General features: G+C 38.1%; 2 protein-coding genes across 2 annotated transcripts; both read right to left on the bottom strand.

Moving 5' to 3' along the window:
- Window positions 1–6,711: 6,711 nt before the first annotated feature.
- On the bottom strand, window positions 6,712–39,405 carry smad3a (SMAD family member 3a). Its single transcript, XM_059530997.1, has 9 exons — window positions 39,141–39,405; window positions 19,523–19,716; window positions 16,429–16,563; window positions 14,724–14,798; window positions 14,304–14,354; window positions 12,425–12,637; window positions 12,203–12,340; window positions 11,869–12,013; window positions 6,712–8,217 (listed from the first exon to the last, which is right to left on the bottom strand). Exons 1-9 carry the CDS (start codon window positions 39,341–39,343, stop codon window positions 8,094–8,096), a joined length of 1,278 nt encoding a protein of 425 aa, XP_059386980.1. The 5' UTR covers window positions 39,344–39,405; the 3' UTR covers window positions 6,712–8,093.
- Window positions 39,406–54,936: 15,531 nt separating this feature from the next.
- On the bottom strand, window positions 54,937–62,123 carry smad6a (SMAD family member 6a). The gene is made up of 4 exons (XM_059531056.1): window positions 60,782–62,123; window positions 59,671–59,727; window positions 59,455–59,532; window positions 54,937–55,704 (listed from the first exon to the last, which is right to left on the bottom strand). Exons 1-4 carry the CDS (start codon window positions 61,473–61,475, stop codon window positions 55,163–55,165), a joined length of 1,371 nt encoding a protein of 456 aa, XP_059387039.1. The 5' UTR covers window positions 61,476–62,123; the 3' UTR covers window positions 54,937–55,162.
- Between the last annotated feature and the right edge of the window lie 9,966 nt (window positions 62,124–72,089).

A 72,089-nucleotide genomic window follows, 5' to 3' on the forward strand; every position in this document is an offset into this window, starting at 1 on the left:
TTTTATACATATCAAATTATTTTATTTATATGATAACATGTGATTTGAAAAATTAACAGCTAGAACAAAATGCCCAACTCATTTGTCCTACTGAAGCAAATTCTATAGATAGCATTTTTGGTATCATACGCACAAAATAACAGCTGGAATGGAAATTATGCATAATGTAATATTGCATAAGGACATTTTTCTTCACATTCATTAAATAAAATGTTATTTGCAGGACAGTGGTTTATATTCATAGTTTCAGACTGAAATTTCTGGGGGGGGGGGGGGGGGGATAGAAAATTTATACACACAAAAGGCATTTAACAAGTAGCCAAGCAAATTACGAAGGCTGGGAAATAAAATAAAATAAAAGTTTACTATGACCTTAACATAAAACAAACAGAAAAGACACCCCTGGAACACCAAACTTCTGAAGAAACATCCATATATTGAAAATGTGGACTTAAATATAATATATATGAAAACGTGAGGAAAGAGTGAAAGGACAAAAGAGAGTCAGAGATAAAAGCAGTGTAAAACTGATATATTTTTGCTGCTGCAGTACTCTCTTAGCTGGAAAGCTAGAGTACATCAATGGTGCTGCATCCAAAACCCAAGCAACTGATTTACTCCATGGGGAAAACTTTTCTCTAAAATCCAGAGACATCTGTTATGAGATCTGAGTTATTAAATATTTCTTCAGCATTATTATTGCACAGCATAACCAATCAAAATCAGACTGATCAGTTACATAAACCAAATTACATGACACCAGCTGGGCTGTTCTTACTTCTTTTTGAACAATGGAACACAAAAACGTCTGTGTGGTGCTGACAAGGGGACAACATGACATGACAGCACAACTAGGAACAGCACTAGCTCCTCAGTGCTTCATTAGTATCCAGATGCTGCTCCTCTCCTCCCTGCAGCTAAACTGCTTTGACAGAGAGATACCACACAAATTTGGAATGAACAAATTGGCTTGAGACTTGGCTGTCAACATTTGGCAAGTTAATAACAGTGAAGAGATCATTGTGTCTTTCTCTCCACATCAGCAACTGTTGCTCTGATTGAAATCCATCTGTCTACATTAAGTCTGCACATGACCATGACCCAAACAAAGACTCTCAAACCTGAAACCAGCACTGAGATCAGACCCTAAAGTAGCTCTGACTACGTTTAAACTGTCAAGTGCTTTACTCACCCTCATGCCATCCCAGATGTATAAGACTTTATTCAGATGAACACAAGATTTTTAGAAAAATAATCCATCTCCTTGAATCCATTCAATATCACTTCGTACCCTCAAAGCTGATGCTTCAACAAACAGCAGAAAGTTAAATTGATGGAAATCAATACAACCCTACTTACATTTTTTACTTATATTTTACATTTTTTCAGCATCTACTTTGAGAATCACATAAACTTGTATTATATGGATTTATGGAGATTATATTTCTAAGTATCCAAAACAAAAACGATATTTTTAAACTTATTTTTAATATATATAATAAAGTATATATCTTCACTGACTTTAATATTATCATTATTTTATACCAATATTTGAACAATTGTTGTATCTTTATGTGATCGGGTTTATACTGACTATAAACTGTACACTAGGCTATATATAGAATGATAGGAATTATGCATTTAAATATGATGGCAATGATTGCTCAAAATGACAATGACACAGTTAGGAGTGGAGGGCCATTGTTTTACACATGTATAATGAGCAGACCAAGTTAACTGGGTTGTTTTTCCCCATGAAATGTGTAATGTAATGTGTTGGATAATCTAAAGCATTTGTAAATAATAAAAACCTTGTGACAGCACTGATAGTGATATCATATACTACCAATTGGTCTTGAGTCAAGAGCTTAACAAGATCAAGACTTCAGTACTGCAGTAAGTGTATACAGTGTACATGGATATGAATGCTCAGACTGAAAGGTTAGATTATTAACCTGCTGCCCTCCCTCACATGTGGTTCACACAGTCATCAACAGTACAATAACCACTAGTGGTCTGTGCACTCAATAGACTGCTCATGCAGAATGTTATTAGTAATGGGTCGCTGTCTTGATTTCTGTCCCACTCAAATGGCTACTCTTCATTGGGCAGGGATTGAGCGGCCATTAATCAGAAGCCTGGCAGCTGCTGGACTAAAACTAAAGCTGTTAGATTCGCCGTCTGTGTAACAGTCATAGTCAACAGACCTTTTTCACAATCCATGTGACGTTACATCAGACATACTTGTCAATGGACCATTGGAAGGTTTAATAAAACAATTCAACTAAAGTTGAACTTGACAATAAACTAATTTTAAACAGTTTTTAGCTTGGATAACAGTATCTATTAGTGGTGGTCGTAAAAGGTTCATAAGGTTCTTTTACAAAACTTAAGGTTAACTTACAAACATAAGCATTAGCCTAAAAACATCAAAACTATGATCAAACAATACTAATAATACTATAATACTAACATAACACACTATATACAAAATTATCCTACAAATCAAAGAGTAAATATGATAAAAGATTTCATTGTTGGGTGAACTAGCCATTTAACCTTAATCTCGTGTATGCTTTTGTGTAACTGCAGCTTGGTCTAATAAAGGTGCTATTTTGAGGTATAAGGACTGAAAAGTCTTTTCTCGTAAAACAGAATCTTTTACAAAAATATTTTGTACCCAGTCACTCAGTATCTGCTTGAAATAGTAGAACATTTAGCACCAGTCCTGTGACTCACACTCAATTTTGGTGTGCTAGGCCATTTTCTTTTAACAGTAAGTATGCCTACATCTAACACCCATTGCTCAGTCCAAGCGCTCCTGATCATTTTTGCTTCGTGCTGAGGCTCAGCTCTCTGGAGGCCGAGTCGAGGTCTTAAGTAGAACAGGTGTTCCCGTTTTTTAAGGAGAGGCAGAGAGTCTATCTTTGTCGCAGACAGAAGGCTCGAAGGGAGAAATGCTAGCCAGTAGTAGAGATATGCATCGGCCGCTGGGCAGAGTTCCAGTGTGCGGCAGTTGGAGACGCAAGGCTTGTCTTATCTTCTGTCTGGAGACAGCTGTGACGCAGCAGTGCGTAGCACCACAATCAGGTGTGAGTCACCTGAGCAGAATGCTGATAGCAACACAATCTGACAGCCTCTCCTGCGCCCATCACGAGAGGACAGACAGCGACGCCTTACAGCAAATGGTGACCTTTAAGAAGATTAATTTGTTTACCAACAAAGGTAGTGGCTGTCACGAGACTGGTGATGATCATGATGCTGTCAGCCGGATGAGAGAGAGTCATCTGTTCAGTTTATCTTCTCTGTCAGTCTTTCATCAAAAGCTGTAAGGACAACTCTCCAGTAAAGTAATGCTAAAGGACTATTCTATGATAAAGTATTATAGTTAAGTATGATTATAATAGTGTCCTAGTATCTCCTTTTTTTACTTTACTGATCTAGTTATCTGTTGTAACTTTATTAGTTTTCTTAGTACTTTTAAGTGGTCCTTTTTTAACCAATGTTTTGTTTAATTTTACTTGTCATTTTCACTACTAAAAGAAAAGAAAAGAGAAAGAAAAGGAAAAAAAGATTTTAGCTGCATTTATACATCTTTTTATTTGTTTAAAATATTAACAAATACAGCAATGGGGGTAATAGGATAAATAGAAATCAATAGGCCTTAATAAAATAGAAATTGGAAATAACCACAATAAGTTCAATAAAAAAATTATTTACCCATATTTATGTATACCAAATTAGCTATAAGAAATAGCATAACAATTTAATTATATTCCTAATTATACTGTATGTGACGCTGGACCACAAAACTAGCCATAAGGGGTCATTTTTTTTTAAAATTGAGATTTATACATAATCTGAAAACTGAATAAATAAGCTTCCAATTGATGTATGGTTTGGAGATAGGACGATATAGTTAGTAGGTAGCAAATATAGTTAGGACAGGGCGATATTTGGCCAAGACACAACTTTTGAAGATCTGGATCAATCACCTTTAATGTTGTCCAAATGAATTTACTAATCAAAAATTAAGTTTTAATATATTTATGGTAGGAAATTTGCAAAATATATTCATGGAACATGATTTTTACTTAATATACTATTGATTTTTAGCATTAAAGAAAAATCTATAATTTTGACCCATACAATGTGTTGGTGGCAATTGTTAAAATATAAACCATGCTACTAATGACTGGTTTTGTGCTCCAATAGTGTTTTTGAACCTTACTATAGTAAAGTACTTGAATTAATTTGTTGTGGTAATTCTATAGTTGCTGTGGTAATAAAACAACCATTCTAATATAAACAAATTACTTTACCCAATACTGTACGAAGTTTTCTACAACTATAAGGTATAATATACTACAATACACTACAGTTTACTGTAATATTTATTACAGTTTATCAGTTTACTATAGTTAATACTATATGCTGTAGCATTCATTAACAAAGTGTGGTAAATACTATAATATATACAGTATATTACACTTTACTGTAGTATGGTTGAAAAAACACTATAGTATATTATATCATAATAGCCTACATGACGTAAAAGAGTAAAAAAAGTCAAAAATAATTTACCCGAATGCTTTTAAACAACAATTAGGAACAAAATTCTTTACCTGAAAGTCCGTTGAGTTTTCCGCAATTTCTAGTTTTGAACTTTTGACGCATGACTAGCAGCACTCATGGCATTATGGGATAGTAAAGTGTTTTGTTGCTTGCACATTTTGAGAATGCAGTAGGTCGGTCGTCCTGTTTGTTCGCCATCTGTTTCGTGCATGTTGAAAATTTGCTCAGCTCAGGTCAAGAAGCAAGTTCTTTGTGTAATTCAATGTACAGTACATTCCTAAATCTGACGCAGCTAGTAAAACTAGGCCTGTGGGTGGAACTGGAGAAACTCTAATCCCGGGTTTACTCGACAATGAAGACCAGGTGTGAAGTGTTTTGGTTGAACGAAAAAAAAAAGAGATGATTGATGGTGATTGAACGGCGCAAACAAACTTGCCGTCTGATTGCGTCGTGACAGCGCACGCGATACTCTCATCTGCCCACAGAGGGCGCCAGCGCGACGGAAATAATCCACCAGACTACATCTAACCTGAAATCTGTAAGGGAGCTAAATCAGCTGCCACATGAACCTGAAACAAACCTTGACCCAGTGCCCCACGCATTCGAGAAGCCGTGAATGATTCATGAGCTTCGGTGTTAGTAGGTTTTGACCCTAAAACCTCAGCGTTAATTTTTTAGCAGCAGAGCAGGGTTGAGAGTTTAAGCATCTAAACTAGTCTGGTTTCTGTCTGATATGTCAATGAGGAGATGGTGTTGTAGATATTTTAGCATTTGCGTGAAAAGATTTATGTGATCCTGATTCAGGGTCAAAGTTGTTCATCATTTACTCACTTGCACCAGGTGATCCACAAAGTCACCACACACCTGGACTACTTCAATGTGAGGAGGTTGCTCTACTTATTAACCTATGTTTTACTGACAAACAAACATTTTGTGAAGACGTGTGGTTGGGAAGAATTCCAGTGCCTCCCTGCCCTTAGGGTCTTCTGAATAAAGAGAGCTTTCACATTTGACAAGGAAAAAAGTGTACAGTAGGCCACAGCCCAGGGTTGTGTTACATGTATCCTAGCAATGCACCTTTTACTGCATTGTCCTGATCCTAAAAAACTAAGCCGAACTTAACTGGAACACGGATAAAAGGAGGAAAATGTTTGTGAAAATGAACAAATCAGACAAATGAGACTTTTTAATTTACATATTTATTAAAAGTACAACAACAAACACTTTTTTTCTCTTGAGAAAACTTTAAAAATGGAGAGAAATAATAACGATTATATACTTGTACAAAGAAGAAATTTAACAATGTCAAGCACAACAATCACCACTAAGCCACAACGTCACTGAATGTGAAAGATTAACACAAGCACAATAAATGCACATTACTTAAAATGTATTCAACAATTTGTTGAGAAAATGAGATCAGATTGTTTTTTTCCTTTTAAAGAAAACACTTAATGTCTGCTTAAATGGACAATAAATCATTTCCTGAATAATTTCAGTACCTTTTATTTAGTCTTTTTCTGGATGACATCAAGAGGTTTAAATGCATTTCAAGGAATCCTATTCAACACAATAACACTCTGACTTTATCAGAGTAGAGCATCTAAATCACCCAACAGTACTTGTGAACATTTACACACACACAGATGTCACACATATTTTCTACTGTCTTCCAAGTACATAATGCACCTAAATGCTATACTTTCTTCCATGATTCCAGTTCAACACATTTGGGAGATCAGAGGATTTCAAAAAGCATGCAAACAGCTCCTCATTGCAAGCGCGTCACACTGACCTGCGGTGAACTGAAAGTACTGTACATGATCTGGCTTTCACAAAGCCCACTGTGACATTTCCCTTCTTCAGGCCCTTCTCCATATCCTATGAGCATCTGACGTATAAAAACACATGGTTAACCTTACAAAAACCTGCCAGCAGTACAAGCCTCACCTTTCAAACACGGAGGTAAGAGCATTTACTTTCCCGTCCCACTTCTGAAAAAATATTTGGTAGCAAAATAGAGTCTACAGTACAAATGGCATGAATTTCAGAAAATAAGCATGCATAATTAATATATTAAACATATTTACAAGTTCAGCTGAGAAAAGATCAAAAGGTCAACCCACAACAAATATACTATTTACAAACTCTGTAATGAAAGTTGCTGCGAAGGCACACTCACTCAGTTTTGTTTCTGGAGGATGAGAGGACATGAAGACCCGCAGGTGTGTGTGCATACAGTATGCACAGACACAACCGCTACTGTGAGATATGAAGTGCCAACTTCTTAGTGCACAAAATGATGTAATGCCCAGTTTTTAAAATCTACCACAACACACACAGAGAAACTTTTTCTCCGAAGCTGACAATAGAGAGACCTCACCAGACCTTGAACTCACTCACTAACACCGAGCGAATAACAATGAAAGCACGACACAACACATTGTTATAAGAGTGATGAATCCTATTCATTCACACAGAGCAGACGGCCGGTTCACTGCAGACAGAGATGAAATCAACACTAGACCAGATCCTACAAAACGCTCACAGAGGACTGCTGGCACAGTTATAACCCCCTCAAATAATGTCCACATACATCTTTAGCTTAATTAGAGATGAAAAACACTACAACTGGAAAACGGCCGTAGGAAAAGGATCAGGCTCGCAGCATCTGTGCAATGAGACCCTAACATTTCAACATAACATAACAGAGATATTGTGAAGCACAGATAACACTTTCACAAGTGTTACATAATCTGTTATGAAGTTTGTTACATAGTATTCTGTGTAGTGAATTTTAAAATGGTGAATTGCTGAGCAGTGTGTGTATTTTCTTTGTGAATAGATAATGTATGTTCTATAAAGAACATTTCACTGCCCCGGGCAGAACAAGATATGGAAATTCAATGTTGTGGGGAAACTCGAAATGGAAAAAGATTAACTTGGGTTTTCAATGTTTGAAGACACTGCAAAAAAAAAAAGTGGCATAGAGCTCTTGATATGTACTAGAAAACATTATAAACCAAGTTTCCATTATTATGACTAAGACAAAAAAAGAACAAAAATACAGTTTAACTGATATTTGAAAAACTTCATATTTCCACTTTACAAAAAAAAGCACTTTTTTCATGTCAAAAGAAAAAAAAATCATCAAGCCTTTCATATATCTGTAATGGTAAACATGTACCTAACACAGCAACATAAAAGACAGGAGAAAGGAGAGATCTTGCATATACATGCTATATAACAACATATAACATAAATGGCAATATTTTATATCAGTAATGGCAATAAAAATGGATAACAACAACAACGACATAAAAAAAGAATATATACATAAACTGTAATACACTCCTCCAGCATGAGACAAACACGTGTGTTACATGAGTGAGTCTGCAGAACCCAACTGGTTGGTGGGTATGAAGGTCTTCAGCCTTACACTCCTGAAAGAACTTTATTTTTTTCCAGATCTTGTGGTTTGTACTGTATTTGTTGTATATGTGTAGGGAGTACTTTTCCTATGACACACTGGAGCAGCGGATGGAGGGGGAGCCCATCTGAGTGAGCACTTTGTCCAGCCACTGAAGAGGACCGTTCAGGTGCAGTTCTATCCAGCAGGGGGTGCTAGTCACTGTCTGCCGCCTGACAGCATTACAAAGAGAGAAATAAAGAGAGTTAAGAAAGAAAAGAGATTACACAAACTCTCAAAAGAAAAAAAAGTATACAGATTTTTTATGGAACACTTTCATATGTGAATTTAACTGCATCAGATCAGTGCACTTCATATCGCAAGGTTTGTTTCTAAAACTAATAATATATGTATTTCTTTTTTTCAAGTTTGTATGGATTCTTGAATAGTCCACTGACATACTTCACTGCGAATGTCTAGCAGGAGATCACAGAGATTGTCTGGATATGTGCTATGTGTGTAAACTTTGCTCTGCTGTTCTCTGCTTTGGTTTTCACTGCCAAACACACTTTTTTTACATTCCACAATGTTTACACAATGCTCATCCCCTCGCTTGTGCTCACACACAAACATGAACCGACATAGTCTCAGAACCGCTGTTCACTGCTCTACTTCTCACTGGGACTTCCTCTAATCCTTCCGCCCACACACACACACACACACACACACATGTGCAAGTCTCTCACCACTCTCAGGCCCTCTCCTCCTACATGAGTTACAGTTACTTAACCACTAGGAGAATAATTCTGAACAAAGACAACTAAAGCTGTAATAAAAACAACCAGCAATTTATTTTAATATCGATTAAACAAATCTTTACACTGTGCAGAGAGTGAACCTTACAAATAGTTCAAGTATTGAAAAACATTTTGATGGGGAGAAAGCCCATTTTATTGCTACACATTAGATATAATTGTTATATATGTTAGTTAATTGCAACAGTAAACGAGCATGTACGTGTCAATCAATCGAAGGTCAACAGAAAACAATACCCTCTATTAAACAAAAGTTTTAAATGAACCCTACTCTACACTACCCTTCTAAAATAACGGGTCAGTAAGATTTAGTGTCCTAGACTCAGCTGAAATATTACAATTTAAAATCACTGTTTTCTAATTTAATATATTTTAAAGCATAATTTATCCTGAAAGCAAAGCTGAATTTTCAGCAGTCATTACTACACTCTTCAGTGTCACACAATCCTTAAGAAATCATTCTAATATGTTAATTTGGAGCCCAAGAAATGTATTGTTATTATCAGTGTTAAAAACCGTAATATCTTTCTGTAAACCATGAATAGAAAGTTAGAAAGAACTGCATTCTTCTTTTTTTTTAATTCATTATACTATAAATGTCTGGCACTTAAAAAAATGAAAAATCCAAACTTTTAATGGTTGTGTACATGCAGTGTATTTAATGTTTTTGTTATACATACAATTCTAAGTAATGTGATTAAAAAGGAAGTTAGGTGTGAGTTCTTGGAGAACATTCTGCCTCTTAACTCTTTTAATTACTTTAGTTATTTAAACTGTTCTGCTACTGTTCTACATCGTGTTTCTAATCAACGCTTACATTTTAGACCCTTTTCATTACAGCTCTATCCAGCAACGATGTGTCTGCCCACTGTTTTTGTTCCCTTGCAGCTTCTTGTATTGATCGCTTGACTGTCTCTCAAGTTCTCAAGATTTTTTTCAATGCAAGTTTAAAAGAGCAGCATTTATTTGAAACAGAAGTCCTTTGTAACACTATAAATGTCTTTGCTGTCACTATTTTCTTCTATACTTTTGTTCAAAAAAAGAAAAGAACATTCTTACCGACTCAAAACTTCTGAATGTTAAGAGTATATGCAATGTAATATTATTATTTTTTTTAAACCTTTGTATTTTATACCGTTTTCATTGCAGCTCTAACAATGATTTGTCTGCCCACTGTTTTCTTTCTTTGCAAATTCTTGTATTGATCGACTGACACAAGTTTCTCAGTAAACCGAATGAACCTCTGGCTGTTTATAAGGGCAGTGCTGAAATACAGTATAAGCACAGGCCGCAGTGTCGACCAGTCTACACAGTGTATTAAGAGAGAAAAAGATGGAAAGCAGGAGAGTAGGAGTCAAAACGGGAGCGAGGAAGGCTTTTTCTAAACTCAGATACTGTGAAGTGATTAGTACATTTAATGTCAAGTTTTGGACAATACAAAGGTTTTAAAAAAATGAGCAGAGGTGAAATCAAGTGTCATTATCAACCAAGTAATCTGGGGCAGCTTAGGTGACAGACAACTGAAAAAAATCTAAAGCTGAATTCAGACAAAGGCACTGTGCTGTTCTACGTCATGATGTTCACTGACGTGATGGTAAATACAGGGTCCAACCAACCAAAGTGCTCAAATGGCATTTTAAGACTGCAACAGGGATGGTTTGTCAGCACTTAAAGAGGTGGATCTGAAGGTGGGGAGACGTGGAGGGGCGTGAGAGAGAGAGTGGGTGTCTGGGGAAACCTGACACAGCTCAGATTGTGTCTCCACACGCCAAGCTGTCTGGAAACCACAGTCTCACTCTGTCTCACACCAGTCTTACTCTTTCCTACTTTCTTCTCAAGCTTTCACTGCAGATGTTCCTGGTCAAAACCCACAACTGCTTCTGATTAGTGTCTTGGTTCCTTGGGCTCAAACAATGAAGTTACTCAAAAGCGCGAGAGGGGAAGAAAAAGAGCGAGAGAGACCAGGAAACTCTGACGTTTTGAAGTGCACCATGTGTGAGTTTGTTTGGTGTGGAATGATTTGCCAGCGCAGACCTAACAGTTTATGTGACGGACACGCTAAGCTGGTGGTGGACACCAAGTTGCGTTCCTACGTCAGAGCAAGTCAGATGAGGGAAAACAGCGGCAAACCACAGCCTGTCAGACCCTGCCTTGACCCCGCAGGCCTGTCTATACTTAAACAGCCTTAAAACAACAGTACCGCCTTTTGTTCTATGGAGCGGTAAAATGGTTTGGACTTCCTTTATTAGCAACCACTATTTATATCTGCTGAAACTAGAGATTTTTGACTTTATCGTTTTAGTCAATATTAGATATTAGGGATACAAAATATTATAATTATAATTGGCCGATACCAAAAAGCTGATTATTTTCAGCTAATAATTTTCAGTTAATACATTTGAGATAATCAACTGTTATGGACGATATTATAATCCTATACTATTTTGTCTAAATAATTTAAAACAAACCTAAAATCTATCAATTAAATGAACTTCTATATTAAAATTCCCAACCGATACCAATAAATTAAAAAAATCTTTTAATACTGGCTGATGACAAATATAGTGGTTATACTGTATATTGTGCAGCCTTACTGGATCTATATCAGCCAATACTGGAAATTTAATTGCACGTTTATTTACCTATTTTTACACGTAGATTACCTTTGCCATCATCTAACACTCTTTAAAATAACAATAATAAATAAATAATAATAATTTAATTGTTTTTTAGCATCTTTAGTGAATCTCCTATTATAAATATTCGGAACATTTCTATTATGGTTTCTCTTTATGGTCCATTTGTTTTAAATCAAGATTAAAATAAATCTAAATGTAAAAAGCTGTAGTGTTTTTACATCATCGCGTTTTCATAATCCTTTTTTACAAAAAGCTGATTACGGCAATCAAACTCAAAGAATTTAACAGGAAGTGCGGGTGGCTTCTGTGGTTTTGAGTAACACCACAAGTGATTCAAAAGTCTTTGAGTGAGTCAAATGAAGGCCAAATTCCAAGAGTGGCAAGCGCGCTGATAGATATGGAAAGAGTGGAGTGATTGCAGTAATTGTACCTGTACTCGGCTCCCCAGCCCTTCACGAAGCTCATGCGAATGGTGCACATGCGGGTGAGCTGGTACACGGCCTCAAAGCCCTGATTCACAGACTGGGCTAAAAGAGCTGCAAACTCCTGGTTATTAAAGATCTTCAGATTACAGCCTGGATGGACACAAAGCAGTTTCAAACACAGTCCATAAACTCAAAGACAAACTGATTTAGCTGAATGTCACGCAACTATCAAGAAGGAGGCTCTGCTTTAATTCTTTTTAGTACAACTATTCAGTAGCTCAGTTGTTGAACTCTCTCTTAATTAGGGCTATTTGTTGAGGGTCTCTTGTTTCATCTTACCAGGTGGGATCTTGCAAACAGTGGCGGGGTGCCAGCCGTAACGTTGGTTACAGTTGGGACTCTGAACAAAAATGGCGCTGTCACTTAGACACTCTGCAAACACCTCCCCTCCAATGTAGTACAAACGCACACCCCGGCCTGCAAAAACAAATGGCTGCCACATTTGAAAAAAAATTTATCTTTAAATAATGAATGAGTGATTTTGAATGAAGGTTTGTATACCAATGTGTCTGCGTGTGAGCTCCACAGCAGCGTTGCGATTCACGTTAGACAGCAGGCCCAGGCAGAAGCGCTCAGAATTGGATGGGTCTGTGAAGCCGTCTACTGTTAAAGATGGCTGAGAGGCATGGAAAGTTTCACCGACTCTCTGGTTCAGCTCATAGTAGGAAATAGAGCACCAGAACGCTGGTTCACAGTACGTCACCGGCTGCAGATCTGAAAGAAAGAGGAAAAAAAGAACAATAAAAGGAGAGAATCTAAAAGAAACAGGCATGCACAGAAATAGGTGGAGGGAAAGAAACTGAAAAAAAGACATGAAAAAGAAAAAGAAACAAATGGGTGGGGATAACCGATGAGACTGGGAACTGACGACACTGTGATGTCAAGATTAGATGTTTCTTCCCAGAAATAAAGGCTGATTCGGGAAATACCATCATCACTTGGATGCAATTACAGTCTTATGGCACTGGCATTTCTCTCAGACACATACTCACACACCACTGTTGTGAAGAAGAGAAATCGCTGTGGGATCTGAGCACTTGTCTGCAAAAGCACGATCTGATACATAAGGAACTGCGAGCCCTTCTTTACTGAGATGTTAACTGACAGGATGTTTAATGTGGGTGGTTTTCATCCAATTTGTTTTGGGGAAATCCAAACAATTCTTTCAGCAATCCGTTTCCTCTGAGAAACATTTCTACCAACTCTACTAAATGTGTATTTTAATTACACACTGTTTTATGAACAATCAGTAAGTATTTGCACTGATTTAGGTTTCATGTAATACAGTAAATGTCCTTTAGTTGGACATAAGGAACATAATGACTACAATAAGCGAATAAAAACTACTTTGACTCAGTCAGAGAGTGAGTCATCAGACTGATTCAAACTGTTAACTCATCAGTTCAAGACGGTTTTGTCCGATTCATTAATTCACAAGTCAGTCTACACCGTCTATGCTCTAGAGTATGTCTGTTTTCGCGAGGTATGAAGTTTATTTATTGTCTGTTGTATAGTAGTTTATGAAACATTACGTGTTTTAGCATAGTGTTCAGTTGTACTAGCAACTGAATCATGAGGAAAAATGGTTAATGCAACCGGATGTCAGGAAGACTTGGAAAATATTCCACAAATAGTGGCTCCCAGGAGCATTTGGATATTCAAGCCACATTCAGAAAGAAAAGCATGAATTTTTCACAAATTGTCAAACCAACTGTTATTTATTTTAAAGAAAGACAGCACAAGCAAATTCTTCAAGCAAACATGTTACAAAAAGACAGTACTTAGATTTTAAAAGGATAAAAAAACATGTATTGCTTAAACGTGCCACAATACACCACATCTCTACCCACATCTGAAAAAAGTTAGCTTGACAGTGTGGGAGTTTTTTAGATTGCATAAATATGTGGCGTTAAACACCCTGATCTGCAGGAAGATCAACAAGAAGGTCTTTTTGTTCACTAATTCCCAGTTGTGGTTACAAACTTACTCCGTCTCCCTAAACTTGTATTTTGAGTGTGATTTATTGCAGAAAACACAAAAGTAAAAGATTGATTTTAATTTGTTGTTGTTGTAATAAACTCACTCTCTCTCTCTCTCTCTCTCTCTCTCTCTCTCTCTCTATATATATATATATATATATATATATATATATAGTGATGATAGCATATATATCTTTTTGCCTTGTAAATCATTATTATCACAGAAATCTGACATCATGACAGCCCTGATAAAGACAAAAGTAATCTGGACTTCACCTGAGGGTCAAATGTTAGTAAATCATGTTCATAGTTAACATGATGAACTGCACTTGTGATTACTCTGCTAGGACACTTCCGTGAATTCCCAAGCAAATGATACACACACAAGCAATAAGAGTTACCTAAATTGTTGTGGGCAGGAGAAACAGGGTTTGGTGACAGATTTGGAGACCCTGAAAAGAAAAAGACAGATCAATGATTTAATGGTGTATGAATGTACACAGCGCATTTCAATTAAATCACTTTTGATTAGATTTCCAATCATTCAAGTGTGCAGAGTCAATTATTCCACTTCCATTCCACTCCATCTCATTTGTCAAAATTTGTAGGTTTTCATGCTTAAATGTTCTTCTGTGTAGATCCATTTCCCTACACCACTGATTGAGTATCAGGAAGCAACTCAAAAACGATGTGGAAAAGTGATATGGAACTGAAAAGCCACCAACAAATCCTGGAACTGCTTCATAGCCGTGCAGTTATAGAAAATGCAACATTTCAACCAATCAAAGAACACAATATCACGGTGGTATAACAGGCATCACCTGTGTCCATACTGCGGTTCATCTGATGATCACTGGTCTCTCCATCCTCACTGATGTAGCCTGGAGGGGGCGTCTCTGTAATACACGCAAACACGCAGTTTAGCCTGCATACACACAATTCATACACACTCTTTACACAGTGACCCAGCTGATGGATGAAGGATTAAGAACACCAGCAAACACATCCGGCAAAATCTAGCAGGTGCAGCCGAGACAATGACTCACAAGGGTTTTATCCCCCCCCCCCCCCCCACTTAGATTAAGACACCTGATTTAGAAAGCTGTGGTCAGCTCAGTTCAGCTGCAGGATATGAAACAATACTTAGGGCTCTATTACAGTAACAGACTGCCTCTCTAAAGCAAATACCATTCTGATGGAACTAATCCCAGCCAAAGCCACTCCATACATACTCCATGGGATAATCTTCCCCTTGTGTAGCCAAAAGCAGCCTTTAAATCACTTCAGCATAATTTTTTTTTGTATCTGCCTGATGCAATGATGGTTAAATGTCTCTAGATTAGTCCTACAATTATAATTAATGACAGAACCCTAGCAGTCATTTGTTTACTGGTCACAAAAGAAGAAAACAGGCCTGTAAGTGGGATTAACATGAGTAACTAGTAAATACTGTGATTGTTAACACCCTTTTCTCTTTTGAGTTTCTTGTGTTTACAATTGAAGTTTCACATGTACTCTGTGTGTGTCTAAGGACACGAGTGTGTGCCATTATTCTGGTCTTCAGTGTCATGATTCTTCAGAAATCATTCTATGCTAACAATGTCGTTGAAAACAGTTGTGCTGCTTAATATTTCAGTGGAAACAGATTTTTTTCAGGATTCTTTGATTCACAGAAGAACAGCATTTATTTGAAATAGTCAACTTCGGTAACATTATAAATGAAACATTAAGTCCTTCCTTTCACTTTAATGCATCCTTACTGAAAAATTTCATTTCTTTCAAAAGAAAAAAAATTGTTACTGACCCTAAACTTTTGAATGTTGGTGTATATACAAGAGGTCAGAAATTCATATGACAACTTTATTTATAATGTAGACGTTGGTCAAAAGTCAATGCGTGGCTTCTGACCTGTCAATCAACCACGAGACAAAACAAGAGTTTTAATCTTTGCAGTTTAAATGCACCTTTACAAGAAAATAACCATCCAATAACAACATTTGTAAAAGCACAAAACTACAACTAAAGCACATCCAAAGTTAAGTTACTGTTATAAATAAATACAGGTACAAATATCTCAAATAAATCTGCTTGGAAAATTATATTTATACATAGATTCAAATTCTGTTTTTTTTAATGAACACGCATTTCGTTTTCTTTATTGGTGCTTCATCAGCACTGTAACACAATGATGTAGTGATTGCTTCTGCCTGAATGGAGGCCAGTGGAGAGGGCTGTTGCTGTATCTGTGTGTTTGGTGTCTTTCCTCCTCCTACATCCTTCCAGTAAAGTGATCCACCCACTGCCCACTAGACCACTAGGACTACAGCTACAGACTAAACCTACTCTATTAAACCTGGAAAACACTTCAGATTGTGCCTCTTTGTGGCAGATGATGACGATATATTCATTTAGAGGCTACGTGACGTTATTTTTTTCTGTGGTCTCTCAGGGCAAATCTGTTTTTTATAACACTGTGAACCTCAGCTCCAAGAGTCTTCTCCTTACTACTGTGTATTTGTGACCTACCTGGTATGTAGTTGCTCTGGGGTTCAATGCCGGCAGGGAAAATAGTGTTTTCTGGGATGGAGTGACTGTAGTCATCCAGAGGAGGAAACTCACTGGGGATTTCAGTGTGACGAGGCACCAGCACTGGAGGAAGAACTTCAGAAAAGGAGAGAAAGGGAAAAATAATTAGAAAGAAGAAGAGAAAAAACATGAAAACATAAATTACAACACAAACAAATTGTATATATTGATCCACAACTGGCACAACATACTGCAGATACTTGTATACTACTATTAATGCTAAAAAAGGCTGTGCGACATGGACAAAAAATATTTCTGATCAATGCGATTTTGATTTTAATCAATTTTGACAATATTTCCATACACTTTTACATTCATAACTGTTGAGTCGCGCTCTCGGCAATTCCATGCGAAACATATTATACATTTAACTAAAGGATCCTGCAAGCACTTACATTTTTTACCCAAAAAGTGGTTCAATAATGTTGAATGTTACAGGGACTGATTATTGCAAATGCAGATCCCACTGTGTTCTGATTAAATCATTTTAATTTATTTATTTTTTGTTAAGGTTTGCATACGGTGGTGTGTTCTTGATGACAGCTTTCCTAAAAAATATATCCTATTCCTAAAATAAGAAATATCCCAACATATTGCCTTGCTTACAGTATCGCAATGTATTGCAACAATGTATTGCAACCTCAACCCCTATTATTACATCCAACAACAAACCACCTCAATCACTTAATCGAAGACATTTTTGTCTTCCCCTGCACCGGAGTTGACACAATGTTCTAAGGTAAGATAGCCATGTCAATCAACTATCGTGGGAGGGGTCTGTGCAGATGTACATCATACTGACAGGAATCTTAGAACAGCCTGAATTGAGAAAGGGGACTTTAAAATAGGGATAAAAAAAAAACACTGGGTGGATTTTTATCATTATAGTGTACAGACACTTCCAGCACACATTTATGTTCAAACAAAATGTAAAGTGAATTTTGCATCCCATTTAAGAGCTCATGCACGGATGCCATATACTGACACAGCTGCATTTTCTTTCTCAATTATTTACATTAGCTTAAGACCTGAACATAGAAAGCACAAAAAGACATGAAAGGGAGCTAAATTCTGTGTTCAAGCACTATCTGAGAAGGTGTGTGTGCACAGAAAACCCTCTCAGACAGCACACAAAAACCCTGTTTCTGTGCGTTCTCCATGTTGTAACGATAAGACTTTTTCATGCTTGCACTAGAATTTCATGCTTTCATGGTTTACAAATCGTGCATTTCGATTAAATCACACAGCTCCAATTCAAAATATGCTGAGTACTACAAGGATCAGAAGATCTTTTTTGTTATTATTGTTTTTAGGTGTTTTGCCTTAATGTGTGGACAGGAATTTAAGAGATGGAGATGGAGATGGGAGTATTGAGTCAATTGCATGGTCATTACATTTTAATGTTATTTAATAATTTTTATTAAAACATTTTTAGCTTTGGTTGAAGCTGTAAATTACAGTTAATTTACAGTTCATCATATTTTATGTTTAATTGTGCAGTCACACTAAACTTAACACTACACTTTTAATTCCTCTGAATTTCATTCAATCACATTCAAATGCAGGAAATCAGAAACAAAAAGCCTGCCAAAGCTCAGATTATTAGTTAAATTGTTTTTTTTTTTTTGTTCTTTATTTCTTAAACAATTTAGATTTAAACTTTACAACAAAGCCCAAGATCCACCCACATTCATAAGATACAGAGATAAGTAGAAAAAAATAAATAAATAATAATAATAATAAAAAAAAATTAATAAAATAAAAATAAAAAAAAGAGAGAGAGAGAGGGGAATCATTGTTTAGAGGTATAACCAATACCTCTCAAGATTTCAAGAGGTCTGATAAAGTCTCAACAAGGTCCAACCAAAACTGTATTGTCCTTCTGGTGGCTCCATGCACTTTAGCTGTGGTACACTCCAAAAGAGCAATGTCCAGCAGATAGGACATCCAAGTAGACGTAGCTGGGATAGATGGCTCAAACCAAAGTTTCAGGATAACTTTTTTAGCAGCAGTGAGGGCAGCAGACAAAATCCTCATCTGATTGACAGACAGTGATAACGAGGAATCATCCAACAAAAGAAAAAGCACTGGATCCTTTTGGATCTGAGTCTTTAGAAGATCAGTCAATATGCCCGGCACCGAGGACCAAAACATCTCAATTCTAGAACAGTCCCAGAACATATGCATATATGTACCTTGACTTGCACTGCTGCATAGGTGACATAAGGGCTCAGGCTTTCTTTTCATTTTATATAATAAACAGGGGGTGGCATACACCTTATAGATTAACTTATAATGAATCATTTGATGTGCTGGGTTCTTTGAGTTAGCAAAACAATTTCTCCAGACAATGTCCCAGTCAATCAGAGTGTTATGTTCTCTCTCCCAGAAGCTCTCAATCGGAATATTGGAGTACTGTCGCACCACAAGCGATTTATAAATTATACTCACAATACCTCTAGAATCCATACTAGAATCTATCCAGTTTATCACAGGATGAGGAGATAGTTTAGTCGACCAGGGTACACCATATGCTTTCAATGCAGATCTCAATCTTAAATAAAAGAAAAAGGAGAATCCTGGGAGAGAGAATTCATCATTTAGAATCTGAAAGGACTTGAGCCCATAATCATTGAATAGATCTTTTAAAGTGCAAATACCACATTCAAACCCAGCATTTAGAAACGAACGGTTTGTTACCAGTACAAAGATTATTATTATGCCATATGGGGGTAGATTCACAGTAGAGATTTGAAACTCCCATAATCTTTTCTGCTGCTTTCCAGATTTTATTAGAATTACTTATAATTGAGATTATTAGTTAAATTTAAGATGACATATCCCATCTGTTGCACTGTGCAAAACATTTTTTGCATTCTCAAAATCTAATGTAATTCATATTTTCATTAAAACGTGTTTGTGATCATATAATAATTGGCAGACCCCCCGCAGTACTGTGATCAACCCGAGGTCTAAACGAATGATACTGTTTGATGGTGTGCTCGATGCTTTCATAAATATCAGGCTGCATTACCTGGTGTCTCGACTCGCTGGTAATGGTAGGGATTGACACAGACCTCGTCCTTTTTCATGTGAAAGGCAAACTCACAGAGTTCAATGGCTCTGAGCTCATGATGAGATTGCAGGTCAGGCCAGCGCCAAAGACGACAGTAGATCACATGAGGGAGTCCTTTTCTGTGAGATACTTGCAACCGACCATCTAGTGATCTGAGAAAAAAAGAGAAAAAGGATAAGGCATGATGTTGCTGAAAAGAACATTATTTGGTGTATTTGGTGTAATGCAATGTGTTTATGCTGTTTAAGGTTCAAAAAATACATTATTTTCCACATAATGTACATTATTGTTGCTCCTGTATGCCCCGCTTTTCTGAAACGCGTTGATTTTTACAAAGCTCACTTTTCTGAAAAGCGAGTGCGCTGATTGGCCAGCTATCCAGTGCTTTGTGATTGGCCGAATACCTCAAGCGTGTGATGAAAATGATATGCCCCTTAGCATACTGTGATGCTGTGTGTCCCGACGAGACAAAAACAATAAAACCCATTACAAACAAGGCACTTGATGCTTCCAGTGGGGACATAATTAAGGATTATAATGACTTATACTGTCTTTTTATGTGTTGTGTTGCGTATCGCGCTGCTTAAACATAAACGCATGTCTGTATTTGTGACAGGAGAAATGACAAACAACAAGCTTTTCCTCTTCACTGCTCAAAACTCGTGTTTGAATCATTAGTGGCAAATCTTTTAAATATAAAAAACGTACATACACACTGTGAGTCAGAAGTGTCAGACTGTCCTTGAAAAGTTGGAATTGCCCCACTTTATAGAAACAACCTTTGTGCACAGCCTTCCCAGGATCAGGAAACAGTCGTCCGTAAAATGCGCTGCACACATCTGAATATTTGCATTGAACTGTTCTGGAACAGTGTTGTAAATACAAACTAAACCACTGATTTCTAGTTGTGTCTTCTTTTGGAAGGCCAAACAAAGTAGTTTCGCTTTCACAACGAAACACAAAGCATTTCCACGACATGGCAGTGGTGCCAACAATATTACAGCAAGAATCAAAGTTACACCTTCTTTCTTCTTTTTATAAAGAATATCTCTTTGGGTTTGAGACTTTAGTCTTTGCAACTTTAGGGATCTCATCTATGCATTAACAGCTTGTAACACTCCAAAGAGAAAGGAAAACGTCAAATTGCATCATATGACCCCTTTAATAATGATGACTGCAGCAGAAATGATCCCAGCAGCTCATTCTCAAAAATCAAAAGCAGAAATACAGAGGAAATGTTATTATCACTTGAGTAAGAAACATTGTGTAAAATCTTATATTACCACAATATAAACACTCACTGCTCAAAGACTTGCAGAGACTATACCAAGGTATTATGTGAGACCGCAGATGAAGTAAAAGTGGCCCAATTTCCTGTTAATGTGGTGCTTTCGGTTACACATCACATGCAATGTGAATGAGGTGAAGAAAGAGGAAGAGGAAGTCCAAAAAAAACGGTATTTCACTGTGCGCGTGTGTGTTAAGGGGGGTTGTCTGTGCTCTAGTTTAACAACAGCTTCATCTGATATAGCCATATGAAAGCAGTAGACAGTAGACTCACACACACACACACACACACACACACAAATGTAGCAGGCCAAATAATGCAAATCCCAAAAGCTCTTTAAAGCATGTCTGTCAGACCCCCTCCCCTCCCCTTTTTACACCCACCGATCCCAGCCCAGACAGCGGCACGGGCCAGGCTGGCCTGCCCGAGGCCTTCTGTGGCTCTCCCAGCAGCTAAATATGCTTTTAATTTTTCATTGCAGCTCTTTCGCTTTACAGGCAGATTGCGAGAGGAAAAATAATGATGTAAAATCCAGACGCCCTTGGAGAGAGTGTTTACAAAAAAGAGAGAGAAAAACACAGACAAAAAAAAAAAAAAAAGAATATTACGCAATAATCCTGAAGAAACAAGAATGTTAAGGCACAAACATTTCACTTTATGGTTGTGACAAAAGCTCACACAGGCCTCACACAGCAGAGCCATAAACACAGAGTCACTTCCTTCAGTTCACACATCCACGCCCCACCAGTCAAAGAAACATTTAGGCTAAAGGAGACGAGAGAGAGTGGAGGAAGAGGAGAGAACACGAACACAACATCCAAAACATTCCAGTACACATCGTATTTTTACCTGCTTCGCTTTTTAACTGCAGGCAAATAAACTCAGACTTTTCTTTGAATGGCCCCATGTGGAAAAGGAAAAAGGCATAATCATCTCAGAATAATGCAGTGAAGGCTTCGAGCTAGGGAGAACAACCATACTGAACTTTTTACATCTTTTTACAGGCGAGTTGTTCACTGATCCAAACAGACACAAGCGAGCACACCATCATATACACGTATAACGCATTTTCACTCTATCATCATTCTTTACGCCTACGGTGCTTATCTCTACATTCAAGGGCTTTTGAGTGACTAAAACATTTTCATGATGACTATCGTAGCAGCCTCCGATAACGGTACATTCGTGACTGAGATCAGAATCTCAAACACGCCGACGCAATGCACACCCTGCTCCGGTGTGATGACTGAAAAATGGGGCCGTACAGTATGGTCCAAACCTCTCAGAGCACTCTATTATACATGACTGCTACATTGTGTGCTTGAAATATGCAACAGCAGCCAAAGTGCTAAGAGAGAGAAGGGCTGTGCACTAGGTCAGCAAAGCTCGTCAACACTTTGAGGAATCCAGGCCACAGATAGCATTCATTACACACTATTCGTCCCTTATAGACACTCCATAAAGCAGAGATAAGAAAAGAAATTAAATGAAAAAAAGAGGTGTGAACTTTCCTTCCCAGACCTCTCTAAAAGGGATCATATAATACATTTCACATCACTTTGTTTTTTTTTTCACAGTACTGCAGTAAAAAACAGACCATGATGCATTTTCCATGACCTTCCTCTCTGTGATGCTTAGAATCAAATGGGTCTTTTTTTTTCTTTTTTTGTTTTACTTTTGTCTGGAATACTTTAATGGCTGCATTTACTCAGTCAGTGTTTGATACTAATAACAGGTCTGACTCTCACAATGTCCTGTTCATATAACAGCTTGTATACAGTATTTAAGCCACTACTGACCCTTTTTTTAAATACCACTTTAACTGGTGTTTAGGAATAATATCTCTCTCACTTCCTCCTTATGACCACAATGTGACTAGGTGGGCCATGGTGTTGTTACCAAAATATGTGTCATTGACATGTGGCAATAACGGCCATGTGTTATGGCATTCAGTTTTCTGACATCAGACATTAACGATTTTTGGATTAAAGTTCTGAAACTATAGTCTTCGTTCATAGTACACTGAACTATTTTTATGACATACACTGCTGTAAAGATAGAGTACCAAGGGTGCATTTTTAAAAATCAAATATACATAGAAAAATATTAGGGCTGGCCGTTAAACTTTAAAAATAATTAAGACTGTATTTTATCATTTTACCATGGAAGTTTGGTGCTATGTGTGGTTTTACCTTCGGTTATCATGATCTAATTGTGTGATATATAGACGGCCAATGGTTAATTTTTTATAAAAGTCGAGTCTTGACTCAAACATTCAGAATATTTCACTTTTACCATATAGAGATGTCACAATTTTTACAGATGCTACTGTTTTTGTTAATGAACATACATTTTTCCATCTGCATCATGCCATCAGAGTCAGGGAACACAAACCTGTTTCATGAATTATATTTATTTATATAGATATTAAATATCTATATTTAGATATTAAAATATCTACCAAAAATATTTTGTTAAGGGGATAAAAATAAAAAAGGATTCACTAAAGTTTATCCATGCATAATTTGATGTAAATATATATATTTTACTATTATATTTATTTTGAATATAACACCTCAGATTTGTGAAATGTTCAGCTGAAGAAAAAACAACAACAATTAACTGTCTGGTTTCTCCAACTTTTACTCAGGAAAAGAAATCTGCCTTTAAACTTGAAAGAAATAAAGATTTGTCATTTTTCCCGCTAATTATATCGATATCGACTGATGAATGTAATTTATTTATTCCTAAAATTTGGCAAAGCAAAATTTTCAGTAGCCATTAGTCCAGTCTTCAGGGTCACATGATCCTTCAGAAATCATTCTAATATGCTGATTTGGTGCTCAAGGAACATTTATAATTGTTATCGAACTGAACTGAAAACAGTTGTGCTGTTTAATATTTTTATGGCAATACATTACAAGATTCTTTGATGAATAGAAAGTTTAAAAGAACAGCATGTATTTAAAAAAATCGGACTTTTACTGACACTTTTTATCAATTAAATGTGTCATTACTGAAAAACAAACAAACAGACCTTTCGAACAGTAGTGTATATACTAATATCTAATTTAGACAGAATGAAATATGACAGGTAACTACTATTAGGATCATTTAAGAAACGTCAAAGTTTGCGATGAGATCAGTCCTTGGGCTCTGGCATTCATTAGATGCATCCACAGTCAGTTCTTCACTTTTCCATTACATTCCAGCGCTCGGCGGAGAGAGAGCCTGTGTTTGCTGCCGCGTGGGCAGACCTCATATGAAAAGGAAGCACTGAATGACTATTGATTGAGCTACAGAGGGCGAATTAGGTCAGCAGCAAGGCACATCCAACCAACAGAAGCACAGACATACGTGCACACTCTCTCTCACACACACAAACACACACTCAGCCTACAGGGCGGGCCTGACCCCCCCCCCCCCCCCCCACTCCCCTCCCCTCCCCATCAGCATGCCGGCTGTCACTTGAGTAGAGAGAGGGGTGAGACTGGAACAGAGAGGGGGTGAGGAAGAGAAAGAGAGTAGAGGGGTGAGCTGGAGGGATGGAGGGCTCTGACACAGGCACTGGGCAGATTTAATCTGGAGGGTAAAACACAGACACTGTGGGCTGCAGTGGGCAATTTCTGGATCAGCCCATGCAGCCTTGACTTGACCATGACACTGACACTTCCTGCATTATCATACTCAACTCAATGAGTAACAGAAACCAGAATCAGGTCTACTGATCTGGATCTTTTCATTCAACTTAACATGAACTTTCACAAAGTTTTGCTTTAAACACACAATTTTAAACAGAGCACGGAAAATACAAAGGCAATCTACAGCTGATTCTACATGATGCATTTGTTTGGCACACAAGCAGGCAAGCATCCTTCCTAAGTAACTTTCGTTTCGTTTTAATTTTTCAAGCTGCGTTTGGTGTGAAAGGGCCTTTAGCATGGCTGTTTGTAAAGCTGAACTTGCATGCCTCTCTGTTTGAAATCAGTGAGTTCAAAACATGAACTCAGCGAACTGTGATACATGCAAATTTGATGCAGAAGGAGAGAAGGACAAAAGCAACTTCGACATCAGCCCAGACTGACTGTGGGACCATTTCACCCTGTGGAACATACCCCGACCCAGCCCCCACAGCCCCCCTTTAAAAACACTTTAAGACCACTGCTATTCCCCCTTCCCCCAGTCTGAACCCAGACGGCACACAGCAGTACAACAGAGTTAATACTAAACGACACTGAGCAGTGCAGTGATGACAGACACATACCTGATCAACATAAACACTGAATCAACTTACGCTTTTTATGTCTGAACATAAAGCAATTCAACTGAGGATTGACTGGTCATAATATCGGTATTGGAATAACATCTGGAAGCTGATAATATAGAAAATCTGACTGTAAAAACACTGCATTAAATGTCTGAGAGAAACCCAACTCAAATGGAAACTCTTATATAGGCTAATATTGTTTTCTAATTCAAGCCAAGTATCCCTGCTTATCCTTTATTTCGTTGTGCGTGTACTGTAGGTAAAATATCATGTTTAACTTGCATTATTTTTTGAAGGCTTTGGTTTTCCTCCCTCTGCTAAAGTCATTAAGGTCTTCCCTAAGTAAACAGAGCCCTGCAGGGGTCTCATGTGCAGTTGGTTAGATGTGGTTACGGGGGCCTGTTCTCAGCAGGGGAGCAGGACTATATCAGAAACACTACTATCATCATACAAATGCAGCACGAGTCCAAATGAACACTTTAGGTAATCACTTATCTAGCAATCACAAAATATTGCATATAGTTTTAATCCCCAATAATGTAAAAATGAGCTAACCAAATAACACAGATGAAAAAATAAACAGTTACTGCCAAGTGTATAATAAGGATAGAAAAGGGAAGCCAACAGTTTTTTCCTTTGTTGTCATTAACTCCAGAACACCGTGTGTTTTTGTCACAGTGGCATTTTAGTGAGATTGGCCTATATATGATGCTGCTGTAAGCAAGACAATCAAAACATTTCTAGACATTTATCTATTGTTTTCGCACTTAAAATCTTGCTTTACCCTTAATTGTTCATAAAACTAGGAGGAGGTGTAATGTACACCACAAAGTCAAAGGCCTTTCTAACCTACATCTGAACCTCGGGTTGTTCAGCATTCTTCCTCTTCTTCTTAAAACAAATAGAAAAAAATGAAGTGCAATATATTTAATTTGGCATGAAATTATTATTCCTCCGATCCATTTTCTAAATAAAAGTGGCTTTTGGCACTACTTTAGTTTAATTGCAACATTAATATTCAAGGGGACAATGATATTTTCTTCCAGGTTCAAAATCAAAATTGAGTAAAGGTCCCTCAATACAGTATGTTCTGAGCATCTCTCTCCAGCAGTGTATGAGCACCTGTCCATTATTATTATTATTCTTATAATAATATGCTTTTTCTCTTTTGATCCTGTAAGAATTAGCCACTGGTAAACAACAAGATATGTGTGACAACAAGATATCTTACAAGATAACTGACGAGTTAGACCAGAGCTGGTATAAAACTCTTTGATAGCTTTTGCCTCACTTATGAAGTGTCTTGACCACAGACTGCTGCTGTGTCCGTATCCGGCCTATTCTTCACATGCTCCCATCTGTTACGAGAACTGATCCTATGGTACCAAGTTGGTATAAACATTTTTAAATCCTGCCGGTACTTGTTTTTCTTCAGTAGCGTAAGTACCGAAGATAACGACCAGCGAGGCTGCAGTTCTTCTGGAATTAACCGAGGCAGGCAGAGCATACGCCTGGAAGTGTTTCAGTCGGTCCTCAAAGGGTAAAGAAGAAGAAAAAACACCTACAAGCACACAGAAGGAAATACAAGTGGTAGACAGTGATGATATATGAATGTGTCTTTGTGTGAGATTTAAACAAGAGGGCACAGCTTTGAAAGGGCATGATCACGCGCACACATAGTTACTGAATATCTGACAGCTTACATCTTGTTTATTTGTTGTGTATCCATCCGCGGATTATCCTTATTAACATTATAGCCTAATATTACTGGTTTAAATAACTGTCGTTTATGTGAATGTTTTAAAAAAATATTTTCGACCTGCTAGAATGGTAGTGAATTTAATTTAATGCTTGCATCCAGAGTATAGTGTGTGTGTCTGTGTGTGTGTGTGTATTATTTGAAGGCCAAGTGCCACTAATGTTGTGTTTTTGTAATGTTAAATACATTTTCCTGTGCTATCGATTTGGTATCCAGTATTGCATAGCAACTTTTAGTTGTACTGGTACAGACTACTAGATATTTGTTACCGTATTCATGATATCCCTACTCCCATCCCAACTTTTCAAAATTGAACTGTTGGAAACACATAACTAAAACTGGCTAGATACATCATGAGCAGTGTCATAGAAAACAGAGTGTGAAGACAGTGTAAAGACAACTGTGAAGAAAGAGCCAACAAAACAGATTATATACATAGAACTGTATTTCAGGCTCTTGGGCACAATAATTCGAAGTATACTTCACTTTTTACTAGGGATTGGCGTTTTCCGCAAATATCACATTCGAATATTTGAGCTCACAAAAAACGAATATTCGAATATTCGTTTATTTAAATTAAGTTTAATGAGACAGAAGTTATTTTTCAGCAACATTTATTGTTTCCGTCATTTTCCGTCAAGCTTACACACAATACGCTTGAACATTACACATCGTGTTTTGTAGCTGAAAAACTTTGACAATGCGTGCAAACAAACAAAAGCACAGATTAAAAGCAAAAAAAAAAAAAAGTGAACAAAGAAAAAACGTAGCCTGCAGCAATTAGGCTATTGTAGAACGTAGCCTACACTTAACTTGGAAACTTTTAAACTGTCAGCAAATCTTTTTTGCTTTTTTTTCTATTGTTTTACATGTTCTTGTTAAGAAATACGGGCATGTAAACATGATCGGGGGAAAGTCGGCTCCTTAGTCTGTTAAGAATAAGGCCGGCCACGGAGAAAACGCGCTCTGATGGCACAGACGTTGTCGGGACTCACAAATAACGGTGTGCTAAGCGAATAAGTTTTGTGAAGCGCTTCGTGTTTTCGTTTCACCACTGAATGGGATCCTCATCTGGTGGAATACATGGCTCCAGCAAGAACTGTTCCCACTCGTCTCGACTGGACTCTCTGTAATCATCGCTGAAGAACTTGCTCAGCCTTTTCCAACGAGTGGGCATTGCATCCTCTTCATCGTTGGTGACGGCGGCTGCATCCGCACCACTCGCATCAAGGAAAATGATCTGATAATGTTCAAAAAAGTTTTTTTTTTCTTACTTCTCTCATGTTTTCATTCGGAAACCTGAGATGTTTGTGCCGAGGGTCTAGGGCGGACGCGAGAAGAGGAGTTTTCACTGCATTCTCCAAGTTAGCTGTGTTTATTCGTTGCTTGAGAGATGCTGCAACAATGTTCTTGAATTCGGTCACTTTCTGTGATTCTCCACGGCATATTTGAATGTACAAGGCCGCAGTTCTTAGGGGCCGTTCACATATCGCGTCTTTTGCGTGCTCAAGTTCGTTATTTCCAATGTTATCCTTTGCTGAAAGAGAGAGCGCGTCATTGTTACTTAGCAAAGGCAGACGCCTCAGGGGCGCTTCTGCCCGAGCGGTTTGGAAAGAAGGAGAAAGCGGCGCGCCTAGTGTTTTCCACGCATTTTTAGGCGCGATATGTGAACAGCCCCTTATTCATTCATTAATTATTTTTTGCTTGCATACATCTTCAATATGCCGTGGAATCACAGAAAGTGACCAAATTAGGTTTTATTGTGAACTTTTTTTTTTTTTTGCGAAATTCGAATATCATTTTTATTTATCGAATAATTAGAGCAGAACGAATATTTGAATGTTCGACTCCGTGCACACCCCTACTTTTTACATGTATATTAGGGAAAGCCTTCACACACATACTACAGGTCCTTCTAAAAAAATTAGCATATTGTGATAAAGTTCATTATTTTCCATAATGTAATGATAAAAAATAAACTTTCATATATTTTAGATTCATTGCACACCAACTGAAATATTTCAGGTCTTTTATTGTTTTAATACTGATGATTTTGGCATACAGCTCATGAAAACCCAAAATTCCTGTCTCAAAAAATTAGCATATCATGAAAAGGTTCTCTAAACGAGCTATTAACCTAATCATCTGAATCAACTAATTAACTCTAAACACCTGCAAAAGATTCCTGAGGCTTTTAAAAACTCCCAGCCTGGTTCATTACTCAAAACCGCAATCATGGGTAAGACTGCCGACCTGACTGCTGTCCAGAAGGCCATCATTGACACAGAAAGAAATTTCTGAACGAATAGGCTGTTCCCAGAGTGCTGTATCAAGGCACCTCAGTGGGAAGTCTGTGGGAAGGAAAAAGTGTGGCAAAAAACGCTGCACAATGAGAAGAGGTGACCGGACCCTGAGGAAGATTGTGGAGAAGGACCGATTCCAGACCTTGGGGGACCTGCGGAAGCAGTGGACTGAGTCTGGAGTAGAAACATCCAGAGCCACCGTGCACAGGCGTGTGCAGGAAATGGGCTACAGGTGCCGCATTCCCCAGGTCAAGCCACTTTGGGCTACAGAGAAGCAGCACTGGACTGTTGCTCAGTGGTCCAAAGTACTTTTTTCGGATTAAAGCAAATTTTGCATGCCATTCGGAAATCAAGGTAACAGAGTCTGGAGGAAGACTGGGGAGGTGGTGGCGCAGTGGATAAGACACATGCCTTTGGTGTGAGAGACCCGGGTTCGAATCCACTGTGAGACACCAGTGTGTCCCTGAGCAAGACACTTAACCCCTAGTTGCTCCAGAGGCGTGTGACCTCTGACATATATAGCAATTGTAAATCGCTTTGGATAAAAGCGTCAGCTAAAATGAATAAATGTAAACGTAAAAGAAGGAAATGCCAAAATGCCTGAAGTCCAGTGTCAAGTACCCACAGTCAGTGATGGTTTGGGGTGCCATGTCAGCTGCTGGTGTTGGTCCACTGTGTTTTATCAAGGGCAGGGTCAATGCAGCTAGTTATCAGGAGATTTTGAAAAGCTGAAAAGCTTTATGGAGATGAAGATTTCGTTTTTCAGCACGACCTGGCACCTGCTCACAGTGCCAAAACCACTGGTAAATGGTTTACTGACCATGGTATTACTGTGCTCAATTGGCCCTGCCAACTCTCCTGACCTGAACCCCATAGAGAATCTGTGGGATATTGTGAAGAGAAAGTTGAGAGACGCAAGACCCAACACTCTGGATGAGCTTAAGGCCGCTATCGAAGCATCCTGGGCCTCCATAAGACCTCAGCAGTGCCACAGGCTGATTGCCTCCATGCCACGCCGCATTGAAGCAGTCATTTCTGCAAAAGGATTCCCGACCAAGTATTGAGTGCATAACTGAACATAATTATTTGAAGGTTGACTTTTTTTGTATTAAAAACACTTTTCTTTTATTGGTCGGATGAAATATGCTAATTTTTTTAGATAGGAATTTTGGGTTTTCATGAGCTGTATGCCAAAATCATCAGTATTAAAACAATAAAAGACCTGAAATATTTCAGTTGGTGTGCAATGAATCTAAAATGTATGAAAGTTTAATTATTATCATTACATTATGGAAAATAATGAACTTTTTCACAATATGCAAATGTTTTGAGAAGGACCTGTATATGCACAGAGATTTTTCTAACCATACACTCAGCTTGCACAAGCAACTACAATTTTTTATGCACTAATTAGATTGTCTTCAAGGTGAAAACACTGACCTGAGCCATTGTTTCAAAAAAAGAAATGGAGGAGTCAGAGCAACCAATACTAGAGATGGCAATACCAATAGACCTGCACTGACCAGTGCTAGTGTAAGGAGAAAGAGTTGCATGCAAGGAGTTGTACAATGGTTTTAATTGCGAGTTGTACTCTAGTACAACTAGTTGTAGAGCGTTTTTAAATGCACAAAACCTCTGTAAGAAATAGCGCAGGAACTGGACTCTGCATGTGTCGACTGTTTAGGATGGAGCACGCTATGAAATGGAGCTGTAGGCATGCACTAAATGTTCATGTCAAAACTGAAGTAGCTTTCAGTAGCTTTTTCATACTTTGAGCTTTAGTAGTCATATACAAGATGATATATTTACCCCTGAACAAGTGTTTAACTTTTCCCCAGAATATAATGTAATGTAATCTAATGTAAAGAGTTACTAAAATGATTAAATATTAAAACGTTAGTAAGGATGGGCAATATGGCCACAAAATGATCACAATAAAAATGTTCATATCAGTCAATTTCGATAATTATCATGATGTCTTCATTTAAATCAAGCTTTCTTTCTTTAAGTTTAAAGGCAGAAATTTGCTCCCAAGTGAAAGTTGTAGAAACCAGAACTTGTTAATTGTGGTTTTAAACTATTCTTTATGGTCAGAACATGACAAACACTAATATACACCAGGGTTCCTCAAATGGGGTTCCTGCAGAGTTTAGCTCCAACCCTGATCAAAGTCACCTACCTGTGATTTTCTAATGATCCTGAAGACATTGATTAGCATGCTCAGGTGTGTTTGATTAGGGTTAGAGCTAAACTCTGCAGGCCAGATTTGAGGATCCCCTGATATACACTTTTCCAGTCATTTTTCCTTAACACAATAAATGTCATAAAAGAAAAAAAAATTCTTAGTTCCTGCATGTACTAATGAGTGATATTGTTTCAAATCATGAAACATGTTTGTGTTGCCTGTCTTTGATGACGCAGTTTGCAGTGCAGGCTGCAATATTAATAGTAAAACATTTGTGTCTCTTAGAAATGCACATTTGACATTAGCTTGAGTTGACAGTAGTAGCTTGAGTCAGGATGCCGATGTAAACACAACAGTAGTCTTTATTTAGTATAAATACACAAACACTACTAGAGTAAATGATGGTGATTTTTTTAGATTGTAATGCCTTATGACTGCATCATTGCGCACACTGTTTCAGCTGTTTTTCAACGCTGTTTTACCTGTCTTTAAACTAGTTTAAATCACCGAGTCATTTGTGTTCTTGGCTGAATTCAAGAGCTTCTCACTGGATCTTACAGTGCTGTTTAGTGCTCACGTAACCGAGACTCATCAGTGAGTAGCCTTAATGTATCTGCTCTAGTGAGCTCACACTTGAGCTGCTCTTTGAAATTTAAGTTGAGTGGTTAAACTCTCTCTCTGTATGGTGCAGTTTACATTATTATCGCCATTTTGCTCCGCTTTTGGTACGTAAACATTATAATGAACTCGTTATCGTTTTATCGAGGGAAATAATATTGTGATAATTATCATTATCAATTTATCACCCAGTCCTAACTATTAGTTTACAATAACAATCAAATCCATGTATTGCAGTTAGGGCTGGGCGATTTTTCCAATTCTATTGATTCATTCAAAATTAATGTTTTGTCATGATTTATTTTGTAGACATCGAGGAATCACACTTTTGAATAGAAATAATACCAAACGTTAAATTAGTCATTTTGACAATATGTCAATGATACGTGATTAACCCGCTCATGTGTGACACACACATAGTGCCATTCACACAGGATGTTTTTGTGTTGACAAAGATGCGATGTGGGCAGTGGAATAGGAAAAACATGCAAGAAGATGGGAGTGAACTTCTTTAAACTTGAGAAACTATTTCATGTCTGCATCATAGTGCATTGTGCATTATTTATAGTTACTAACAGTCTACTGGTGTTATACCTTCAGTCATTATGAATTTGAATTACCTTGACTTTTGAGATTTGCATTTTCCTTGTATTATTTCTGAACATATAATATGTCAAAGACAAATTTCTACGAAATGCAAGTATAGTTCATGCATCTTTCCTGCAAAGATATTTAACAAGTGATTTGTTTAATATTTACATCATGTTGACAACATGTGAGGTGCATTTGGAATATAATTTTCTTTAACTAGAGGGTTAAAAAAAGTTCATTGAATCGAATCATGTTGTAGAAAATTTTCAAGTTGACGAGAAGAAAAAAAAAAATAAATAAATAAATAAAAACGATAATCGGTCAAATGTTCTGCGAAAAAAAAAAATCACCCAGCCCTAAATTGTGGTCCAAGCCTACACAGAGTCACCTCAGATAAAACACCTCATTCTTAAAATTAAGAGACCACAGCAATTAACTTGGGTCAGTGCACATTCATGGCTTTAAAGTAACTCTCAGACAAACTTCAAAACATCTTGTGCAAAGTCTACACTGGAGATCTTCTTAAAACAAACACAAACAAAGAGTTCACGACTGAAGGACAGTTATTTTCTCACGGTGGTCAGAAGCAGTCTGAGGGTCAGCAGTAGGGTTAGTGATGACAAACCAGCACAAAGCAGTCTTGTTGTCTGCTGTACAGAGTGTCTATTATTCCAGAAGATATAGAGCTTTTCTAAACCTTCAACCCCGGCAGGAGCCACAAACCCAGAAGCGGCCCACGCCCTCCCCGGGCAGACGGAGCATTCCTGAGAGCTGACTAACCCCGCCTCATACAACATGCATGGGAGAGACGTGTGTGTGTTGAGGCTAACACTCAAAATACCTGCTCTCAACACACAGACTTGCTTAGACACAACAACGGTGTGTGTACACATACAGTACACAATGAGTGCATTCACTTCCAGAACATAGAAACGCACAAATACATACTGTAGTATACACAAACTCACAGACGACAAACTGTGCCACTAATCTTCACCACAACCGCAGTCAGACTTGGCACACTCAGCTTTCTCCATCACTTGGGTGCTACAACTATCATAACACCCTCAGGGAATCCACAAACACCTACAGACACGCCATCAGTCATTCAGGAAACAAATATGAACACAACTTTCATGCACACAGACAGCACTACATTTTACACTAAATAGGCAACTACATTGATTAGTACAACTGATTAGTGGTGTTAAATAATACACAACAGGTCAAAAGTTTGGGGGCCATACAGATTTTTTTTAAATAATTTAATGCATTCTTGCTGAATAAAAGTATACATTTCTTTTAGCAATCATGCATAATTTAACTTTTATGTTTTTAGCAGCTAAAGTAGGGGTGGATTTCAATGGTCAGACTATAGTTGAAACGCAATTTTTTACAGTGTATATACACTGTAAAAAATAATTCTGTGGCTTAGTAAATATTACAGAAAACTTTAACTTTATTAACTTAATCTCTGAATATCGTGTACTTGATTGTTTGAGTTAAACATACCAAAATAATTGAGTAAAAAGCCAACAGTTCATTTTATCTAAAATTTACAGATATATTTAAGTTGTTTTCAATAAAATTATTTAGTATTTGACTAACCAATTATTTCTTTATAATATACTTAATATATTTGTGAAATTTCTATCAAAATATTTGAGAATGTTGAATTAAACTGATCTGTTTCAAGAAACAAAAATATTACTTAATTCAAATCAATATTATTAATATATTTAACACACTCTTAAAATTTGAGTAAGTTTACTCAATTAAAACAATGCACCCCTCCCCCACCCTCTGACGTGACGACAACTCGACGGTTGGTTGAGTCAGTGAGCGCGGGCAGTTTGAACTCTCCAGTCTCCAGACAACAGCTCTCTTCTCAGCGTCGCAGATTTGGTGCATTTCCTCTGTGAAATTCAGGTTTGTGTATGTTTTATTTTATCTATAAAATCTTTACTGTGCTTTAAATCATATTTAATGCAAAACAACATACAGAGGCGTAATTCGACACCTAAACGAGAGTCGCGCCTATCTTTTTGCATGATTGAAACACTTTGCATAAACACATGACTTCATTCCTAATGATAATAAATATAATTATTATCATTTGGATGATAAAATGTCCTCAGAACTGTCACTGTTTGTTTATTGGCAGGTTATGTCAGTCACTCGCAGTATCTATCGGCTGTGAGTGAAACGCAGGACGGCGGTATGAAGTTCAAAGTTCACCCGCAGAGGCGAGTCCGTCTCCGGCACGAGGACCAGCGCTGATCCGGTGGATATTGGGTTGATTTGATTACACTTGAATTAGGCTACCTGAATTTTTAAATATTTAATTTTTACTTATAAAATGTTTGTTAAATGAATTTAAATGTAGGCAATATTGTATACAGTGTAAAATGTGCTGTATTGCTGTACTCATTGACAATAAAGGCCAATGTCATGTATACTGGTGGTTGTGTGGAGTACTATTTTACAAAGGTTTAGAGAAAATAAAAAGTTAATATTACTCATTAATAAAAACAGTTAATATTACTCATAAATATTGTTTTTAAATGTTTAAATGTTCAATTATTTCTACTCAATTTTATTTGTTAATGTACCAGATGCAGCTACTCAGATTTACTTAATTTTTTTACTTGCATTTACTCAATTCATACAGTATATTTCATTGATTTCACAGCTTTAAAATTTACTAAATTTTTTTGAGTGTAAAAATGTTTCACCAATAAAATTGAGTAAATAATAGTTACAATTTTTTACAGTGTAGTTGAAATCATGACCTTGGCATTGCTAGCATCATGTTTTACTGTTTGAGCTGTGTGAATGCGATGTAAGCACTATTGCTACAGCCGTACACATACAGACGTATTTTGCCGTTGCGCTGTGTCTCAGGATGTTTTGTGTCTCCACAATCAGTTGCACTCTGCACATTCAGGATCAGGTGAACCCCAAACCAGACTAATAGCCCTTTAGGGCAAGTCTTTCAGTCAACCCACAAACAAATCAATAATAAAAATATGTAGTTTTACATAACCCTACAATGAATCATCACTATTAAGCCTAACTTTAGGTTGCCCCAGGGCAGTCCCTGTAATAAGAGTACAGCAACTTACTTTAGATAAAAGTGTTAAAAGACCATGACAGGTCTGAGGCCAATGGTGCTCACATAGTGTCTTTACTGTTAGTTTCAGCCATCACTTCAAAGAGTTGTGAAATTCTGTCACGCTGTCTTTCACTCTCTTTCCATCAGCTGCCATACAATAACTCTGAATCATCAGACACATTCACTTCTCTCAGATGCGCGGCGCTTTGAAGGAATTACCCCGGCTGAAACAAAACAACCCTCGGCACATCAATTACAACCCAATGACATCCAATCTCCATGTTTTATCAAAAGCGCTTTTTAATCACTGTATACTGTATAGAGTTTCAGGATGCCAGACTTAAAGCCAGACATCTCTTCAAGGCACAGACACTTTCAGTTTAAAATGCCAACAATAAACTCCATTGCCGCGGCAAGGCACATATAACTTCTTAGCTGACAGGCGACTTGTTTGAGAAAGCGGCTGAAACCACCTACACAATGGACCACAGGTTTTATTCACAGTTCAGACGCCTTTGAAGTCATTTTGGGTGGAGTGCAAAAGCAAACAAAGACTGCGGGGTTGAGATATAGTAGGCATCCCAGAACACAGATACACTGCGGAGCAGACATCCTCTCAGGAAGTCTATGTGGAGACTCTGATAGGGCTTCGACAGGTGCATGGCAGGCGAAGGACGTGTGACCATGGTATATATGTTTTTCGTATCCTGTCTTGGACAATTTCAATCTGTCTTCCATCTCCTCTTTCCGCTGCTTCTTTTGTTCTCCGTGTCCTCTTCCACATCTCTTTATCGCTCTTTCTCTGAATCTCCAGCAGGCCGGGACAGGCTTCCAGCGTGAGCTGCATGTGAGGGCAAAACAGGATTGTGAGACCTGAAGTGAGTCAAGGGTGTCTGAGGAATCTGGATCCTCGAGCAGGGTGAGGCAGAGTGTTGTGAAGGCTATACCATCTACAGATCTGGCCAAGAATAGAGTCTTGTACTGGACGCTGTGCTGATTCAGGTTACACTACTCTAACAACAAGGAAAAAACCTGAAGTATAAGCCAAAACTGTTTTGATGCACAAAACCAGTCAACTTGAGTTAACCTGGAACACACATCCCATTCCCAACAGTTGAAGTCTTCATTTGTTACGGTTTCTGTCACCAGCGAGCTCTACCAGAGAAGCACCAGTGGGTCACACCACAAAGCCACAGGCTCAAACTCCCTCTCCCTCCGGGGTGACTCAGCCTGATCCCTGGCTGCGAGCCCTGCTTTCACTGAGCTATCTGCTGTTTGGAAACAACAACCAATACAACAGCGCTGCAGGCTTGGACCGCAGCTGTCCAGCCCTGTAACACCACACAATTATGCAAACTTCCAATTTGAAAAGGAGACTCTATTTATGTTCCTTTCATATGTCTATAAATGTAAATGTTGACTATAAGGTTACATAGTTTTTTGTTGTGTCTTCTAGTTTTTAATAAAATTCCATTAGGCAACCCAATTTAGTAAATATATCACATTTAGTCAAGCATGCAACCCAAATGTGTCAAGTCAATGGCATATAGTTCATGAATAAACTTTCCTATTAAGTTTACCAGCATAGTAATTCTGTAGCATCTTGTTCCATTTCAGACAGCTACATGTGATTATAAGGCTGAAGACTGCAGATACGTGAGATTTTGTGGCTTTTACAGTATATTAAAGTCTTTATCGTCTGTAAACTATGTAGAAAATAACTATGAAGTGAAATTGTTGATCTACACTAATATGAGTTTTTCAGTGTCTGCTTTACAAATAGTCATTATCCATCAGTCTGACTGACTTGGTGGTAAATTCCCATTATGCGCTAGTTATTTTCCATCAAATCTTGAATTGTTGAATTGTTAAGATTTTCTGTAAAGAGCTCTTTTAGTCTTTCCAACCACTCTTAGTTTTTATTCTAGTGTTATAATGTGAACAAGACAACAGGAAATGCAATCTGGTGCCCTGATTTAAAAATCAACATCCCATGAATTATTTCACTTTCTCACACACGTGTGTCTCTCTCTGTCCATAAAGAAGAAGCTTTCTTCCCTTTTTGTCACTTCTAAATTCTCTATTAGCATCTTTTACAGTAGGAATTCAAACAGGGATGTGTAATACAACAGTTTATTATTTTTACTTTGCCAGACTGACAAAATCATTTGGAAATTTTCATCTGTGTTTTCAAGATTTGCTAATTAATGCCAAATGTTTGGTTTAAGTATGTACTGGAGACAATATGTAGGGATATTGATACCTACTGACCAATATAATTACAATATTCACTACTTTTTTATTTTTAATGCATGTAATTTAATCATGTGATGATGGCAGATTCTAATTTTCATTGCTCCAGTCGTCAGCATCACATGATCAAACAGAAATCATTTAATATGCTGATTTGGTGCTCAAGAAACATTTCTTATTATTATCAATGAAAACAGTTGCTTATTATTTTTTGGAAATAGTGATACATTATTTCTGAATCCTTTAAAGAACAGAAATGTACATTAAATAGCCTTTATTTAAAATATAAATTTTTGTAACATTATAAATATGTCCCTTTGGCTCAAATGCAAATGTATTATTATCGAATGCAATTTAAGAACTTACCTTTATCTGCTATTCTAACCCTACGCCAGAAAGTCTTTCTATGAGAAAACATCTTACAGAAACAAAAAGTATCATTTACAACAACACTTCAGAGACCTCTATAAACGAGTTCTGGATTTGCACGTTTGAACACATCAGTAAACAGGATGAGGAACCAGTGCCTCTGCCGTGTTTCTCTGTACTGAAGTGCTGAGACTGAAGATCTGCTGAGAGTAAAGGCTGTAGGCAACCCTCGTGTGGGCTCGAAGGGGCAAGAACTGTGAGCAGTTGGCCAGCATCGTAGTGTGACATAACAAGATTAACCAGTCACTGCAAAACTGAGAGGAAAAAAACTGCTTCAGACAACAACCTCTATCCCATATGCACACGGATGATGAGGAATAACAGAGCTGAACGTCCTGCGCCAAATATACCCCACCATCTACAACATGAGCACAGAATTCATAACAACCCGTTTAGCCCAGATACAGCAGCTCCAGCGCTGCCCAGATTAAGGTCGGGTTATATAACCTCATCACAACCCCAGGCAAGACAAATGTTGGTTTATGAAAGCACAGAAGAGTATGAAGTTATAATAAATCAACAGGAGTGTCGGAATCACATAAAGAGATACGAGTAAACCACTATGAATGGAGACGCTGTTTATGATCTAACGTTATGTAGGAAACACAAGAGCTGAAGGTGCTTTGCTGCAAAGTCTTCAACTTTACTGTGTTCTCCAAAGGTGTTTTAGCTTCACTTTAAGACTACGCGGACTCGTTCTGCTAAAATCACGACAGTAAAACTGCCCACTTCTCACCACAAGCCGAGGATGTTTTTAAATGCGCTCACCGTGGTATGGTGATACACTTGGTGTTGATATTCTGAGTTGTGATGGCTTTCTCGAGCTCGTCCAGCTGTCCCGTCTTCTTCAGCTTCTTCACCAGACTCTTGACGGCTTTTTCGCACCATTTCTCCTCCTGTCCGTTCTGCTCTCCCTTCTTCCAGCCCAGCAACCTCTTCACGATCGGCGGAGTGAACGGCAAAATTGACATGTTGAATTCAGTTCGGCGTTCCTCTATTGCGCAGTCTCTCACGCAACTCGGAGAGAAAATCGGGATACTTTTTTATCTTCAGCGTAATCCGAAGGCGATCAATTAAATTAAAATGCTCGATAGTAAAATTGAGAAAAGTGAGAAGCACTTGAGACGTGACCGAGACACGGTCTCAAGTTCAGCGCTCTGCACAGCTCTCTCTCTCTCTCTCTCTCTCTCTCTCTCTCTCTCGATCGTCAAACATAGTGCGCGCCATACATATCACTCCGCGCGGTAAAATAGTTCCCTTCATCCCGTCTGGACAAATTAGAAGCACATTCTGCAAGACAAAAACACATATAAATTAAATAAATTATGTAGTACCTCATATGTCTGCATTATAGCGTATTTTTTTATGCTGTCGCTGTTTAAAAGGTAAGGTTTACTCGAGTTTAATTTCATCCGCTTTGATGTGTGCTGCGGCTCTCTGTGACGTTTTCCGTTTGCTTTTAAGAAAGTACAGTCATTTTTCTTCATCAAAAAGATTAATTAAAATAAATAAGTAGTACATTTGAATATATGTTTAAAATCACGTACAATCAATCACATGAAACAGGGACTTTAGTCATACATCAGTATCTTGATAAAGCACTTTTTATTTTGGTCGATCCATTCTTTAGGGTGACATCACATTACTACACCAACTCAATTACATACACAAACATTCTGTACAAAATGTTATAGATTTAGGAGCAATTTCATTAATTTGAAACAGGGTCTAAGCTGAACCTCCTGAAATTTTCATAGTTCAGTTCCTCCTGTGCTATTGTAAACACTTATAAAACCCGCCCAATAACCACTAGCTATTAGACAGTGACACACAGGAAGCAAGTTATACAAAACCTTACCATCCACAGAATCAGCAAAAGCAATTACAATTTAATTCTGGAAAGAAAAAGGAGTCACATTCTCTTTTACTCTCTCTACCTTTCCCACCCACTCGTTCTCTGTGAGTAAGGGGGACCTGATACTGGGCTTCTTTTTTCAGTGAGGGAGTGGGGATGAAACACACAACCCTGAGTATGCAGTGGCCTTGTCTCAGCATGATGACAACAACATGCAATCATACATGTCCCTAATGAGCAGTACACTTAAATACATGCAAACATTACACCAGACTCACTTAAAGCACAATAAATGAGTCTCAACCAATAGCTCTTTTTCTGAATGACATGGGGAGACTGTAAAGCACTTTGTTGTATTAACAGTTATTACTAGTTAATAAGCTAATAACTGCATGATGTATAATAATATTTCCTTCACATTTTAGTTATTGTGTGGCCTTGTGATAATATTTTATCACTAACATAATTATTTATGTTTTTTTTTTTTTTTTTTTTTTTTAGGTTATAAGGTTTTTACCTAAATTATTTTTGTTTGGTCTGTTGTATATAGTTATTACTGACCATCATCTTGGGGAACACACACACACACACACACATGCTAGTGGGAGTTTAGGTCAGAAGTGTCAAGAGAAGTGTGTGCAGCCAAGGCCAGCTGTTACATACAAAATGAAAACACAAGGGCCTGCACTAGTCAGATTTGATTTATCCTTATTAGATAATGCCCAAGATTTTTGGTCCTTTACACGTGATATATTACACAAGAAGAAAGCAGTAAGTAAGAATTGTTCAGGTTTAATGTCAATTTCTAAATTTCCTAAGATGTAATTATAACACATCAAGGCAATGAATTTTCATGAATTTCTAACCATTTAAAGCTGGAGAGTTTTAAATAGCTTGTCATTAGAGTTTGTCCACACATTTACCGTAGTTAAATTTATGCATGGCAACCCCTGGTACATTATTAAAACAGTTTACTAGCTGTGCTAAAAAAAATACCCTGGACCTCAGCTCAGCATGGCACTGTTTCTGTCTTTTATCTATTTTAAAGTACATCTGATGTATATTTTTATAGCATTTCCTTTCTTTTTTTGTCCTCCTCCCGCATGGTCATAGTCAATATTTACTCAAAACAGATGGTGATCTTTCTGAATTTTTCTCAACAGAAATATTAAACAGCACAACCATTTAAAATGTGTCTTGAGCACCAAATCAGCATATTGAAATAATTTCTGAAGAATCATGTGAGACTGAAGACCAATGGCTGTGGAATATTCAGGTTTGCCCTCACGTGAATAAATGACACTTTAAAATATATTAAAACAAACAAAAGTTATTTTAAATTGTACTAATATTTCAGAATAATACTGTATTGTATAAAGGACTTATTTTTTAAAAAGTAAAAAAAAAATTTGGAATGGTTGTATAATATAGATTTTGAAAGGTCTGTATGATACATCCTCATGTTAGCAAACCTATGTGTGTGTTCATGTTCATCATGTATCTTTATGACAGCGTGTGGCAGGATGGAGGCTGCCTGTATTAAAATGTGCAGCTTGACTGCAGTGGCCAGCACAAGCTCAGCACCTGTTTATTCCCTCAGGGGCTTCGGTCCTGGACAGCTGGTTTAGGGGTGAAGTAAGGGATGGAGTCCAGGGCCTAGGGCTTGTAGTTGTAGATGTGTGGGGGTAGGGGGCAGATGGGATCTAGAAGAGCGAAGTGGGAGGATTTGGGGGTATATTATATGTCTGTGTGTGTGCGCGAGCATTCGTCTGAAGAATTGCCTCACACAAAAGGCAAGGATGTGTGAATGAGTAATGGTCCTATACAATCTGATGGCTGATGAGGGTATTGTGCATACTTGGACTCAAGAGACCCTGGGGAGCTACAAGGTGGTAAAGAGGGTTGGAGGGGGCTGAACTATGTCCCAGTAGAGGACATGTGTTAGAGTGATAAGATGAAGCTTATGTCTAATCAGCAGCGTTTAACACAATACTAGTACCAATGTGATAAAGGACAGCTGGAAGAGAGCAATGATCTCGGCTTCAACTGTACATGTGCAGAAGAACTGAAAACAGCAGTGGAGCATCTCAGAGGGACAACAGCATCAATGTCAGATTATTTGTTTTCTTTAGTTTTTGTTATTTAGGCCAATTAAGTATTATCTTAAACATATTCAAGCATTTTTCTTAGTCTATAATGGATTCTTTTGAATATTTCTTTTGTGTAACATGTTTTTCTCTGTTGCATTGACATACTGTAGTGTTCTCACAAGATAACTTTATGCGTATAAAGTGTACTGCTGAAGGAGACAGATGGAAAGAAATGCCACTAAATCATTTCAGAAAACCGTTCTGATGTGATGACTTTGTGCCAGTATGTTGTGAGTGAAAGATACTGAGAGATAAACATTTATTTCTGCCAAGAGCAAGTTCTGTGAAGCTCTGAGTAGCAGTGTTTGTGCATGGTGGGATCTCTATGTTGTTTACTTGCATACATTTTTTTGTTTATATGTTAGAGTTTTTTTTTTTTTTTTCAAAACATTTTTCACATTTTATTTAAAGGCCTAATTCTTGCTATCAATAAATCATTAAATATGACTTTTGCCTCAGTAAACTAATAATTTGCTGCTTATGATTTATTTAATAAGGTAGTTGTTAAATTTAAGTATTGGGTACACAGGATGTCGAATATGGTCACGCTGAATATGTGCTTTATAAGTAATAATAAATAGCCAATATGTTAATAGGCATGCTAATGGAACTAGTTTATAGTGAGAACTGGTCCATGTACTGTTTCCAAAATCACTATGTGTCTTTTAGCCTATGTGTTTGTGAAGATGTGATTGTGATTGCAATGCATCACCTAAATGTTTAGTGTGTACATACTTAGTTATACTTTGGGTGCAGGTTTGTTCCTGGAAGTGAGCTAAATCTGACAAAACCTGCATTTGAGATCATCTGAGACATTATTATTTTTATTTTATTTTTTAATGAAAATGCTATATATTATTGTCTTTTTCATGTTTTTGAAAAAAGACTCTTTTGTTCACCAATGCCGCATTTATTTTATCATAACAATATGCTAATTTGGCTCATAATTTATTTTTTTATTTTTTTATCAATGTTGTTTTTTGTGGAAATTGGGATACATTTTTACCGGATTATTTTATGAATATAAAGTTCAGCATTTGTTTTGAAATATAAATCTTTAGCTATCTTATGATAAATTCAAATATCATACTCCTTTCAATGATAGTGTATTAATCAAATTTTAGTTTTAATTCTAAAAAGTTTTTTGTTCGGTTTAGTATGAGTTATTCATAATTAGGGTGTTATAAAACCCATAGAATCTTTCGGTATGTCCCCATTTGCACTGCATTGCTTGAGAAAATTTGTGTGTGTGTGTGTGTGTGTTTACGAGTGTACCTGAGAAATTTGCAACTACACAGGGTGTGGTTAAGGCACGTTTTATGGCAGACATAAGTAGGGTGCTATGTTGAGAGCTGTCACACCACGACAGCATGAAAATTCCAGGCAGCAGAGTGCAAAACAACCCAAGTTTTTTGCAATTTTAAATCCATCAATCTGTTCACAGACTCACACAGATCCAAAACACAACAACAGGCATATGCAAACACACACACAAACTCAAACACACACACACCTCCATAAAACCTTTAACTTTGAAGAAAAGCCACTCCTCAGTCAGTGTCATAAACATTCACTATGCTGTTACATAGACACATATCCTAAACTCTTCATACGGTACACAAACAATGAAGGAGGTCATACCTCTGCAGTGCACTGAACTGAAAAAAGCAGGGGAAGGTCAACTTTTGCTCCGAAAATTTAAAGTGATGTTATGTTTGATTCTTTACTTCTCCAAAGCACAAAAACAGCTATAAAAGTCATAAAGACCCAAACTATAGATAATTATGTTACCTGAGTGTGAGCACAATTAAACTAAAAGCCTATCAACAGCTCTTGCATCCATTAAAATACTGCCATTCCATGTCATGTTAACAATGAGTAAATGCTGTTTTAAAGCATTCATTGTTGGACTAAAATGATAAACAAGATAACCCAAACATATGATTGGCTGAGTTATTTTGCATGCAGTAGTCACTCCGATTGTTTGTGGAAAGACACTGATAAGCTCTGAGGGCTGTGATAAATCTGGTCACCACCACTTAGTCAACACCAGCCCACACTCCAGTGTTACGTAATATGACGCTCTGGATTTGTATTATTGAAGGAGTGTGCTGCGTTGCAAAACCACCAGTGACTCACCGTGTGTATGTTTCTGTTTGATTTATCTGTGTGAATAACAGGGACTAACAGAGTGCAGACCCAGCATGGAGGGCATATATTTTGTGGCTGATACGGGCCAAAAGCATCCACACCCATGTGAGGATTACCATGATTCACATGCTGATACGTGCACAAGGCTGGAGATCTGACTCCTCTATTGTGCTGAGTGTGATGCATAATGGTCTTAGCACCCATGAGTCAGAGCGAATAGCCAACTGTGTGTTGGAAATACTGAGAGCAGAATGACACGGATCAGCAAGCACTGACTAAAATCGAACAGAGACCATAAATGGTGATGATGCCTGCCACTGTCCCGTGCCATTTTGACCTTTCATCTGGACAGAGTTGAAGACAATCTAATTAGTTTATCATATAGGGGATGCTACCACACAAATAAAAGTTTTTTTTAGCTTGACCCCCTGTTGTTTTTACAATAACTCAGCTGGTTGTACAAATTGTATACTTAATAGTACAGAGGGCATTCAGTAGGGCCAACTGTTATTTGAGGATTCTCAAGCAAACCATCGCCACCTGGTGGCGAAGACGTTCTATTGAAGTTGCAACTTTTTTGGTTCTAGCTGGAAAATCCAGCTAACCAAATGTTTTAGAACATTTGTGACCATGGACCACAAAACCAGTCATTAGGGTAAATTTTCGAGGTCTGCATCGAGGTTTTCGAGGTTTTATGCACAATCTGAAAGCTGAATAAATAAGCTTTCCATTGATGTATGGTTTGTTAGAATAGGACAATATTTGGCTGAGATACAACTATTTGGAAATCTGGAATCTGAGGGTACTATATATATATATATATATATATATATATATATATATATATATATATATATATATATATATATATATATATATATATATATATATATATATATATATATATATATATATATATATATATATATATATATATATATATTGAGAAATTTGCCTATATATTTGTCCAGGTTAAGTTCTTAGCAATGCATATTACTAATCAAAAATTAAGTTTTAATATGTTTACAGTAGGAAATGTACTCAATATGATAACTGGTCAACCGGCTTATGATCAGCTTTAACCAGTTAAAAGGCAGCTACCATTTATCAAACCATTTTTTTTCCCAACAGAAAGTGTAGTTTTATCCATCAATAAACTTATTTATTTTAGATTTTCCCCTTTCTGTCTACTTTTGTCATCTGCTAGGTCAGAGTATATTTGAGTGATGGAGCAATCCAGTGCATTAAACTCTCATCAGTTTTGAGAGCCGGGCTGTCGCAGTGAGTTTAGTGTGAGTGGATGCAGGACTCGGCTCAGGTCTGCTGCTGTTGGGTGAGGTCTGAGAAGCAGGGGCTCTGAAGGGGCTCGAAACAGCTTTACAAGCGCCCTTTAATTCATACTTAAATACTGTTGTGTGCACTGCAAATATTCTTAAGAGGAAATAACAGACTTTAAAAATATAGCTTGAGAAAAACACGGGGTCTGAACAGTCTAGTCTCTTTAGCTCTTGCCTCACACATGGAGAGGGATAAACACAGCCCATTACAGAAGAGCTTGATCACGGAATACTCTTTAATTAAGCACAAGCCTTTATTGAGAGCGGCAAAAGCCAACACGCAATTCACTGCTAAAACTTTCCATTTACTGTAATTTAGTAAATGCACAGAGAGAAATGCACCTCATAACAATTACATTTTGTGTATTTTATAAAGTGGTTTGAAGGAGATTGAATTTCCAAAAAGCTGATAAAGCATCACAAGTAGGAAAAGCAATCCAGAAGTAGGAAGCAATATTATGGATAGAAAATCCGTATTTTAACTAGAAGCAATTATATGATGTTAAAAACATCTTAAGGGTGGATTTGTTTCTTACAAACATGCAGCTTTTCACTCCACAATATGTTAATTAATAGGCTGGAGTCATGTGGATTATTGTGATGTTTTTATCAGCTGTTTTGACTCCCTTTCTGACGGCACCCATTCACTGTGGAAGATCTACCAGTGATGTAATGCTAAAATTCTAAATTGTAATCCGTTTCAATGAAGAAACAAACTCATCTGCATCTTGAATGGCTCTAGCCTGAGGGTAAGTACATTTACAGCAATCTTTCATTTTTGGGAGAGCTATTCCTTTAAGCTGGTTTGATCAGCTGGTCACAAGTTTATTGTTGATGCAAGACGGTCTACTATGTTAAATCAGCTAATGTCTAACTTACACCAGCTAGAAACCAGTTACCTTCTTCTAAAACACAGATATCACTTTAAGCAGTTTTTTTCAGCAAGGAAGGCAGACAATAAAATCCCTGACAGACTATTTGATTAGACTATTATGAATAGTTCGATGTATCTCTAACATGTCTTAGGCAAAAGACTCCAGGCATGTGGGTTGAAAAATTAATCATGGTTAGGCAGCGTTTCGAAAACCGTGGAAATATGTCCAGTGTCTGCTAGTATAATTTAGGAGATTAAACAATACAGCACAGTTATAAATCACTAACGGATCACACAGCTATTTGGGCTGAGCTCCAACTCCTCATGAATGGAAGCAGAAACGGCAAAGGAAAACATCTGAGGTTGCTTGGCTCCAGTGAGCGTTCACATCTAATGTGACTTCCAGGAAAATATTGACTAGCTGCATGGCCAGTAGCCAAAACATGATGCCAGAGGATTGTCCTGCTCCTTCCAAAAGGTTCCTACGGGCATGTAGTTAGCTCAGGCTCCACCAGGTGGCAGCAATTGATAACAGAATCAGTTTCCCCAAAATAAATATTTCTGACAATAAGAAAATAATATTTTATGCTGAATCTAAAACCTATGATATGTTTTGTAATGAATATATACAATTAAAAATAGTACAGTTAAGGACCTTATGTTATTATAATCTTGAGGTGTTAAGACTTATCTTATCATCTGGAGACACTTATTTAGGTAGTTATGATACTTTATCCCTAAGGGACTTTATGACAGGCCTGAAATACTGCTTCAATAACACCACAGGATGAGACAGAGGAAGAGGGAGCCATTTTAGGAAGGAATGCCCCCTGCTCCGGTTTCACTGAGCGAGAGAGTGTGAAAGAAAGAGAGATGATGATGATGATGATGATGATGATGATGATTTATAAAAATTATTTTTTTATGAGGACTTGTCAAAATAGCACAGAGTAACATACTTTACATATTATACCATTGTCTGTTGTAGTACGAACCTCATCAAGTTATTAAATGAACTACAGTAGTTATTACTTGTTTATTTACTTACTTAGAATCATTTATCCACTGTAATTAAAAATAATAAAAAAATACCCTGTGAATGAATGAAACTTAACTACAACATACGATATATAGTGTTTAAAGTAGTCTGCAAACTCCTGGTAGCATGTCCCGTTTGCTCGCCTATAGGTTACCTTTCATATCATCAAGTGTTGGAATTGTGTGGATATATGGATGTGTGTCTGCCCAAATAATTGAATTACTGTCTGTAATCATATCCTTGAATATCATCTGTATATATATATATATATATATATATATATATATATATATATATATATATATATATATATATATATATATATATATATATATATATATATATATATATATATTCAGAAAATGTGCTGGATTATTAGACTTGATTATTAGACTTGAGGGGAATACTATATATATAGATTAAGATCATGAATACCATAAATGAATTTGAAGGCAAACACATGCATGTGGTTTCTCATGTATTTGTGTGTATATATATATATATGTGTGTCTATACATATGTATGTGTGAGAATGTTTGCTAGCAACAAGCATGTTTAGCTTAGGCTAGTGAAAGTAAAACTGATGAGAAAATGTTTGACTGTGTACGGATGCCCAGTCTAGCGTGGAGCCAGTCCGTCTGCCGGCCAACTGCCCTCCTGGAGACTCGAGAACATCCGATCCTCCTGTGGAGAGAGAGAGAGAGAGAGCAGTGGTGAGAAAATGGAGAGAGAAAAAGAGAGTTTGTGTGTGTGTGTGTGTGTGCTCTTGTTTTTGTGACATATCAGGACACAACTCTGAATGAGTTTTTTTGAGAAAGTAAAATTCTATGTTCTATTTTATGGCCCTACACCTAACACTAACCCTCACAGGAAACTTTGTGCATTTTTACTTTCTCAAAAAAACTTGTTCTGTATGATTTATAAGCGTTTTGAAAAATGGGGACATGGGTTATGTCCTCATAAGTCACTCTATCCTTGTAATACCTGTGTCATACCCATGTCATTATACAGAGTTGTGTCCTGATATGTCACAAAAACAAGAGCACACACACACACACACACTTATATATTCACATACAGTATCAATGTATTGTGTATATATCAATCATTACATGAACAAAAAGCTATCAACGAATTCTGAAAGTTAATAGTCACCCACCGATACACACACCCACACACAGACAGATGAATGCCACTATGTGCTCATCAGGAATAAAATGAAGAATGGATTATCTTCTTTATATATCACTGTGGCCTGTCTGATAAACACTGGAGCTGAACAGCAGAATGTGTCTGGCTCCATGGGGACCATATTGATTTCTCTGCTGCAGAGCTATTGACAGGAAATGCTGGACAGTCTACAGTGGCTCAATCTTTCATAAAGCACACAGTTTATACTTGATAAAAAAAATAAAAAACAGAAATATAATAATTCAAAATTATATGATGGAGCAAAGAAAACTATTTTTCCTCAGCAAGCAAAACAGCCCAAAAAGAAAACCACCTCCATAGACAGATACTTATCCAAGGGTTTGGGGTAATTCAAAGAGCTTTTGAGATTCAATCGAGAGGGGGACATAGATGAAGAGAGAGAGGACTTTGAAAAGAAGTGAAAGGGTAGGGAAATGGTTTTGGCAGGGTTTCAGGTTCTGGGTCTAGCAGTGTTATGTCTGAAGGATGTTTAAGGAGCGGGCCGTCCCAAGCCAGGCTTCCAGTCTCACTATAATTACTACAGTGGCTGACAGACATAGAGCTTACAGAAACAAAACAGAGACAGGATTAAGAATAAACACCAATATGCCTACACGCCAAACTCTACACACACAAACGTATATATCACAGACACATTACACGTATACATGAGCTTTAAATAATCTAAGAGTTATAGGACTGCTGAATGATTTAAATAAAAAGAAAAAGGGTGAAAGAAAATAAAAGCTAAATATTATATTTAGATAATTACCTGATGACAGAATGATTTATGATGCTGTCTACTTTTGTTTCACTCACCATGCATTTTCAAGATTGTATGGGAATAAAGAATAGGAAATGGGGACATGTGGGGGAAAAAATGAAAGAGCTGATGTGTAATTTAATGTTTTATGTGACGTCAAAGGCATCTCTGCATTTTTTAGTGGTTTAATCTCTTTTAGTTCTCTTCCTCAAGGCCTCACAGCTCTATTGTGCCATTGAGATTTAATAAGGGTTGATCCTTTTGAGCCTTAATCAGGAAAGCTTTTTCCACAAATTCAACAAGCAATAACTTTACAGTGGTGATTAACAATCATGCATTCATAGATTTTAGTATATTATCTTAAATTCCTCTAAAAATTATCTTTATTTTCATTAAAAAAATTTAGTTTGTCACTCAAATTAGTGACTGCTGCATTGTAAATCTAATAACAGAAGTATATGAAAAATTAGTGTTGTAATTCATTTATCTTATTCAGCTATTCTTGAATGTACCTTTGTCACGCTGTCTGGTCTCTGTTTCCCTGGGTGTCCACTAGTGGTCTCACTTCCCCATAGGCACCTCACCGCAGGCACTAAAATTCCCACAAAGCCTTGTCCCTTCATCACAGTAATTGCACTCCTGTTAATTGCACTCAGGTGTCTTCACTTGATAGTCATTACCCTGCCTATATAATCCGGTCTGTTTCCATTTGTTTTCACGGAGTCATTTCCTTCCGTCAACCAGTTTCCTTGCATTCCGAGTTTCTAGGTTCTATTCCTGTTCCTGTTCCTATTTCCTTTTCCTGTTTATTTGTTTGTTTGTTTGGATGGATTTTTGGTTTTGACCCCTGCATGTTGGACACGGAGTTGGATTACCCAAATAAACCCACACTGCATTTGGATCTCTCGTCTCCTGCGTTTCTCTGGGTTCCGATCGTAACAGAAGGACTCCATCAATGTCAAGATCCAGCGGTGTGGGACTTCATACCTGTTCCCCAGCCAGTATGGTGGAACGAAGGGCACGATACGTCAAAATGACCACCCTCCGCCAAGAGTGGATTGAGGTGGGTGCTATGGCACAAATGTTCTGGACCCTAGCTGAGAGTATGGGATATAATGATGCGGCCCTAAAGGACACTTTCAACACCGGGCTGGATGACCCAGTTCCTCGTAATGAAATGGAGCAGTTGGACGCTTATAATTTCTTGGAGTTTGTATTCTATTTACAACATCGGACTCCATGGAATATCCCAGCCACACCTGTCTCTCCTGGTGGGATGGCCGATTCTAGACCGGGGTCTACAAACAGGAGGACCGCCAGCCCAGTGCCACTGCACAAGATGGCCGCCAGCCCAGCGCCACAGCCCAAGATGGCCGCCGGCCCAGCGCCAGTGCCCAAGATGGCCGCCGGCCCAGTTCCACTGCCCAAGATGGCCGCCGGCCCAGCGCCACTGCCCAAGATGGCCGCCAGCCCAGAGCCACTGCCCAAGATGGCCGCCGGCCAAGCGCCACTGCCCAAGATGGCCGCCGGTCCAGAGTCATGGCACAAGATGGCTGCTTGTCCAGCGCCTCTGCACAGGAGTCGAGTCAGGTTCCCGTTGACCCTCCAGAGTGGAGTCAGGTCAAGTCACCGTTGACCCTCCAGAGTCAGGTCAAGTCACCGATGACCCTCCAGAGTCAGGACAAGTCACCGTTGACCCTCCAGAGTCAGGGCTAGTCACCGTTGACACTCCAGAGTCAGGGCTAGTCACCGTTGACACTCCAGAGTCAGGGCTAGTCACCGGTGATCTTCATGGGCAAAGTCAAGTCACCGGTGTTCTTCATGGGCAAAGGCACCTCACCATTGATATTCATGGGCAAGGGCAAGTCACCATTGATCTTCATGAACAAATGCAAGTCACCAATGATCTTCATGAGCAGAGTCAAGTCACCATTGATCTTCCTGAATCCAGTCTAAACACCACGAAATTACCAGAGCCTCCCCGTGTCTCTGCTGAACTACCAGAGCCTCTCCGCATCTCTGCTGAACTACCAGAGCCTCCCCACGTCTCTGCTGAGCTACCAGAGCCTCCCCACGTCTCTGCTGAACTACCAGAGCCTCCCCACGTCTCTGCTGAACTACCAGAGCCTCCCCGCGTCTCTGCTGAACTACCAGAGCCTCTCCGCATCTCTGCTGAACTACCAGAGCCTCTCTTCGTCTCGGCTGAACTACCAGAGCCTCTCCTCGTTTCTGCGAAACTTCCAGAGCCTCGTCACGTCTCAGCCGAACTCTGTGAGCGCTCGACTGATCCTGTCGTGGCCACGGAGGCCGCCCTTAACTTGTTCATGTCCTCGGTTTCAGACTTGCCTAACCAGAATTGCTCTCCTGTGTCATCGATCCCACTGTGGTGGTCTTCTGCGCCACCCGGGTCGGCTTCTGTCTCGACTGCACGGAAGTGGTGGTCTTCTGCGCCGCCCTGGTGGGCTTCTGTCTTGACCGCACGGATGTGGTGGTCTTCTGCACTGCCCTGATGGGCTTCTGTCTTGACCGCATGGATGTGGTGGTCTTCTGCGCTGCCTTGGTGGGCGTCTGTCTCGACCGCATGGATGTGGTGGTCTTCTGCGCCGCCCTGGTGGGCTTCTGTCTCGACCGCAGGGCTCCAATTCCACCTTGCTCCTCTCTGGATTCCTGCCCTGTCGGTTCGGCCCTGGGGACTGAACGTTATATCCTTCCTGGACTTGTGTTTTGTTGTTGTTTTGTTTTTGCTCCTCTTCTCTCTGTTTCCATCTATGGACCTGGCCCTCCGTCCCTCCCACTGATCCTCCGCCGGTCCACCTCCCTCCTGGGCTCCTTGTTTTTGTTTTTTGCACTTCTTGTCTCTGTTTCCCCATTTTACCTGGCCCTCCGCCACTCCCCCTGGTCCTCCGCCACTCCACCTCCCTCCTGGTCTCTGTGTTCCTTCCCAGCATCTGGTAGCTGCTCCATGGAGGAGGGGGTAATGTCAAGCTGTCTGGTCTCTGTTTCCCTGGGTGTCCACTAGTGGTCTCACTTCCCCATAGGCACCTTACCGCAGGCACTACAATTCCCACAAAGCCTTGTCCCTTCATCACAGTAATTGCACTCCTGTTAATTGCACTCAGGTGTCTTCACTTGATAGTCATTACCCTGCCTATATAATCCGGTCTGTTTCCATTTGTTTTCATGGAGTCCTTTCTTTCCGTCATCCAGTTTCCTTGCATTCCGAGTTTCTAGGTTCTATTCCTGTTCCTGTTCCCATTCCTGTTCCTATTTCCTTTTCCTGTTTATTTGTTTGTTTGGATGGATTTTTGGTTTTGACCCCTGCATGTTGGACTCTGAGTTGGATTACCCAAATAAATCCACACTGCGTTTGGATCTCTCGTCTCCTGCGTTTCTCTGGGTTCCGATCATAACAACCTTCAACTCAAAGCACAAGATCGCCAAAATGAGATACACAAGTTAATTACATTAGCCATCTCAAAGAAAGGCAAGTGTTTGATTTTACAGTGTGTCATAGTTAAATGAGATGTACAGAACATTCTCTGGGAAAATCATCTCTGTTCACATATACAAAGGGCAAGTTTTTGAGTTAATTCTTTGCAAGTTAAAAGATTGAATCCCAAACTGGTATGATCAAGTGTGGTAGAAACTGAATTAGAGCAGCACTGGCTGATCCAAAATCACCACACTCACTCAGAAATCCAGTTCAATGTGAGGTCAGGTCAGCCCACCATGGAGTTAAAAACACCATGGCTGGAAACCTCACGCAGAAACATAGCCGAGAGCCAGAGGTCCTGCTTCGAGAATGTGACAAATGAGATCAATTAGAGATAGACTCTAAAAAACATTCATGCATATAAGAGAACAGGCAATATCATTTGAGCTGAATGTTGTTTTATGCACTACTGAGAAACCCTGAGAAATGTGGGAGAATACAATGTTGATTTAAAAAGTTTAATTTATTCAAATCCACCCTGAAAAGCAGCATCAGCTCTTGACATGCTAAATGCACATGCCTCCATTTTTCCGTTTCCCTGCACAGATACAAATGTTCAAAGGTGCTTTTTCTCTTCTGTCTCCATAGTCATAATATGGTGCTTACAGAGCTGAAGAATGTGTCTGGAGCTGGGCGGCCGGGGCAGCGTGGCGCAGGGATAATGTCTATGTTGCTTTCTGGGAGTCCTGTTTTAAAAGGGATGAGGTGGGACCAGGCAGACTGCTGAGTAAGCTAGCCACTACGCGGTCCCCCTCTAGAACAAACAACGGCACGAAAAGAAAGATTCCCTGGACCCTGATGCATTGCAACACTGAAAATAGACAGCTGTGAACCTTAATGTAATGTGTAAGCAAAGTAATGGTCACTTTGTACATAAAAATTTTTAATGAAAAGATGAGATGTTTGAAGAACACTAAATGCCCTGTTCTACAGACAAATAAAGTACTTGAGCTTTGAGCTAATTGGACATTTCCAAATGATCTCTAGAAAACAGCCTTGATTTCTTTCATTGGCAAATATTTTATATATCCCATAACATTTTTATAGTTTTATCCATGATGTCAGCCAAACATCCATCACCAAAGACAAAAGACCCAGTGATAAATTCATGACTGTATCTCAGCATTGATAATATGGGCGAAATTAAATTAGAGGTTACATTTTTGCCCCTTTTCTGATTGATGGCAGCCAGCAAAAAAATACATAAAACATACGTCAACACTAATATTAATCAGGTGTAATATTAAACAATATGAAATGTATTATTTTGACATCTATTGCCATGTTTATTTTTTACAGATCATATGTAATTTTCTTTTTTTTTCTTCTTTTTAAAATTTTTTTTTTTTTTTACAAATTTTCATATGGGGAAACAATAGACATTTCTTTAAATTTGTCTTATCTATTGCTATATAGCTATATAAATTATAAAATGATGCAGTATTGCAAAAATCAGTGAATCTTTGAATGTGGTTGCAACTTGCATTGTCTTTATTGTCAGGTGAAACATAATAGGCTCTTTGTGAATATTTGGATGCTGTTGTTCTAATTAGTATTTGTCATTCCAAATAAAATAATCAAATGTGTGTGTGTGTGTGTGTGTGTGTATGTATATATATATATATATATATATATATATATATATATATATATATATATATATATTTGTACAGTATTACAAGATATGTAAATTCCACACAGAACTCTGAAATGCATTTCTTTTGTTTTTATTTCCTCTGTCCATCCATAAAGACATTGCACCATACATAAATAATTATGTTGTAAAAATGACTCAGTATTTACAAGTATTCCATATAATACGTTTATATAAAACTTTATATTAAATTTAGATAGATTACATTTGGATTGTGGCTGTGGGTGTCTGAGCGTTTGTGGTAAGAGCAATGTATATGTCTGCATTTGTTTATGTGTATACATTATCTGTGGTTGTTCAGTAAAATCTCTAACCAGCATGGGCATGACGTAATAAATTGTCTTGAGTAGCATGGTCCCCAGCCCTTGGCAAAACTGATCCTCACACTGTTTGGGTCGTATGGCCCTTCCATGTGCACCAACTCGCTGGGGAGTTGAATTTGGCACGACTTCTCATAGTCAAAAACCTTTATGGAGTAGCCTGGCATGACTCTCCTCACAGTCAAACTCAGGTAGGGGTGATGTTCCAGAGTCGGGGAATTCACAAAAATAGGATGCTGACTGCGGTTGTAGGCCCAAACTCCATCTGGCTCTTTGCTGAGGAGGATGCCATGTCCGATCTTGCCACGTGTGCGCTGGACGGTTGTGGAACGCGGAGAGACGGGGAGCAGGCCCAAGCACAAGCCTGTACCCTGAGGTAGGTCATAGAAGATGCTAAGAGAGGTGTCATGAACTGGGTACAGACGGCCCACACGTGTACGAAGCTCCCAGTATGCCACGTTACACCAGTGGTTCTGAGCCCGGGAGGAAGGAGACATACTGGCATCTGTGGAGTGAAAAAAAACTAAAACATAAGAAACTTGATTTTCAAAAAAAAAAAAAAAAAATATTATTTAAAGTATATGAAACAGTGTCATGATTATTATTGTTGTTGTTAGTATTACTAACAATAATACTGGATAGCAATGATTTTAACAATGTTGCTATAATCTGTCATGTATTGTCCCTATTAAATCAACTAATTAATCAAATAAATTTGCTTTTTTCTGTAAATAAATAATATATATTGAAATTGAATTAATTTAATAAAACTGTAAAAGTTATTTCACTTATTTTCTTTTTTTATTTGTCCAAATTTGAGGCTGATTAGTAAAAAATATATAATTATTTTTGTGGTTGAGGTTGATATTACTATAATACTGGATAATAACGATTAAAGCAGTGTTGCTATAATTAGAGATAAGCATTTTTATAAAATTATTAAAGTCAGTATACATTTTTTTTTTTAATTTTATTGTCAAGTTACAACAGATTTTGTGTTTCCGAAAGCCACCAGTGCACCAGGGACATGCTTATTTCTTCAGTAATGTGCTGTTGTGTCAAGTAATGTTTTGACCACTCTCATATCAGCTCCCTCATACAGTACATGTGCACTCTCTAAATCTCCAATTCTATCAGGAGGATTCGAAACTGAAGAAGCAACGACCCCCACTAACAGGCCTAAAATCTGTCATCTCTGACTCTAACACCCCCCCGCTCCTGCCTCAGCATTCCTCTCTCCCCGCGCGGGGCCACAAGGGCCCCCTCTCCCCCTCCGAGGGCCAGCATTCAGCTCTCTGACCACTCAGTGAAGGCTCGCGACCCCCTGATCCCCCAGCCGCCAGCCTATCCAGTTTGATTAACTCAAACACAGACTGATGGCATTATTTTGCTTCACAGGCTCTATTGAGAGAGAAGATCTAAAGCTCTGGGCCTGTGCCCTCATTCTGCTCAGCCTCAACCCTCTCTGGCCCAAACAGACAGCAGAGGACACACTGTTAATGAAGTAAGTTTTGTTTAAGGAGGGGTACGGAAATACACGATCATTATCTTAGACTCTCTGGCCTTAGCAAGTACTTTCAAATACATAAAAAAGGATACGCAATAAAAAAGACAAAAGAAGGACATCATTTTCATAAAGATTTGCATAAAACTTCATGGATTTAGAGTAAATACAATGGAAAAATGATGCAACATTGGAAATCAATGCAAAAGACCTATCAGATGTCAGTGGAAACAAATTTTTTCATCTGATTTTCATAGAGTGGCTCATTGCTTAAGTTTCATGTTTAACTCCCTTCAATCATATGCAAAAACAGGCAAATTACATATTTGCTGGCTAGTTTAATTCTGTAAGCAATGCTATGGTGTATGATAATGTTTAGGAACGTTCAACCTCTCCTTTAGAAAGTTTTCTGTTTTGCATGCACAGTTGTTAGTGCCTGCAAAAGCATTCTTGGTGCTTGTGTGCCTAGCCTAAACCAACACCACAAAATGAGGGGGGAAGGAGAGGATGGAGTCTTGTCTGTCCTGCTGTGCCAAATATTAGATCTCCCTCCACATATTAGACCCTTCCACTGAGCCAGTGAATAGTGGGGGAGCTTAGAGGGGTGATAATGGAAATGCCACGATGAGAACTGCCAAAGAACTCTACTTCCAGTATTTTCACAACTCTAGAACAATAGCAGTGGTCGAAATTGTTCGGCTGCAAAAGTAAGACAACAATTTTCTTTCTTTCTGTTCAACTAAAGATTTATTCTAAAATAACACTTGAAGGGGCAATTCACCCAAAAATGTTACTTATATCATCATTTACTCTTGCCCTTGTTTAAAACATGTATGACACAACGTTTCTTCTGTGAAGCATCAAAGACTTTTTTTTTATGTAAATCCATACAGTGAAAGTCATTGGGGACCCCATATAGACAAAACAATCAAAACATCCTTTAAAACATAACTCATTCGTGCTCTCAAGAATAAAGTAAGTCATACATGTTTGGAATGACATGAGGGTGAGTAAATGATGATATAATTTTCATTTTTGGATGAACAATCCCATATGCTTCATTTTTAGTGACATAATACATGAAAGTCAGGCACAGGCACACACACATTTCTTTATACTGAGGGGTATAATTGTAGAAGTATCTTTCTTTCTTTGGCAAGCCATATTGCTGCTCATTCCAATGGATGATGAATTTGTGGTAAGAGAACTGACTGCATATTGATCCCTATCTAAGATGAAGCTAACAGCTTGTGTCAGGATGAAAAAGCAAAATGATTTCTCCCTGTCACAATACTGAGGAGAAACTGAGAGGAATATGCAGACAGACACGTGCAATCACGCATTAATGCAATTACAATAAATCAGCCCCCAAAAAAAGAAAAAGTAACTAGATCTAAAAAGCCTTAATATTCGTGTCCCTTAAAAAACAGGGGCAAATAATTTTCCAACAATTGATAGAGTTGTTCTTTGTCAACATCTGTAAAGAATCTCTGCAGAGACAGGCAGGATTTCATTAGTTAAATTGCGTGTTGGCCTGCGCTCTGTCAGGAAGAGGGGAAGCCACAGTGAAGCCTGTAATTTAAACCTTATTTTAAAATGCGACTGGCTGGCTGTGCCAGGGCTTGCATTGCAAAACTCAGCAGGAAGCAACAACATGAATATAATGGGGGAAAGAACGTATGTGACACACCGAAAGAGGATCTTGTTCCTTGTCTCCAGAGCTCTATATGTTGGGTAATAATAAGTAAAGAGCTGTGAGACACACTGCAGATAAGAGCTCAGGAGGCCCTGAGTCCCCCAGTCAGCATCCTGACAAAACTGCCCATTGTTGCTCATAATCTAATTTTGACTCGGTGCTGAAAAGTTGGTGGATGACGTCTAAGATGTTTTAGCTATTTGCATACGGCACATCTAGATATCACATTCAAACTGGAGAAAGTCAACAATTATGTGAATTAATCTCCAGAGAAAAGTGTAACGTGTTCATCATATTAAAAATACCCTTGAACATAGAAGTAACAAAATAGAGACAACCATAAATCATATGGCTACATAACACTACAGAAACAAAAGCAGCGAAGGAAAGCAACAACGTCACTACTTCAAGAACCATTAATTAAGCCCTGAGAATTTACTTTTGGACTTGTAGGTGAATGTACGTATGTACAAAAGAGAGAGAGGAATGCTTAGCTGACCAAATGCTAACAAAAAATAACATGGATAAGCTAACCATTTTACATGTAGCAGCTCTGAGAATAGCCATTAGGTCCAAACCAAAGCATCACATTCAACACACTAACATTATTTATTAAAAAAGACGACTGTTTTTGAAAGAAGTCTCTTATGCCAACCATGTCTGCATTTTCAATAATAATAATAAAAAAGTAAAAGCAGAAATACTGTAAAATATAATTACAATATGAAATAACCGTTTTCTATATTTATATACTTAAAATTATTTTTATTGATTTAAAATGGAATATATTTGAATGTATTCATGTGATAGCAATGCTGAATTTTCAGCAGCATAACATTTGGTGCTAATTATTAATGCTCAAAATGGTTGTTCTGGTTAACATTTTTCTGGAAACTTCGATTCGATGAACAGAACGTTCAAAAGAATAGCATTTATTTGAATGAGAAATCTTTCACAACCTTTTAAGTGTAGCATAAGCATATGTATAATACATTTGATTTACTGAACACACTTTTTCCCCTTTTAAATGCATTAATTTACATTTGCACACCAACCTGAATAGTCCAGCGTCATGTCACCAAGTGAACACGTGGCTTCGGTTTCTATGTAAGGCAGCACTTGGAGGGAAGAATCTGCAAAATAACAAGACGAAAAATTTAACCTTTTCTCCATTTGACTGCTGAGAAAAACATGACATATAGGGCTAAAATATAATTTGTTATTTCAAGGAATCTTTGCTTACTTAAAGTGAGAAAGACAAAATTACTTACTCAGTGGCTTTTGATCTGGTAAGGGGGAGAAATGGGAGTAGGGAGGAGGCGGTGTGTCTGAAAATAGGAAGAACTGAGTTAAAGTTTTCTTTAAATTAAGCATCCCTTTAAAGCTGAACACATCTCTGACTTTTCAAGGCTATATGATCAGACCTAGACTTAAAGATCTAATACTGTAACAGCACTTGGCACAGTTTCTCTCGAATTTCTACAGCAAATGAGAACGTTCCCAGCTGGTATGGAAATAACAGGTGAAGAAGAGCATCCATCAAAAGACAATGGATGTTTCGTCATGTGCCACGAATGCATGGAATCCAATCAAAAGTGACCTGTTCTGAATCACTTTATAACAGTGGGTGGAAACACTGCAATTTTGCTAAAGCAGAGAACTAAAAAACTTCATGGAAAACACTTAAAGTATCAGATTTTGCTTTTAAACTATTAACTATTAATTATTAGTGTTGGTGCTAATGGACTGTAGTAACATTATTTATGCATGTCAAGGTCTCATGTACTTTAGTATCCAATTCATACTGCTTTAGACATTTACTTTAGATGTATGGTTGTGCATTCACTAAACCAGCATGTTACATTTTTACAGTGTATTCTTTCTTGATTCTCTACAAAGACAATTGTTTAATCAATTCTTTATCTGCAACTGTTCATTTTTTTTATACACAATGTTAGGGTAGTGTTTTTTTGTGAATAGGGAGGGAGCAGAGAAATCGAGAATCCCAGAGGGATTCTAGTTGGGAATTCCACTTCCTGAACAGGAGTATCACTGTCCAACTCCCCTCCCTATCATTCACATTAGTATTTATATTAGTTTTTCCTGATTTGATACTGATTTGATGCTACAGAAAACACGTAAGAGAGTTTGCTGGTCTCCACTAGTTTGAAATAGTCTTATATGGTTTAAGATGGTCTCCTGGCCTGGGTAAACATGGACTTCCGAAAAGTGCCCAAAACTCCTCTAGAAGCATCAAACAGACCAGCCTGGATTGGTTGGGAGACCAACTAAGACCAGCAAACAAGCAGGGCTGAAAACACACTTCAAATGGACAGTATAGCAATTTTAGCTTTGACCAAAAACATTCAGAGGTTTCCTTACCATCCTTGACTGGTCCACAGACGCGGCTGTAGTGATGGGGGTTGCAGCAGAGGGTCTGGCTGTCCTCTGCCCTAAAGCTCTGACAGTGACTGAGCGGTTTGAGGAGAGAGGAGAGCTGCAGGTCCGGCCAGCGGAAGAGTCGACACAGCAGGTACTGTGGAGACACCAGCTGACCTCCAATTCGCACTTCAGTCTGTGAAACCAGAACACATCCACTTGGCATCCCGCCTTGAGACTCCACAGCTTCCAGTAAAACATCCAGAGACTTCTCTTTCAACTTTTTAAGAAATGCATAACTGCACTTCTTGAGTTCTTGCTCAGTCACGGCACCATTTTTAAGTTCCCTGCCACTTAGACTGCTATAGTTGTTGTGATTCCTATGTTCAAGGCGACAAACCAGTCTGTTTTTGCCTCTGGGGAGTTCGCTAAACAAACAGCATGTTACCGTCCTGTCCTCGCTACCCTCGTTGAGGGGTCCATCGTGCTCAATAAGGATCCCCGGTTCCTCTCGTTCCTCTACGCGTTTGCTAAAGGAGCCTGCATTGTTTCCCGGTGCGTATTCCGTTCTTGCGATTTTCTCGGGGTTGCTGTCATTCCAGTCATCCGGACCACCATCGCCCCCTTCTTTACCTGCGGTGACCAAACGGCTTCTCCAGAGTCGCCGAACCAGACCCGTGCGTCTCGTCCTGAACATACGACAATTTAAACAGTTTGCATCGGTTTTTCCTATGTTTGGTCAGAGCCGCGGAGACTCCAAACGCTCGTGCGCTCGCAGTACGACATCAATGATCTGTGCTCACATGCACAGCCAAGCAGAGCCTGAGCAAAACCCAACATTAGACTCCGCTGCTACAATATATCAGCACTGTAGCAAATAGATAGCTATAATAATGATAGTGCGGTGCATCCAATCTGTAAACATTCCCCAACACTACGAGAAACTTCTTGTTGAACAATACGAAATGCACGACATGCAGAAAAAAATCTTCGACAATCTCCCAAACAGAGCTTTTTTTACCAAGCAAACCTTCTTCAGCAGTTTAATGACGCCGAGCACATGAATGGATCACAATAATTCTTATTCATGTTCCACGCGCTCCTCGCGGAAGAAAATGATTGTGTTGCGACGGGGCAAAGTGGTCGTTCCGGGTGGATAGACGGACGTTAGATGTCTTGAGGTTTCGTTCCGTGTTTCGAGCGAGATTAATGGGATTCTTCGATGGTCTTTCGCCGTTTCACTCTCTTTCTTCTTCAGATACACACACACGGGGCCCCCGAGGAGAGCAGTGGAGCCATTGGTTGATTCCCATCATGTGCTTGTCTAGACACTTTGGCGGCTGCGAGCCGCGCTGATTGTTGCGCAAACACAGTATCAAGTTTCCGAACTCTTAAAGGAGCAACATGTACCTGTGTGTGTGTGTGTGTGTGTGAGCGCGAGCGCGAGCGCTGTGGCAGCGACAGAACATCAAAATGTTACTGCTGCAATGATTGTGATTGTGATAATGAATTCAGTAGAATAAGATCTCGTTTTTATTATTAATTTATGTAGTTATGTTTTACCATTTTAAAATACTACTAGTAGTAGGCCTCTTACCACCACACTATATTAATTGTTGTACATATTATATAATTATATGTATAGGCTAAAAAAACAAACATCTGAAACCCCTTGTGGCAAACTGTCAGCATCAAAAGCAAGAATCCTTGGGCTTTCTCCCTTCACTTATCATAGGGGTGATAACTGTTGTAGCCTGGCGTCAGGCTAATAATTGCAGCTACTCCCATTAAGTCTCTTAGATAGTCTATCAGCAGAAGTCTGGAGCAGAGAGACAGAGAGACCAGCATCAAACCACCCCCCAAAATATCCCCAGTCCATCCAGTCCGGACAGACGTGGGCTTGTTGATGGGGTCTAGCAAGACCCAACAGGAATAGCATGTCAACAAGCCCCTTATTCCTAATGGACCTCAGGGAAAGAGGCGAGACAGTGGGAGACAGAAAAAGAGAGCACTCACATCCCTTAAGGCATTTCCTCGGGTCCATACTCCATTCTGGATGGCGCTAGTGCCATGAATACTGCCAAAATGCTCTAGAGACAGAAACAAAGTCAAAATACATTCAGATGACACAAGTGCAACTAATATAGGCTGAAGACTGGATGAGTTGATGAAAATGTCTCAAAATCAATTGAATGCACAATGCGACAATGTAAAGAAGCTGTGTGGTAAAGACCTTATTTCTGACTGCTGGTGTGGCCTATGGTAGCAGGAGGTCATAGCCACAGACAGACATTAACAGTGTAATCTGTCTCCTGTGGAAAGTTCTGGCAGTCAAAACGAGAGTTTCGGCAAGGAAATTTCGGAGACAGCCCGAGACTTAAATGAATGTCTGCTGTGTCAATGTGATGCTTCTACGTGGCAGGAGTATGTGCATATGAAAAGCAAAATTGAATATCCTTAACAAAAGCAGAATTTTTTTTTCTGTATTTGACAATATTAACTAACATTAACAATGACAAATGCATTTATTACAGTAGTTATTCATCTTTGCTGACAACACAGATTACTGTTGTTCATTATTAGCTCAGGTCCATAAATGTTTTTAAAGGGACAGTTCACCTAAAAAATTAAAATTCTTTCATCATTTTTTCATTGTCATGTTGTTCCAAACCCATAGGACTTTAATCTTAATCTCTGAAATATAGAGGTTTCTGTCCCTCTTTGGAAAATCCAGGTAACCAAAACTTTAAAAAGGTTATTATGACTCATAAGGCATAAAGGTCAAAAGGCAAAAAACAAATCTGTGGTTAAATCCAAGTCTTGTGAAGAGATATGACAGCTTTAAATGATGAACATATCAATATAGTCTTTTTTACATCTAAATTAAAAAAAAAAAAAATATATATATATATATATATATATATATATAGCACTTCACACATGGTAAACACAGAAGCTCAAATATTCTAAAACAAACTTCATTGGTTTTCATGCGTTACACTCACATTACGCATACAGAAGCTTCTGTATTTACAAAATGTGATCCGGTCTGTTTGTGTGTTTATATGTAAATAAAAGCCTAAATTCATCATTTACAGCCATCATATCTCTTCACAAGACATGGATTTAACCACTCGATTCATTTGGATCCATTCAATCCGTTTTACAATGTCTTTATGACCTTTTTGGATCTTCTAAGTTCTGGTTACCTAGACTTTCAATAGAGGGTCACAATTTCTAAACTAAGATTAATAAATGCTTTTCATTGTTGGCTCATCTTAACTTATGTAGTTAACTATTGAACTTCATTGTAAATTGTAAACGTTTTTCATCATGCTGTACCAACATCTTTGTTGCAGTGTATTTACGTTGCCACAATAATTAACAGCATGTCCTTTCTACACTAGTCAACATTTGAAGTGGATCAAAACCTTTCATCAAAGTTGTCCTAAAACCAAAATGCGTTCCTGCCTTAGGACAACTTTGATTAACTTTTTTTATCCACTTCACATGTACTAAAGTACATGATTGATTGTGTTTTAAGAATTTATCCAGAAAATCTTTTTCAGCAATATATACAGCAAAAAAATATAGTGATACCACATCAGCAAAAGTTGACCACAGCAGGCAATCAACAATAAATTTATGTTTCTGTGAAGTTATTTAAACTAGCACTATTTTGCCACATTACCTTTACAAATAAAATATATCTGCTTTTATCCAATAAACAACAGTTAATATCGAGTACATCAGACACTGTGTATGGCCATTTATATTGTCTGTTTTTGCAGTTAAGTTGTTTCATCCCTGAATGAATTTGAACAGTCAGTCGGTTGATAAAACGATTCAAATGTTTCTCTTATACAGTCACTTGCTTTGCTCCTGAATGAGTCTTTTTAATAAATCAGTTAAGTGAATGATTCAAATTACTCATTCCTAAGGATAGTCATTGGCCACCACCTACTGGCATAATGATGTGACCTTCAGAAACAATAACTGAAAAACTAGACCAGAACTGTCATTATAAAATAAATGAGTCAGAAAGAATATTCATCATTGCTGGTTTTCATTTATGTTTTTAATCCAAATTATTTTAATTAAATAAAACATATAATGCATATTTTTTTATATATAATATTACAAAAATGCACTCTCTAGACCAGAATATTCTGTTCTTCAACACTAACACTACATGGAAAAAAAACTGTTTTAAGCAAATAACATCACAAAGAGTTGCTTTATTTACTTAGATTCATTAAAAGAACACAGAAAGAACAACCGACAACCAACAATTATACAATTTATTCTTGTAGTTAAACAGCATATCTGAGGAATACGTATTTCAGATTGTTTCCTCTTTGAATACACAACAGTCTCTGCCTCGCTGTGCAAAGCTGACTCCTTCCATTCACTTTGTGTGTTTTATAAGCATGCCTGTTGTTGGCTCTACGAGCGAAAAGAGAATATCTCAGAACCCAAGGAAGGAAGTGGGCTAAAAACAGAGGAAAGGGAGAGAAACTCAGCGAGATCAGACCACTCTGTTGCTGAGCTGATTGTAGTCTAGTCTAGTCTCAGAGCGCCTGGCGCCGATGAAGCAGGCCATAAACTTCCAGACGATAGAGAGAGAGAGAGAGATAGAGCTCTTACTCTTACTTGTGCGAGTAAACAAAGAGTTTACTTCACTTAGTGTGCAATTGACTTTGCATTTGTGCAGCACAGTCGATGCAAATAAAGTTATCTTGTGCCTCGTCATTTCAAAACTATTATCTTCACAGTGGCACACAAGACTAAATGATTACAATAAGACAGGTAAAAATGCACACAGCTGTGGACCTCTGCTGAGATTCAAGTATGCTTCAGGAGGGGGAAAGAAAGGAAAACAGAGACAGAGATGTACAAACACAGACAGAGAGATATGAAGATTACAAGTGTTTGTGTTCATCAGTAAACCTGCATAACCAGAGACAGGCGTGTCCCGTCAACAGTAATAGACTTTGCATGCATCTGTGCCAACCGGTGTTTACGTCAGTGGGTACAAAGACTACATCTTATCTCCAGGAGAGAGACGCAGAGAAAGAGAGGAAGAGGACGGAAAAGGGAGAAGACCATTCCAGGGGCCAGCAGGGCTCCTTGGGGTGAGCTGAATTAAGTAAGAGATCGAGAAAGAGAAACGGAGAGAGCGAGGGGCGGAGAGGAGAGTGTAAATCAATGAAGGAGATTTGAGACAGGAAGACTATGGCGTCAGTACAGGCTGGAGATAAGGGCTTCAGTTCCATACACAAACACACTTGTTCTACTGGGCCGAACAGCTACACATACTTTGTCTCACGGTCAAGTGACCAGACACGCACAGGGCCTCTCTTCTGGTGCTTTCCATCACCGCTCATGCACTGCTAAGGGAGTTTATGCTCCTTGGTGCTCCTTGACTTCCCATGTTGAAATGACTCCCACTGTAATTATGGTTAGTACTTTTTTATTTCTTTATTGTATGTGAGATGATTTTTACTTTTTCACTCAAAACACACAAAAGTCATTCAGGCCGGTTTTACTTGAAACATACAAGTTATACTGATGGTTTGTTTTGCTTCTCTATTTTCTCTGCCTGTACAGTCTCTTAATATAAAGTTGAACTCTGTCAAAACAGTAACAAAAGATTGGCTGAACTTGCATGCAGTTTATCCTTAAATAAGCAAGATTCACAACACTATAAGGTGAGGAAACATGGGCCTGACTGAGAAACATGTGAGTCTGGCCAGGGGTCAGAGGAACTTTTCCTCAAAGATAAGCAAGAGAGACAGAGTACATACAGACTTAAGGGAAAAGCTACTTCTTTCAGGAAGAACCCTCTGCTTTGAAAGTAATGTTGACTATAAGTGTAACAAGAATGTGTGTAAGATTTTATGTATGTGTTTGGCTCTGATTTAAACTGACAAAGGAGCAGAAAAAACAGAGGAACTGAACTCCTCTACAACAAAAAAAAAAGAAAAAAAGAAAGAAAATAATATAACTTTAGTTTTTTTCCCTAATTGCTTTCTTTTTGTAATATCTGTATTCTGTTCCTCTTGTGACTTAAATGTTATTTTATGATCATTGTCAACTTCATTATGTTAGCTAAAATACTCATAAATTACTTTCAAGGCTGCATTCTGAGGCATTGAGGTACTATTTTAGGTCCCCTAAAACCGCTGTAGTGTCTTTGGACTGAACATTGATCCGTGAGTAAACTGATCCTGTGTGGCTCTCTTTTTGTGTACTGTATCACAGCACACAACATCCTGAATGCTTCACAGAACAACATTGTCTTCAGTAAAACTACCCAAACATCCTTATAAACCAATTGTTTACAAGTGTTCTCATTAAATGTACACATTACAGTAAAAAGTACTATTTTAGATTATTATATAAACATTTTAACAATATTTAATAAAAATGAAGGTGGGTTTGTGGACTTGCCAAATGAGTGATTGCTAGGACTAAATAAACATGGTCCTCCTAAGTGTTCATTGAGAACAAAATTTAACACATCACAATCATGTTATGGTTATTTATCCTTAAATATCACACATATATGACAACATTGTGCAAAGAGTCCATAACATGCCTTAAAACGGAAAAAGACAGAAAAAGAGACATACATTTATTCTTCCTTTTTTTCTGATTTGTAGGATGGTCATGTAGGCAAAACCTGGCATTCTTTCTCTCCTTAGGAAGTTCTCCACTCTTTAACTTACCAGACTCTTTCTATACAGAGCTGTAAACTCTTGAGAGACCAGGGCATTGGGTAGAAAGCAGTCCCAAATTTTTTGAGTAACAGTTTCTCAGTGACTGAAGATTTCTGAACATGTATCTCCATAAGAGAAGGCTAAAAGTAAAGACAATATTAGTAAATGTAAGGAATAGGTACTGTGGGTAATGAGTTCATGCAATTTGTGTGTATTCCTGCATGTTTCTGGAGGGAATGGGTGGGATGTTTTTATGGTATAATTCATTCAACTCTTTCTAAATCTCTCCCTGATTACTGAATATTGAATTCCCAGCATTTGGCAAGTCAACGACTCTCCCACCAGTTCATAATTCTTGAGAAAAAATGTAAGACCTCAGTGTGAAATGGAGAGAGGGAGAGGATGTGTTTTTGAAGAACGTGGTTTATTTCGCAAGTAATTGCATGTGATTCTTCTACCAACTTCAAAGCGAGTGGATCTGCAGTTCAGGGTTTGGAGGCCAGACCACTACCAGATCGGCTCTCAACTTCCTGTCCCTGCCTGGCTTTGAGCAGAGAGAGGATTTGAGGTAGAAATGTGTGAAATACAGAAGACAGCTTTACAAATATGTTTGTGTCTGTTTCAGGATCAACAAGTTGAACGTTTAACTTAAAAATGTGCTTCATGTTATAACATCCAAATTAACCATTTTTATTCAATTCAAAAGCAATGATATGCCAATGAATATATCAGTACTTGTTAAGGGTCAAATCAAGCAGAAGTAACTGATAAACACAAAAACTGCACTTTCACTATTAACTTGTTTCAGTTTATCCATTTTCATACGAAAGAAGAAGAACGTGCACAATTACAACTGTTTTGGATGTTGCCAGAATGAAAGCCTCACAAATTAACCAATAACAACAGAGAACAGACTGCCCAGAATTTTATTTATTCATTTAGAGTAGGTTTGAGATATTGAGCTTAAAAGTTTTTGCATTCCATTCGACTGTGTAGAAAGAACCTTATTGTTTTTTTAATAAAAATCCCATAATGTATACAACATCTCACATAATTAATCAAATCCTTCTCTATGAACCTTTTTCCTTTCAAGCTTGTTGAAAGTTTTTACTTTGCCTGTATCCGTGACATAGAGCAGTAGCCTATCATATAATTATCATCCATGTGAGATAAGACAAGACATCAGGTGGCCCAGGGAGGAGCATGTCAGATAAAGCTTTATCAGTTTGGGACCGTTTTTATAAGAAATCCAAATATGAGCTATCTAAAAGAAATCTTGGTCCAGACAAACTGGCCGGTTTTATTATCTCTATCTTTATCATCTTAATTCTGATTGTTAAAACATGAGTGCATGGTTAGAGAAAATAAAAACATACTTATGCTTATGCAAAATTAAATAGGCCTATGCAAAATCACTCCAAGTGCCTGAGGTGAACTGTGCTCAGTTTTATTCCCTAGGTCCATGACTGGCACACCACACACACACACACACACACACACACACACACACACACACACACACACACACACACACACACACACACACACACACACACACAACTCTAGATTACAGCTTCATGGTCCCTTTCACAGTCCATAGTTGGGATTGGCAATGACATCTGAATGCAGACCAGCTCTAATTTAAGCATCCACATTTATACGCCCATAATGGGGTCAGTATAAGCGCTTTTGGAGCGGGCCAGAGACTGTCCAGAGCTCTCTTTCCAGAACTAAGGCAATACATTATTCCCAAAACTGCCCAAAGCACTCTTTCCAGAAGGCTATACATTATTGCTATATAAGAGAATGAAGCTTTGCTGCTGAAACTGTTCGTTTTTACATTTTATTCATAACCTATAATGCAAAAATGTTTCATTAATTTCACAGAATTAATGCATGAATTAAATAGGTTTTATAATCTAAGATCATAATGTGCTAATTATATCGGGGTGTATTTTTATGTTTTAATTGACTGTGCATTGGACGAACGTGCAGCACTAAATGTGTTGCATCTAAAACTAATGCCAAAACAACTTTTACAATTACACACACACACACACACACACACACACACACACACACACACACACACACACACACAAAATCCTGAGTGTGAAATAAGGATGGAGGTTTTTGAAATGAACTGGTAGTGCATATCTCTGCAGCCAGGCAAGAGGGCTTTGGCATGTCTGTGTTATTGAGCAAACCACTTTGGCCTGTGTTTGTGTTTGATAGGATCAGGGGCTCAGTGGGTGGCGGAGGACTCTGGTAACTGAGTACTGAGGCTTTAAAAACGACTTGCTGTTTTTTTGGTCTTTTTCTTCAGTCCAGCCTCCAAGCAACCTCCTCGCTGAAGGGAAGGACTTAAATATAAACATCCAAACATGTTCGGGGACTTTTAAAGAGCTTTTTTTTCAGCCTCCACTCTTAATTGGAAACAGACAGTGGCCTTGTATGCAGAGGTGGGGTTAAAGCTCAGACGGTACACTGACAGGCTGCAAATCTCACTCACAATCTTTGATGTGATATCTCACTCGTTTTTGAAACATTTTTTCAAGCAAATTAAAGGTTATATCACTCATTATATCTGTATAAATAAATGCTAGAACATGAGTGTTTCGAAAGAGTGATAATACGTATGGAAATAAAATATTTACTTGAGTTTGAAATTATTTACCTGTTTATTACACAGTAAATCTTCGTCCAAGAAAAATACAGCCTAGTCCATGAAAACATGCAAAGCAATCGGGCTAGTGACAATATGAGCACAGCAACAACATTTCAGTACTTACTGAAGTCCTCTGTGGTCATCATTTTCAATACAGTCGATAACTTAGACACAAGGTGGCGCAAATTTCGTTTGTTTGAATCAATCAAGAGAATCCGCGTGTGATACGTGACATATGAAAGTAGTGCCGGGGTTACTTACCCGTGCGGATTGATACAGTGGTTCTTCGTGTTCCCTTTTAAACAGCCATCAGCTAAAGAAATGAAAAATCAACTAGTTTACTTTCACGAACTTTGCAAAAGTGTTGAAATGTATAGAACTTCAGTCAGTCAGACGATAGAAATGTGTTGAATTTTCAGTCTCTACTTCAGCAACAGCTTTAGAAATCACTTTGCAGCCGGATGGCATTTTTTGTGTTATGAATGTAAATTATTTTATGAAACAATGAAAAACTGAAAAACTTTTGGTACATTTCATATTGCATATTCATGCATGTAGTATAGATAGAGTCAGGACCATTGCAATCAAGTATTCCTGAAAGCAATAAAAAAAAAAAAATAAAAAAAATTAATATTAGCATGATTTCAAATGTCTGTCAGTTTCTTTCTTTTTTGTATCTGTATGGCAGGAATTATGTTGTTTAGGTAATTACTTGGCAACCCTTTAAATACCTCTCAGCTCATCCTTGTGCTCAAAGAGTCATTGCTGATGAGTGAGAGGGAAGTAAGGGAGGCAATCCTGGCATCACTGCAAATTTGTTAGTGCTGGCTGAATGGAGGTGAGTGCACGGGATGCTTAATTGGTCCGGTGTGCATGTGTGCAGGCATTGGTGATAATTGTGGTGCACAGGTGGCCACAGTGGAAGCCTGTCCAAGCTTTGAGTTCATTTCAGGGCCTGGGACAAAAGACAAAAGATTTCAGAGCTCTTTGTTATTGACTGTGGTCTAAGCCTCTGGCAGTCTCTGTGTCCACCTAGACATGAGTTCATGAGTCTATCCTGAAATTTTAAACAAGAGCCTTGATGCAAAGAACAAAACATTGATGTTAAGATCTCATGGTGGTAATTACATGCAGAATACTAACAAGTATCTGCAATCTTTTCAAGCTTCTTCTCCCTTTTTTTAATTTTCAATAAACCATTAGATTTTTTTAAAGTGCATAAAGATAATTAGAACTGCTGAATAATTTTTTTTTTGTAGTTGTGCCAACAGTTTAGTACAGCCCCATGATGATGAGCACAAAACTAGAATGTGTTCTTATGTCCACTGATTTCACATCAAAGCGATTTAAATACATTTTACTGGCATTATAGCAAAAATGCCCCAGTAAAATCTTTCTTGGCGCCTCCTATCAGATATTGTTATCAGATAATGGAGAAATTCCTTCAAACATAGATATGCCATTAGCATTGAGCATGCAGTCTCCCCAGGCATTTCCCTTCTTTGTTGACTGAAAGACCAAAAACATGTTGAAACAAGACGCCACGCTGCAAAGCGGCATGTAGCATCAAGATTTTGCTGATAATCATACTAAAATAGCTTGTCAGACATGAAAGAGTTTGCATTTAAGCCTTGCAGGGTATTTTCTGGTGAGATCATCTTTCTGTAACAGACCAAACGAAATGGCTGAGAGCGCAAGAACATTGTGCATTGATGGAGTGATATCTATGCTGCAAATGAGTCAAAACACAAAGAGTATATAGTATGAAACATGTTAGGATACCTACAACATTCAACTTAAAACAACATAACTAACTTAAAATGTTCAAAAATACATCGGCTATAGAAGATGGGGGAAAACAGGCAAAATCGGAATATTTTTCCAAATGCATTCATATTTTGCATTATACTTTCTCATTTTG

The sequence above is a fragment of the Carassius carassius genome, chromosome 3, assembly GCF_963082965.1.
Source record: "Carassius carassius chromosome 3, fCarCar2.1, whole genome shotgun sequence".
In the NCBI taxonomy this organism is placed as follows: domain Eukaryota; kingdom Metazoa; phylum Chordata; class Actinopteri; order Cypriniformes; family Cyprinidae; genus Carassius; species Carassius carassius.

Coding starts and splice junctions, on each gene's coding strand:
- smad3a (XM_059530997.1), bottom strand. CDS start 39,343: ATGTCAATTTTGCCGTTCACTCCGCCGATCGTGAAGAGGTTGCTGGGC. Junction 14,799..16,428: donor CCAGAGCAACTACATACCAG/GTAGGTCACAAA, acceptor CGTGTATTACAG/AGACGCCCCCTCCAGGCTAC. Junction 12,638..14,303: donor TCCTGCCCACAACAATTTAG/GTAACTCTTATT, acceptor TCTTTCTTTCAG/ATCTGCAGCCGGTGACGTAC.
- smad6a (XM_059531056.1), bottom strand. CDS start 61,475: ATGTTCAGGACGAGACGCACGGGTCTGGTTCGGCGACTCTGGAGAAGC. Junction 59,728..60,781: donor CTGTGGACCAGTCAAGGATG/GTAAGGAAACCT, acceptor TCCTATTTTCAG/ACACACCGCCTCCTCCCTAC. Junction 55,705..59,454: donor CATGACGCTGGACTATTCAG/GTTGGTGTGCAA, acceptor TTCACTCCACAG/ATGCCAGTATGTCTCCTTCC.